The sequence below is a fragment of the Papaver somniferum genome, chromosome 5 (genome assembly GCF_003573695.1).
Source record: "Papaver somniferum cultivar HN1 chromosome 5, ASM357369v1, whole genome shotgun sequence".
Lineage (NCBI taxonomy): Eukaryota > Viridiplantae > Streptophyta > Magnoliopsida > Ranunculales > Papaveraceae > Papaver > Papaver somniferum.
This window is the reverse complement of record NC_039362.1, coordinates 20,599,325-20,671,413: the sequence shown is the minus strand read 5'-3', so window position 1 is coordinate 20,671,413 and position 72,089 is coordinate 20,599,325. Positions and strand designations below refer to the sequence as shown.

The window sequence follows — 72,089 nt, the reverse complement described above, 5'->3', positions numbered from 1 at the left end:
GGCTGCTGATGCAATTTCCATGAATGCAGCTTTACTGGATGAGGAGAGATACTGGCTCTGAAGTCAGCAAGGGTTGAGAAAGCGGTCGAAGACTTGAGGCAAAGACCAAGATTTTTCAAAAGAAGCTTGACGAGGCTTCTTACAGGGATTATCCGTTGCTGGATCGTTTGCTCTGAGTGAGCATTTGTGGTTGTTGTTTTTTGAGTAAATCTGAGTTTCTAGTTAGGTGAAACAGTTGATCATGGTATGAACGAATTTTGCTCATTTATGAAATGTTTAATGAACAAAGGAGCATTCGCATGCTCTTTGGAGGAATGAAATTACATTTTTGAAAATTCTTGAAATGATGAAGAGGTAGTTTGTTTCATGGATCAGGCATAATAAGCTTTGAGCCATTTGCCATTGATGATGTTTCCTTCCTTTCCTCCATTGATTGCTTAAATTTTGTAGTACCCGCTAGACACTGCTTTGATAACAACGTATGGCCCTTCCCATTTAGGAGATAACTTAGGAGCGGACATGTCTTGTTGAATGTGCTTTGTCGTCTTTAATATTAAATCTCCTACTTAAAATGTTCGAGGTCTTACCATTTTTTTGTAGGCTCTGGAGATCCTCTGTTTGTAAGCTTCCACATATTTTTCCACCATGGTTCTCCTTGATTCCATCATATCTATCTCAGCGATTCTTGATCTGGAGATTTCGGCCTCATCCCATTGTACACCACTGGATGCTGCAATCCTGGATGAGGGAACTTTGATTTCTGTTGGAAGTATGGCGTCGACTCCATAAACAAGGGAATATGGCGAAGTACCGATCGAGCTCCTTGGTGCAGTTCTGTAAGCCCATAGAGCCATGGGTAATTGCTCATGCCATGATCGAGGATTGTCATGAATCGTCCGACTGATAATCCTGACCAAAGTCTTGTTGGTACTTTCTGCTTGACCATTTCCTTGTGGATAGTAAGGCGTGGAGAAGATTTGTTTGATCCCATATTTATTGAGCAGCTTCTCAACATCTTGATTGGCAAAAGGAGTTCCGTTATATGTGATGATATGCTTAGGAACTCCGAATCGGCATATTATGTGCTCTTTGATGAAGGCGGCAATCGTAACTCCAGTGGTGCTTCGAAGAGGAATAGCTTCGACCCACTTGGTGAAGTACTCTGTCGCAGTGATGATGTATAAATGTTGTTTTGAAGATGCTGGATTGATCTTCCCAATGATATCTAGTCCCCAGATGTAGAAAGGCCACAGACTATTCACAGAATTCAACGGGAGACAAGGAGTGTGGATGAGATTACCATGGGTTTGGCATTGGTGACACCTCTGAACGTGTGCGGCTGCATCATCTTCCGTGGTTGGCCAATAATATTTCTCATGAATTTGAAGAAATAGTTTCCTATTTCCTTGATGTTCTTCATCATGTACTTCCTTCAGGATTGTAGGGATTTCATGTTCGGCTAAGCACCTCAGTAAATTTCCACCAAAGCTTTTGCGGTATAAGATCCCATCGAGATAGACGAATCTCTTAGCTTTCTGAATGAGTTTGACTGCTTGCTTCTTTTCCAGTGGTAGTTCGTTGTCCCGGAGGTATTTCATGTAAGGCTCCCTCCAGTCCCCAGTGTGGTGGACCGTCAAAACCTCCAAGTTATGGGGAGGTGTTTGGCAATCAGGACAAGATCCTTGTAAATCTCTTGACTGAGTCTCCATGGATGGCCAGTAGTACCCCATTCTTTGAAGATTTCTGTAAAGTGTTACCACTAACGTTCTCCCACAGACTTTCTCATGTATGCGCTTGAGCTGTTCTTCCGCTTCGTCGCTCCCAAGACATCGTGATAGAGATCCATCAGGGTTTCGATAGTATAGCCCTCCATGAAGCAAGAAGTATTTCTTCAATTCCTTGAGGCTGACTTGGCCTTATGAGATAGAGCTGCTCAATTCATGAATGATGGGTGCTCGCCAATCGTTTGCTGGAATGTCTTCGATCTGAGTGAGCCAAGTCGAAGATATTGTACGCCTCTGTACAGTGATCGTTTTCTGTGCTTTCGAATTGCAGCTTGGAGGCGAGAGTTGCTAGGCAATCAGCATGCCTATTGTTAGTCCGTCCAGTATGGACGATCGTTGCATCAGCAAAATAGGTCAACAATCGCTGAGCTTCGGTTCTGAATGGAGCAAGTGTGATTTCTGTGAGAGAATATGTTCCATTCATTTGGTTGACCAATAATTTTGAATCTCCCCTTATCTCGAGGTGTGTTGCTCCTGCTTGCTTGGCCAATGATAATCCTAATAGGAAGGCTTCATATTCCGCTGAGTTGTTGGTGCAGTGGAAATCCAACTTGAACGAATGTGAGAAAACTTTACCAGATGGAGACACCAGCACTACGCCCGATCCTCCGATGTCACTACTATGGGTGGCAGACCCATCAAATTATAGAAGCCATGTTTCTTCCTTGATGACCAAGATGTTTGGGAATTCGCCGGGAACTTCTTCATGTAGTGTTGTTGTGTCTTCCCCTGGAAAAGCAGCGAGCAAGTCTGCTACCGCTTGACCTTTGATGGCTTTAGGTGGCGTGCAAGATATGTCAAATTCTGACATCTAGAGTAGCCACTTCGCTGGTCTCCCTATCAAGGCTGGCTTTGATAGCAAGAATTTTATGGGATCAGCTTTGGAGATGAGTACGACCCTGTTAGATAGTAAGTAATGTCTGAACTTCTGGATTGCATGTACCAATGCCAGGTATGCCCTTTCGGCCTTTGGATATCGGAGTTGAGAATTTCTCATTGTGCGGCTTAAGTAGTAAATCGGTCGTTCAACGCCTTCGTCATCTTCCTGAGTGAGGAGTGCGCCGATGGCGACGTCACTGGAGGTTGTGTAAAGAATCCAAGGTCGGTCCTGCACTGTAGACCTCATGACGTCCGGTGACAATAATATCTGTTGTATTTTATGGAAAGCTTCTTGTTGAACAGTTTTCCAGGTGAAGCTTGCTCCTTTCTTCAGCAGAGGTGTGAACGAAGCAATGAGTTGAGCTAATCTAGGAATGAAGCGTCGAATGCAATTTACCTTGCCCATAAAGCTCTGTAGTTCCTTCACGGTACGTGGAGGAGGCATGGTGGTAATAGCTTTTTCCTTATCTAGGTCGACTTTGATCCCTTCAGCCGTGACCAGGAATCCTAAGAATTTTCCGGAAGAAACTCCGAATGCACACTTTAGAGGATTCATTTTTAATTTGTATTCTCTGCACCTTTCAATCACCTGCCTTAGAACTTCGATATGAGATGCTTGAGTCTTCGATTTTACCACCACATCATCAACATAGTCTTCTACTTGCTTGTGCATCATGTCGTGGAATATGGCAGTCATGGCTCGTTGATAGGTGGCACCAGCATTCTTTAATCCAAAGGGCATCATACTGTAGTGAAAATTCCCAATGGGAGTACGGAATGCAGTCTTGTTGGCGTCATGTTCATACATCTTGATCTGGTTGTACCCACTATAGCCGTCCATGAATGAGAACATATCGTGACCACTGGTTGCATCGACGAGCATGTCAATGTTGGGTAGAGGAAAATCATCCTTTGGAAAACATTTATTCAAGTTCCTGAAGTCGACACAACATCTAATTTGACCATTTTTCTTCTTAACAGGTACCACATTTGCTAGCCACGTTGGATGAAGAATAGGCTTGATGAACCCTGCTGCCAACAGTTTCTGGATTTCGACCTTGATTTTCTCCTCGACTTCGTGTCTAAATTGTTTGGGCGGTTGTTTGACAGCTTTGGAACCAGGGACGATGTGCAGGTGATGGGTGACGAGTTTGTCATCTAGACCCGACATTTCTTCGTACGTCCAGGCGAAGAAATTTTGATATTCTTTCAATAATTTTACCAGTTCGTTGCGCTCCTCTAGTGATAGTGCTGAACTGATCAGGATTGGCCTTGGATCGTCTTCAGTCCCAATGTTGATTGTTTCAAGATCGTCAGTGGTAGAGTCAGTGCCATCATGTAGTTGTCGTGGGGCATCTTGGACTTCTTCTTCAAGTGAAAGCTCACTCTGACACGATACTTCATGGTGGGGAGACTTTTCATCGTTCTCCCCGATTAATTGCTAATCTTTCCGTCGGCGATAAATGACTATCCCTTCTACGTCTCGATCGGTCGTGAAGTTTGTCCCTGGAGTTGAGACTTGATCATTATGGCGTTTAGTCGGTGTAGTAGGTGACTTGATCATTTTAGCAGTTGAGGATGACGGATCGTTATCATCCTTCTCGATAGTCTTCCATCTTGGAAGTGGAGTTCTGTGAATCCTGCTTGGAGGTTCCGGGACGCACTTTTGAGATTCAAGGAACTCAGTATCATAGACGGGAGCATAAGGAGATGATGAAGCCGGAATGCGAACGATCTTGTTGTCAAACAGGGCCTTCATGCATTGATGGTATGTTGAAGGAACCACCTTGTTATCATGGAGCCATGGGCGTCCCAGTATTATGTGGTAGTCAGGTTCTTGCTCGATCACATGAAACTATGCATTCGATCGAATCGTCCCCACCCTCAAACCTATGTATGGATTTGACTTCCTTCAAATCCTGTCATTAGGATGGGATAGAGAACGATTTTACCTTGTGGGAATCTGGCCATCCTGAGAGTCTTCATAGTGACAATGTTGGTGGAAGCACCGGTGTCAACAAGAGCTCTTCTAAATTCGGTGCCTTTGATGAAACCAGTGACATAAAATGCTCGGTTGTGTCCTTCATCCGTCATGCGATCTTCTTCTCCAAAAGAGATGTTTTCGATCGAATTCCCAGGCACTAGGGAGACTTCTTAAACTGATGGTGTTGGTGGCGTTATTTGCACGTTGGATGATATCTGGTTAAGTGCTGAAAATGTGTTTGTGCGCTGATCCCTGGAGAAGTGCAGGAGTTCGCATAGATTTTCAATCAAATGTGTGACCTCTTGTTCCACCGGCTTCTCGTATGTGGTGAAGCTGTTGATTTGAGGGTCAGATGATGTCTCAGTCCCCGGTGTTGAGGCTTCTGGAGCGGAGATACTGCCTAACTCGGATGTCAATCTGATGAGAAAGTCGAGGATGTGGTTTATCGTCTTCTTCATCAGGTCCATGTTCCTGGTGTGGACCTCTAGGATTTGAGCCAACTCTGTCAAAGTCGGGAAGTGGTTTGATGGGACGATGATTCCATGTAGTCGTTGAGTTGAACATGATGTTCTGAAACTCATGAATTGAACATGTCATGAGACATAGGTATAGTTCTTACGATGAAGTGAGCAAGTATTGCTCATTCAATGGATCGTTGAATATTGATTGTTGAACCAATATTCCTTGGTTTGAGAAAATATTCCTCATCTGAGCAAGTGATGCTCATGTGATGAATTGTTGAATATTTGATCGTCTGAGCATATGTTGCTCATCTGAGGGATTATTGGCAGCGCACCAAAAATATTAATTAGAATAGTGGTCATTGAACCGAGCATAATTAATAAAATTAATGACCATGAGGTCGTCGTAAAATTATTAAGGTTGGAATCTGGAATGATGATCCTTGGATTCAGAAACCCTAATTTGATCAATTGATGGTCAATTCATGGTTCGTCAGAATTTCAACCATGGGACGAAGGAGGGAGCGACTACATGGACAGTGGGTCAACCATGTAGTGTCCATATGCTCATGTGAGCAAATACAAAGAACTCATGAAGAGTTGACGATTTGTTGGTGAAAGAATGATCAAATGCTGATTTAATCATTTATTCGAAAATGCTCGTCTGAGCCTTAGGTGAGAAAACCTAATTAATTATGATGAGGTGAGGGACCGACCATGGAGTCATGAAACCGGCCCTGGGTTGTCACGTGACCGCCTAACGATCACTTCATGGAAATCCAAAGTCTTTGGAAGAGTTTTGGATCTAATACGAGCAATTGTGCAAATTAGGTCAAAACTGTGAAAATTGATGGGACCGGATTCCATGAGCCAAAGAGCCAATCTTGGTCGGTCAAGATAGCGTGCTCGTGTCCCCAAGGTGTCCGCGTCTTAGTCCTGAGAATTTTGATTTTTTCTGGTGTGCAATTGAGCATCCATTCGAGAAAATATACCAAAATTAGGGTTTCGACGAAACTGAGGAAAACACCATGAGATGATGAAAAATAATTATAAAATAAGGAATGAGGAGGCGTGGGACCGCCGTGGTCAAGGCATGGTCGGTCGGTCGTGACCACGGTCCCGTGGTACCTTTTTCTTAATTTTATAATATTTTGATGATTTTATGAAAAATTCATGAATTTTTAGAAATTTGATGAATTTAAGGAGTTTCCATGAATTGAAGGAGTTTTCATGAGTTCAAGGAAGCAAAAAAATATTAAAATAATAAAAACAAGGGCGTGTGGGACCGTGGAAGGCATGGCCGGCCGGCTTGGGCCCGATCCCACGAGTTTCCCTAATTTTTGTGTATTTTTTATGTATTTTAGATGAATTGAAGGAATTTTTCCTAATTTGAGAGAAATACCATGAAATCAAGGAATTTGATGAATTCAAGAAAACTACTAATTAATAATAACAAAGGGGCTTGTGGGGCCGTCTAGGGCATGGTCGGCCGACCAAGGCCCGGTCCCACAAGTTTTCATAATGTATTTTATTTTATTATTATTTGATGATTTGTGCAAAATACCATGAAATCAAGGAGTTTTTTCATGAAATTAGAGAAATAATAATAAAATAATAAGGAACCGTGGGGTGTGGAGCCGGTTAGGACCAAGGCATGGCTGGTTGGCCAATGGTCACGCCCCACACTCCTTTCCTTAATTTTATGGATTTATGGAAGTACCATAAAACCGAGGAGTTTCCTCGAGACGAAGGAGATTTGATAAAATGAGAGAATTTTCATCAAATCATGGAAAATAATAAAAATGCATTAAAAATATAAAACTGGCGTGGGATTGACCACGACACGGTCGGTCGGTCGTATGTCTATGCTCCCAGCACCTTGGTCAATATTTTTAATTATTTATTATTTTCTTCCCTATTTTGCATAGGTTCATCGTTTCGTTGTATTTTTGAAATGCTCGTTCGTGTGGTGACTGTTAGTGTATCGTCGTTGAATACACCTTCACCATTTGAATCGGGGCTTACTTAGAGGTAGCTCAGACGCCCGGTTGTTGATTATTTGTTACTAATTGTGGAATTAAGTGGAGAATAATTCATAAAACTGAGTAATAAGATGTTTATTATTAATTCATAGGATCAGCTTAGGATTCGACTACGAATTCAGAATAATAAAGTGAGCATTACCATTCCATGGGATCGTAGATTCGACCATAGAATCAGAGTAATTAAGATTTATCTATTACCATTTATGAGACCAGTTGTGGATTCGATCATGAAATCGGAGTAATGAGATAATATAGTTATTGCTATTCTATGAGATCAAGCCGTGGATTCAATCATAGAATCAGAACAATTTTTATTGTCATTCCATAGGACCAGTTGTGGATTCGACCATGGAATAAGAGCAATTATAATTAGGAATAATTAACTTTGTGGCTCTATACTAGAAGAGCAAGCTGTCTAGGAGCATTAATTATCCCGATACGAGCTTGTCGGTAAGTCATATCCTTTATATAGTCAGGGTAAACTCGTTGTTTGTTCCTGAAGACGTTATCGCTCTATACTAGCAGAGCAAGCTGTCTAGGAGCCGTCCATCTCGTGATACTATATAGAAATAATCACCGAAAGTATTCAGTATTCATGAGATATGTCGTTGTCCAGTCGTGAGATTACATATCTACATGTACTCTGAGAGAAAGTACTCTCCGTTTAGAATTCGATGAGAGACCCGTGTCTCGATACTCTCGTCTGATTGCTGAATCAGAGCTTCGTATAATTATGAGTTTACGATTTTATTCTTTGTCGAAAATCCACCATCTACACCCGTAAACGCTAAACTGACCAAAACTAGACGTCCGACCGACCAAATCAAATCAGCAGTGCCTCATCTCTCCGTGCTCATGGGACGACACTCTATCACACTATCAGAATCCTCACCCGAACATTTGCTCGTACATGACATCATTGGGGTAAATCGAGGATTCTGAAACTACCTTTGTAGGCTGAGTTCAACCACTAATCTCGTCGACTGAAAATCACCATTTAATGCTTACTGCGGAACATGACTATTCCTCACTAAGTAGGGGACTTAATGTAGATGGTGGATTTTCAACAAAGGGCAAAACCATAAAATCATGAGGCATGTTTTGACACGGCTTTCAGGCATGCAAAGATTCATATTTTACGAAGCCATGACGAATATGTTTTCTAAAAGCCTCCACTAGTTGAGCGTTCGATCCCTGTCATTTCGTCGTGTCCTCTATGCAGAATAACGTATTTGGGAGGTTCTCCGTAGATTGAGAACTTAACGCCTTCAGGACGTTGGTGATACTCATTGTTCCCTGACTGCAGGAGAGATACCCCCCTCCACAAAGAAAAATAGTTGGGCGGCGGACGCCTTCAGGACTTTGGTGACACTCACCGTTCCCTGATTTATGTGGAGAGAGTGCATACATTCAGGCGGTTCTCCGTAGATTGAGAACACTAATGCCTTCAGGTCGTAAACAACATCGTGACTCCCCGACTGTGCACCATTCAGAATGGATGTGACGCTTTAACTGGCTAATATCTTTTCTGAAATAGATTACTTCTTCTGTGACATTCACTACTGAATTCCCAGAATAATCTATTATTGCTCCTATTCCATGGTCGAATCCACGGCCTGATCCCATTGAATGGCAATAACAATTGCTCATATTCCATGGTCGAATCCACGTCCTGATCCCATGGAATGGAAATAACAATTGCTCATATTCCGTGGTCGGATCCACTGCCTGATCCCATGGAATGTCAATAACAATTTGCTCCGATTCTATGATTGAATCCACGGCTTGATCCCATAGAACGGCAATAAAACAACGGTGCTATCTCATTACTCCGATTTCATGATCGAATTCACGGCTAATCTCATGGAATGGTAATAGATAATCATATTACTCCGATTATATGGTCGAATCTACGATCCCAGGGTGGTAATGCTTGTTTTATTATTATGAATTGTTGTCGAATCCACAGTTGATCCTATGAACTAATAATGAACATCTATTCACTTTTATTACTCAGTTTCATGAATTATTCTCCATTGAATCTCATAAATTGGTAATAAATACTCAACAACTGGGCATCTGGACCATCAGTGAGTAAGCCCCACAAAAGTGGTGCGAGTGTATTCGACAATGATGCACGACTGAGCACCGGGATGCACGAACGAGCATCCAAAAATATGAAACAATGAGGAATCCTTCACAAAATAGGAGAGATAAAATAATAATAATAAAATAATGGAGAATCGCCTATGGGTCGGGCCCACCGGCCGGCCGGTCGTGCCCTAGCCGTGGCCGGTCCCATGCTTCCTCCATTATTTTTCCCTTATTTTTGTTGTTTTCATTAACTCATGAAGATTTCTCCATCTTAATTCCATATTTGTGCAAAACTCGTGAATTCTCCACAACTTCGTGGATTCACCAAATAATACTATAATATAAGGAAAGGTGTGCGGGACCGGGCATCCCAGCCGGCCGGCCATGCCCAAGCCGTGGCCGGTCCCACACCTCACAAATCCTTAGCTTTTTATAATTAGCATTCCTAATCTCACGAAACTCCTCTGTTTCAACAAAAACTCATCGATTCTCCATATCTTCAAGGATTCTCCATAGCTTCAAGGATTCACGAAAAATAATATTATAAAATAGGAAAAGGTGTGCGGGATCGGGCAACATGGCCAGCCGGCCATGCCCTAGTTGTGGTCGGTCCCACACCTTGCAATCTCTAATCTTTCATAATTACTATTTTTCTCAACTTGTGAAACTCCTGGGTTTGAGCAAAATTCATGATTTCTTCATATTCTCTCAAATATTGCTCGAATCACGAAAAACCAAAAGCCAACATGGTCACACGACCGGCTAGCCTCTCACGGCAATTTTAAATATTAAAACACTTTTATTTTAATATTTTCAAAATATTGATGAATTGAGCATACATGCTCATTTCAACAAAAATCGAGAATTCTCAGTCAAGATGAAACTCTTCTGAAAATTCACAATGTTGCGCAAACGCGCATCAGAAAATACTGAAACTCTCAGTATGAAGACATAGACATCATGGAAACACGTGCATGCCTTCATGACCGACCAGTTCATTCCTAGGGCTTTCACGAAGCCGGTCCCACACATTTTCGCAATTCTGACCTAATTTGCTCAATTGCTCATAATGGGCCCGAACTCTCTCCAACCAACTGGAGAATTCTCCAATTGACCAACAACTGGTCCCGTGACCACTAGGATCTGGTCCCATGCCCTCTTGGTCGGTCCCCCATCTCTCATACTTAGGTTTTATCATCTAATGCTGAATCCAACAATATTTCAGAAAATGGTGAAACCACCATTTAATCATCATTCTTTCACCAACTCTCAAACTGAGAACCCTGGTGCGTGCTCACTCGAGAACTGAGCATCACATGGGCATTCATCATCCCATGTGGTCGGTCCCTCTTCATTCATGACTAATTTTCAACAATTCGCCAATTGATGGAGGATTGATCGAAAATTAGGGTTTCGAATAAACGCTCTGTGAAACCATCATTCTGAGCAATTTCAAACACTAATAAATTTATGTTGATCCACCAATCAGCATAAAAATTAATTATACAATATTCGGTAAACTACCAATATTTTAATTAATTAATATTTTATTGGGTCACGTCACCAGTAAATAATTCGCCGAATCGAGCAATACTTGCTCAATTGCTCGAATATTGATCAATATTCAGCAACTCATCAGTAATTTGTCGAATTGAGCAATACTTGCTCAGTTGCACGACAGACTATCAAAAATCACTAATTTGGTGATTTGAGCAATGCTTGCTCAGTTTCTCATCAAATCCTCAGTATTCAGTATTTCGCAGAATTGAGCAATACTTGCTCAGTCGCTCGTCAGTAATTCATCAGTGAATCAACAATACTGACATCCCTTCAGAGAACTACATGTTCAACCCGTGAATCGCTAAGTATACATCATTCATGCTCGATTCAACGAAACTCAGACTCATTGTCAAAAATTGACTAATCAAAACACGTCTACCCTGCAGACTCCACGACCTGTGAGACATCAATCACGTCACAAATGGGGGGATATCACGTAGGGTTTTGGTCTGGTGGTCTACGACACGTGGATTCATCCACAACGAGAAATATGTGTAAGTCGTGTAAACAGTTGAAGGAGTTAGCAAAGTAGTGGGTGCACGATCAGAAGTCTCCACACGACATGGAACTGACTTTACCACGATCTCCCACTTTCCCACTCTTTCACTCAAGAAACCGTCACACTTACAGGGATCAAGGTGTTCACGACTCTGACAATATAAATAAGTCTCTGAAACCATGATTGAACAGACAGACTCTCGTCTACATAGAATTTCTCGATCTATCACTCTCAAGAATTCATTAATCCATCAGAACTTATTAGAACTTATCAGTTCACCATTATTGCAGAAACCTTCAACACACCCACAATCCTCGATCATCACTGATCCCACACAATTCTCAGCTTCCCTCCTACAGATCAACCCATCTCCCTCTTTGCGACCGAATTGACTCTGGAACGGCCATTGTCTTAGTTTAGGCCAGAGTCATACAGATTGATTTCCCGAATCTAAGCACCGCTTTACAGCGGTGCATTTGTGTGAGGATTAACGTTTTGCCCGGCTGAGGAGTCTCGACAGCACGCTCGACTCTCCACTTTCCCGAAAAACCGGCGACCCGTTTTTCCCCATCCACAGGTTCTTGTTCACCTTGATTTATCAAAAGATGGAACAAAACTCATAGGTATAACTGTATGAGACGGATTTATCTATTCAATAAAAAATTTTGTGTGAGACAGATTGGTTTATCAAGTCTTCGACTTTGGGTCGTAGCAACTCTTAGTTGTTGGTGAGATCAGCTAAGGGAATCAAGTGCGCAGAATCCGGCGTGGTTCTAGAGGCGTAAGGAATGCGACTGTACCTTGATCAGTGTGATATTGGTTAGGGCTCAACTACATTCCGGTCTGAAGTTAACTTGGAGTAGGCTAGTGTCTGTAGAGGCTTAATACAATGTGGTGTTCAAATCTGGACTAGGTCCCGGGGTTTTTCTGCATTTGCGGTTTCCTTGTTAACAAAATTTCTTGTGTCTGTGTTATTTCTTTTCCGCATTATATTTGTTTATATAATTGAAATATCACAGATTGTGTGTTAGTTCAATCAATTGTGAATCCAACCTTTGGTTGTTGATTATATTGATTGACACTTGGATATTGGTTTTTGATACCGTCCAAGTTATTTCTTATATTCAATCGGGCTCGCAACTTCCTATTTGTTTGATTGCCGATTGAATTGAAAAATAGAGATATAACTATTGGATGTACTTTTCTTAAGATTGAGCATGATTGTCTAGTTGATTCTCTTGAAAGTATATTGGAGTTAGTCCATACAAATTTCTAAGAGAAATATTGGTTGTGGTTGTTAGACCCCCGCTTTTTCAATTGGTATCAGAGCAGGCAAACACGTTTAAGACCTCATAAGTCTGTGTTTGTAGTGATCTAACTCTATGGAAAGATTTGTTATCTCTATAAACGTACCGCCAGTCTTCGATGGCTCGAATTACTTATGGTGGAAAATTTCTATACGTGCCTTTCTTCAAGCGCATGATTTTCAATCATGGGTTTATGTTGTGAATGACTATAATCCTTCGGTTGTTACAAAAGGGGATGTAACTGCTCCAAAGGATATCAGTGATTATGATGCTATCGAAATTCTTGCTGCAAAGCAAAATTCTGACGGTTTAAATGTTATCTTACATGTCATTACCCCAAATCTTCAACACCATGTGACTACGTGTACTCGGTTTAAAGATGCGTGGGATATCTTAGAAACTGTTTTCGAAGAGAATACCTATGAAAAATAAGCTAGGCTTCAAAACCTAAATTCGTATTGGTAAAACCTTCGTATGGATGATGAAAATTCATTTGATGAGTTTAATCACAAAGTATCTGAAATTGTTAATGCATCCTGAAATTGCGGGGGTCTAACAACCACACCCAACAATTCGTTTGGAAATATGAGAGGACTTACTCCAATACACTTTCTATAAAATCAACTAGACAGTCAGATTCAATCTAGAATAAAGTGTATCAAAGAGTTTAATATCTCTGACTCTTAATTCAATCCGCAATCAACAAATAGAAATCTGCGAGCCCATTTAATATAAGAGGAATTACTTGAACGGTACCAAAGACCAATGTTCAAGTGTCAATCAATGTAAATCAACAACCAAAGGTTGGATATTCTAATTGATTGATCTTAACGCACAACCTGTGATATTTCAATTATATAACAAAATATAATGCGGAAAAGAAATAACACAGACACCAGATTTTTTTTAAAGAGGAAACCGCAAATGCATAAAAACCCCGGGACCTTGTCCAGATTAAACACCACACTGTATTAAGCCACTACAAACACTAGCCTACTACCAATTAACTTCGGACTGGACTATAGTTGAACCCTAATCAATCTCACAATGATTCAAGGTATAGTTGCGCTCCTTACGTCTCTGATCCCAGCAGGATACCACACACTTGATTCCCTTAGATGATCTCACCCACAACTAAGAGTTGCTACGACCCAAATTCTAAGACTTGATAAACAAATTTTTCTCACATAGAAAAGTCTATAGGATTGAATAAATCTGTCTCTCACAGAAATACCCAAGAGTTTTTGTTCCGTCTTTTGATAAATCAAGGTGAACAGGAACCAATTGATAAACGGGACTTATATTCCCGAAGAACAACCTAGTATTATCAATCACCTCACAATAAACTTAATCGACTAGCGAAACAAGTTATTGCGGAATCACAAACGATGAGACGAAGGTGTTTGTGACTACTTTTCTATCTTGCCTATCAGAGATATAAATCTCAATCCAATTATACAATTGCACTCAATCACGATAGAAACAACAAGATCAAATCATGAAACTACAAAGACAATAGTTGGATCTGGCTTCACAATCCCAATGAAGTCTTCAAGTTGTTAACCTACAAGGTCTCGATAAGAAGCCTAAGGTTAAAGGAGAATCGACTCTAGTTATGCAACTAGTAACACACAGGAGATTTGGGGATTAGGTTTCCCAGTTGCTAGAGTTCACCTTTATATAGTATTCAAATCAGGATTTGCAATCCAAGTTACCTTGGTAACAAAACATTCAATATTCACCGTTACATGAAAAACCTGATTCAACCAAGCTAATATCTTTCAACAGTTAGATCGAACTTAGCTTGTTACACACAAATGAAATGTACCCTCATTTAGGTTTATGTAACCGTACCCAAACGTGTACACCATGTTGGTTCACAAATAGTTAACCGCGGTTAGCTATATGATTACTCTCATCTCAACCTTATTCATATTAACCATAACTAGTTCAAATGACTCAAATGAAACTAGTTAAAGAGTTGTTAAATTGCTATATTCTCATGGGTTTATACAAGAACACAATCGAAGCAAAATCGGTTTGATTCACTCGAATCAATACATGCACATTATAGCCACGGTTTGCAAAGATTGTATTCCTTATTGATAAATGTTTTAGGTTCATTTACAACCGATTTTAGAAAGTAACCTACTTAAGTATGTGTACGGGTATGCGTAATTAAGTAACCGGATTTGAGTTTGTTTTAGTTTTCAAACTCATCTGAAATTCACGGACGTGAACTTTCCGCCAGTATGCGTACGTGTACGCGTACGTTAGGTAACCTGATGAGTTTGGTTTTGGTTTTCAAACTCAGTAGAAATTCACGGACGTGAACTTCCGCCAGTATGTGTACAATTACCCATACTTACGCAGTCTCCTACAACCTTTTTGTATACACACAAGTATGCATATTTTAGGCTCCCGGTTTTGGACTTATATACTGATGTGCGAAGACAATATGCTTATATCCAAAGATGGTTACAAGATTCTAAACTCTTTATTTCAATAAACATTCTTCTATAATGACAATAGTCGTTTTCACACATTATTAGCATCAAAGAAATTTTCAAGATATTGAAATAATCATTATCGAAACATTCCAAGTTTTACACCAAATGATTGTATCACACAAACCATGTAAGATGTTAATCGGCAATTTTCTCATGATATAAGATGAACTTGGTCGAAACTAAAGCTTACCAACACATATTTCGAGAAATATGTAAGCGAGATATACTCATCTCGAAATCTCAAATATGTATAGAGAAAACTATATCGTAACACGACTTATGTCTCAATATAGGAGATAGAGTAGAAATAGACTTTCCAAGTGATAGATGAGTTTAAGTCTCAACATACCTTTTGTCAATGACGTTCCACAAGCTCTCCTTAGTAGTTCTTCGTCTTCAAGTGATAAACACCGTGAAGTCTAAGCTCAACTACACAAACTATGTCATAGTCCGAGACATCTATAAATAGGCTAGAAATCAAGACTTATAGTTTTGATAACTAATATTGAAAAACATGCTTGAGATAGCAACACATGCGAGTTCGACCGAGCAGTGCTCTAACAATCTCCCCCTTTGTCAATTTTAATGACAAAACTATCAATACATATGGATTACAAAATAAATAAAAATTGTAGCTTCTCATCCAAATGCTTGATCTCCTTGGAATCTTCAACGCGACTCGAAATCTTCGTCATTTCCAAGTACTCCATGATCCTAAAGGTTGTAAGTTCAACATCATAGTTGTTGAAGATCCGTACCGATAACAATGAGAAAACAAAGTGCTCACAATCATTGTTATACAGTGTCATAATATTATTACACAACATCAAAGTTCAATTGTATCACAACTTTGACAACAATACTATGGTGATATGTATCACTCCCCCTTAGTCAATACTTCATCTCGAAATGAAAACCACTCCCCCTTACATAATGATCTGTAAACCATATGTATTTGTAGTATCACACTACATATTAATTATCCCCCTTTTTGTCAATATAAATTGGCAAAGGTACGAAAACTAGTGGGATCGTCATGAAATTTTCATAGAGATACTTCATGAACAAAAGAGAATACCATATCAACTTATCTAGATGCCATCATAAATCCGAAGCTAAATGCATTCATCAAGGAGTTTATAAAGATACAAGATAACCCCTATAATATTTCACAGCCGCACTCCCCACAAAGATTTGGCAATTAAGCACAAGTTCAAAAAGAACTCTCCCCCATAAAATGTCATTCCCGAAAGAAAAACAAAGGCGACCTTACTTTCACAAGGAAAGAAGGATTTCTTTGGACATAACCAAATCACATGAAAACATGAATTTGAATCCAAAGTATTCAATTGAATTAACCACGAAAGAATCCATGATTAATCCAATAGAAATGCAAAACAAAATTAACCACAAGAAAATGATCAATTCAATGGGGCATGCTTGCCATAAGAGAATTTACGGAGCAACAACTAAACTGACCACAAGAGAATGATCAATTCAATTGGTCATGCTCAAACATAAGAAAACTTATGGAGCAACACAATATATGCACAAAAATGTGGATCGGAGATTGACCAATACTGCGGAATAGACAAGGATTCATTCTATTTTCATCGATATTTGCACAATGACATGTAATAGACTTAATCCTTGTAAACAAAAGCTTTATCCTTTCTTCCATCAAAATAATGACATAAAAGGCTTTAACTTTTGTAATGTCAAAAGTTCATTCTATCTTCTATCAATACTTTCATATGAAAGACTTAAATTTTGACCATGTATGGGACAACCATAGTTCACGGACGCAAACACAAATATCCCATAACAAGTTGCAATATATAAAACCATAAAGATTAATACTGAAAAAACAATCTTTGCCCTTAGAAGGTAGAATCAATCTTTTTCGCAAGGATTTACACCAAGAGTGGTTACCAAAGGCGTATAAAAAGATTTTCTTAACAAAGAAGAACATACAAAGTCATTAAAGACCATGCATCATAATTCACATAAGATGATTGTGAACATTCAAGAATCTCATAGCAATGCATACTACTGCCCATTATTGAACTTCCGTCTTTGTGATTCACCAACATCATTCTTGTAAAATCTACAAATGAGCTTAGAAGAGAATTACTCCAAGAATCCAAGTGCCCAAGTCCAACAGAAGTAGAACAAGTGCGACGAAACGGAGCAAAACACTCAAAGACAAGATACGGGACAAATACTAACCTCAACTCATCCAAATTTAGGATTTCTCATCACCATTTTGAAGAGAATTCAAAGAGTAAGATAATTCAAAAAAATGAGGTTATTCCGAGTTCGGACGAAGAAGTTACGGCCAAAACAAGTTTGTCGAAAAACGACATCTACATGCCAGTATGCATACGGGTTTGCAAACGAATTTTCGTGTCCTGGAGTAGTATGCAAACGGGTATGCGTACTTAAACCCTTGGATTTTGATTTTAAATGATGGTATGCATGCCTGGTATGTGTACCATGAAGTCCAAACATCCTGAACTACTATTTTCAAACCTAAACATTTAAGAACCTTAAACACATATCAAGTTAGGTAGAAATGAACTATAAGATAGGTACATGGATCATTATAAGTATTCAAATCAAATAAAAACACAAATCTTTCTCAAGTTTTATACACATACCTTTTTAGAAGAATCCAATCGAATTCTACAGCCTTACCGAACATAATCTATGCGCCCCAATTCTTGTGCTTCCCTCACCGTATACAAAGCAGGGCATTCCTTGGTGAGGATGCACTAACAACACACTCAAGTTGTGTTGAGGTGAGCAATGTCTTTCTCACCACAAGTGACTTTTGTATTATCATGAAAGAGATCGCTTTTAGAACCTTTCACATCCAAATCCCATCTTTCCAAAGAACTTTTTAAGTTCCAACATCATGGATACTGCCTTTTCCATAGTCATGAAATTTTCTGGGAGATCATTCCTTATCACACTCAAAACATCATTGATTATTCTTTGGTATCCACTTCTGAGTGCGTTTAGGAATAATCAGAACCTTCTTCCCGTTACTCTCTTTTAGAATTCCCGGAAGAGAATTGGATTGACTATTCTTTTGCAAGTTAGTCTTTCTCCAATTGGGAGCATCGGATCTTGTCTTCGTCTTGCTTGAACTAGTATTGAACTTTTTCAAGTCATCTTCTAACGTAGCGGAAGTGCAATAACTTGGATCAAGGATCCAAAAGATAGTGAAAACTAGTGTGAAATCAATAGATTCACAAAAGCTATAAGAAAACTAGAGAACAATAACTAAATAAAATATCTTTAATAAATCAAATAAGATAATAATGTTGAATGTGTCGAAATTCTACAAGGCTAGGCCTTCTTATATATGCTTCACTATTTCCTAAAATTAATAAAACTAGAAAAGGAAATCATACTAAACTAGGAAACTAATAGGTTCTAGAATAGTTCTAGAATAGGGAAATCATAAATTAGGAAATAGTACTAGAAATAGAATACGGTATGACCTTAATGTCAAACAGGGGTGACTTGGTCTAGATGTTCTACATCAGTCCCCCCCTTCTTGAAAAGAACTCGACCCCGAGTTTGGTGTTGGAAGAGAAACATCATCGCCGGGAAAGTAAGGAAAGATATCCTTAACATTGAATGTGGACGAAATTTTCATATTAGCGGGGAGGTCGAAAACATATGCATTGTTGCTGATCTTCTTGAGAATGCGGATAAGGTCAATCTTCTTATACTTCGTCTTGTTGTAGGTACCCGTCGGAAAATGATCCTTGCTTAAGTACACCATAACCAGATCACCAACTTCATAGGATTGAAAACGACGTCGACGATCAACATCTAGCTTGTACTTGGCATTAGCAGCTTCCAAGTTTTTCTTTACCTTATCATGTAGCACTTGTAGAGACTCTATCATGTGATCCGCCACAACATTGGAACTAGGAATGGATGGTAAAGAGACGAGATCCAGTGTATGGTTAGGAACCTTGGAATAAACAATTTGAAAAGGTGCATAACCTGTAGACCGATTAGGAACTGAGTTATAGGCGAACTCAGCTTGAGCGAGAGAAAGATCCCATTGTCTAGGCTTGTGTCCGGATAAACAACGGATAAGATTCCATAATGATTGGTTTACTACTTCAGTTCGCCCATCTGTTTGTGGGTGAGCCATGCTACTAAACTGTAGTTTGGTTTGGAGACGAGTCCAAAGTATCTTCCAAAACCAATTTAAGAACTTAGTGTCTCGATCAGAAGTAATGGTCTTTGGAATACCATGTAAACGGACTATCTCACGGAGGAAAAGATTTGCCGTAGTCACAGCGTCCATAGTCTTCTTGCAAGGAATAAAATGTGCCATTTTTGAGAAACGATCAACAACCACAAAAACATAACCATGAGCTCTTTGGGTTCTTGGTAAACCTAGCACGAAATCCGTTGATATATCTTCCCAAGGAGCATCTGGAACTGGAAGAGGAATATATAACCCTGTATTTTGTGCATGACCCTTATTTCGTTGACAAACCATATAATGTCGCACAAAATTATGGACATCCTTTTTGAGAGAATTCCAAAAGTAACGAGCTTCGACTAGAGATATAGTCTTATCTCGCCCGAAATGGCCAGAAAGACCACTACTATGTAACTCCTTAATAAGGTGTTCACGAATGGAGCCAACGGGATTGCATAAGCGGCTACCTTTAAAAAGAAACCCATTATGTAAAACAAAATTGCCCGTACCTTGTTGTGCGTAGGAACATTTCTGCCATAGTAAGGAAAAGTCCGGATCATTAGGATATAACTCTTTAAGGGAGTCAAAGGCAATCACATCAGCACGGATAGTAACAAGGAGTAATTCACGGGCACTATGATTTGTGAAACGGCTTAGTGCATCCGCAACCTTGTTGTTCAAACCATACTTGTGCTGAATAGAGAACGTATATTCTTGTAAGGTATAAATTCAACTTGCATGCATTCGATTGGATGGTGATTGATTCTGAATATACTTGAGGGCTTGGTGATCAGTATACAAGACAAAATCCTTGTGTATTAAGTAGTGTCTCCATTTTTCGTAGTGCACGAATCACAACATAGAATTCTAACTCATAAGTAGACCACTTTTGACGAGCTTCGGTGAGTTTTTCTCTAAGAAATTCAATGGGTTTACCTTCTTGGGACAAAACGGCACCAACTCCTAATATAGAAGCATCATAATGTACTTCAAAAATCTTGTTGAAATCAGGTAGTGCAAGGATAGGATCAGAAGTAAGCCTTTCTTTGAGTAATTGAAAACTTGATTCAGCTTCATCCGTCCATACGAACCTTTTATCCTTCCAACTGTCAGTAATAGGGGCTGCAATAGAGCCGAAATCTCTTATAAATCGGCGGTAAAAGGAAGCTAGACCATGAAAACTTCGAGCTTCGGAGGTTGTTTTAGGAGTAGGACAATCACGAATAGTTGTGATTTTAGAATCATCTACTTGAATACCATCAGCAGAAACAACGTAACCCAAAAACAGAACCTTAGAAGTGAAAAATTGACACTTCTTTAGATTGATAAATAATTCATTCTCTTTGAGAGCATCGAAAACAGCCCACAAGTGGGAGCGGTGTTCCTCTTCAGATTTCGAATAGATAAGGATATCATTGAAATAAACCACAACAAACTTACCAATGAAGGGTTGTAGAACTTGATACATAAGCATCATGAATGTACTTGGAGCATTAGACAATCCAAATGGCATAACAATCCACTAGAAGAGACCATCCTTTGTCTTAAATGCAGTCTTCCATTCATCTCCAAGTCGAATTCAGATCTGATGATACCCACTTTTAAGATCAATCTTAGAATATATTATGGAACCGGAGAGCATATCAATCATATCATCTAATATTGGAATTGGGAAACGATAGCGGATTGTGATCTTATTAACAGCTTTACTGTCGATACACATACGCCAAGTTCCATCTTTTTTAGGCACAAGAAGGGATGGAACATCATAAGGGCTCAAACTAGGTTATAAGAAACCTTTAGACAACAATTCATCCACTTGTCTTCGAAGTATATCGTGCTCCTTAGGGCTCATACGGTAGTGTGGAAGATTAGGCAAACTAGCACCAGACATGAGATCTATTTGGTGTTGAATATTTCTCATGGGTGGCAAAGAATCAGGCATATCAGATGGTAAAACGCATGCAAACTCATCTAGTAAGGACTGCACTTGAGTAAGAATAGTTTTAGGAAGGTCAGGAGTAGAAGGTTGTACAACTAAGGCATAAATCGTACATGATTCTTGTGCATCAGCTAAGATGTCCGGGGAAACCAACATCGTATTCTCTTCTTGTTGTAGACTTGGCTTAGGTTTCGCATAAGATGGTTGCAATATGATTCTGTTTCCGTTGTACATGAATTAATACATATTAGCTTTACCTATATAAGTCACATCCACATCGTATAGCCATGGGCGTCCAAGTAATATATGGCAAGCACTAATATCCACAACATCACAAACCACTGTCTCATTGTAAGTCCCAATTTTAAACAACACGAGACATTGATAATCTACATTCTTCTTGGTGTTATTGTCAATCCAACCAATAGAGTATGGGTTAGGGTGTGGATGAGTAGATAATTGCAGCGAGTCCACCAATCTAGATGAAACAATGTTTTGACAACTACCACTATCAATGATCATATCACAGATCTTGTTTTGCACACGACATTGAGTGTGGAACAAACGATTACGAGTTGGATAGTCAACATGAGGAACCGACAATAGATTTCGAATAACATAAGAGGCATAATCTCCTTCATCTCATTTCTCTGCATATGTATGTATATCTTCCATATTTCCAATAAATTCTTCACTTTCTTCCTCATACACATCAGCAGGCTCTTCTTCGGTCATCAATGTACGCCCACTTCTACATTGGTTTGATGTATGACCTGGTTGCTTATACTTATAACACTTGTTTTCAGTGAGGTATGCATAAGGGTTTTGAGGTTTTGGTCTAATGGGTGGAGCAGTATTAAGTTGGGGTGGAGGTAGTAGAAGTGGTGCAGTCTTTGTGGTAGGTAGAGTTTGCGAAGAAGATGGTTGGGTAGTGGTGGTAGTGGGAGTAGGAGAACTACGGGACTGGAATGGAGAAGGTTGTTGCCTAGTAGGAAAATTTTGAAACGAAGGTTTTCTAGGGTAAGAGGGTGAGGATTTTGGATATGGTTGTGGAGAAAGCATGAAGGATTCTATCTTTAAAGCATTATTAATGACAGAATGAAGAGAAGTATATTGTTGAGTAGCTAACCTTTCTTGTACTCCAATCAAGTCCATTGATGAACCGACCAATTGTTTGGTCAACCGTTTCATTCAGCTGGTTCCGAGATAACAGACGGGAAAATTCTGTTACATACTCTTGTACTGTGCGATTTCCTTGGCGACAGTTTTGCAAACTGATGAACAAGGTTTGCATGTAGTTCGGAGGAAGAAATCTTCTCTTCAACAGTTGTTTCATGGCTGTCTAGGACTGAATTGGTCGCAATCCTTGAGTGGGTCGTTCTATTTGAAGATGATCCCACCATGAGGAAGTTGGTCCAGTAAACTTGAAAGCAACAAGCTCTACTTGTTGATCTTCAGGTATGCACATATAAGCAAGGAAGCGATCAACTGTACACAACCAATCTAAGAAATCTTCAATGTGTAAGAGTCCATCAAACGGAGTTATATCATCTTTGGGGCGATAGTTTTGTGGATTCCCCATGTTCCTTTGTTGGCGCGTTGGTGGAGGATAATAATATGGTTCATAATCCTCAACATCAATTGCTTGTTGTTGTGGAAAAGTTTTGTGCCAGTTTTGGCGAGTAGAATAAGAGTTGAAACCCTCACAAAAATCAAATTGTGATGTTTGTGGTGTTGTGTATGAAGGACGGGTAGAGTATGATGGAGTGGATTGTAATGGATGATAATATGATTTATTTAGGGAGGCATAATGGCTGGAATAAAGTTGGGAAGAGGTTGGGGGGGGGGGGGGGGGGGTTTGAAGATGAGTGGTGAAATTGGGAGGGGTGGAAGTATTGGGAGTTGTAGAATTGAGAGAGGCGGAAGTATGGGATGGACAGTTTCAGCTTGGTTTTAGAATTTTCTCCAAGTACCTTCTTTCCTTCTTCTCCTATGAACTTAATAAACATATTTTCGATTCTTTTTGTGATATCTTCGTGACGTTCATTTATTACTGTGGTTAGCTTCTTTTCAATATTGATTCCCATTGCTTGCATATCGGTTCCTAGTTTCTTCTTCAAACTAATCCCTAATTCTTCAATCTTCTTATCACCCATGTTATTGGAGGCTCTCAATCGAGGCTCTGGTACCACTTAACGTAGCGGAAGCGTAATAACTTGGATCAAGGATCCAAAAGATAGTGAAAACTAGTGTGAAATCAATAGATTCACAAAAGCTATAAGAAAACTAGAGAACAATAACTAAATCAAATAAGATAATAATGTTGAATGTGTCGAAATTCTACAAGGCTAGGCCTTCTTATATAGGCTTCACTATTTCCTAAAAGTAATAAAACTAGAAAAGGAAATCATACTAAACTAGGAAACTAATAGGTTCTAGAATAGTTCTAGAATAGGGAAATCATAAATTAGGAAATAGTACTAGAAATAGAATACGGTATGACTTTAATGTCAAACAGGGGTGACTTGGTCTAGATGTTCTACATCATCTTCCAACAATTTGATTTTATCAAGAGCAGCGGTTAAATCAGCCTCAAGGCGTTTTTCTCGAGCGAGATAAACTAGACAGTCAGACTCAATCTAGAATAAAGTATATTAAAGAGTTTAACATCTCTAACTCTTAATTCAATCCGCAATCAGCAAATAGAAATCTGCGACCCCGATTGAATATAAGAAGAATTACTTGAACGGTACCAAAGACCAATGTTCAAGTGACAATCAATGTAATGCAACAACTAAAGGTTGGATATTCTAATTGATTGATTTTAATGCACAACCTGTGATATTTCAATTATATAACAAAATATAATTCGGAAAAGAAATAACACAGACACCAGAATTTTGTTAACGAGGAAATCGCAAATGCAGAAAAACCCCGGGACCTAGTCCATATTGAACACCATATTGTATTAAGCCTCTACATACACTATCCTACTACCAATTAACTTCGGACTGGACTGTAGTTGAACCCTAATTAATCTCACACTGATTCAAGGTATAGTTGCGCTTCTTGCGTTTCTGATTCCAGCAGGATACTACGCACTTGATTCCCTTAGCTGATCTCACCCACAGTTAATAGTTGCTATGACCCAAAGTCGAAGACTTGATAAACAAATCTGTCTCACACAGAAAAGTCTATAGGATTGAATAAATTTGTCTCCTAAGGAAGTACCCAAGAGTTTTTGTTCCGTCTTTTGATAAATCAAGGTGAACATGAACCAATTAATAAACCATACTTATATTCCCGAAGAACAGCCTAGTATTATCAATCACCTCACAATAAACTTAATCGACTAGCGAAACAAGTTATTGGGGAATCACTAACGATGAGACGAAGGTGTTTGTGACTACTTTTCTATCCTGCCTATCGGAGATATAAATCTCAATCCAATTTTACAATTGCACTCAATCACGATAGAAACAACAAGATCAGATCACACAACTACAAAGAGAATAGTTGGATCTGGCTTCACAATCCCAATGAAGTCTTCAAGTCGTTAACCTACAAGGTCTTGAGAAGAAACCTAAGGTTAAAGGAGAATCGACTCTAGTTATGCAACTAGTAACACACATGAGGTGTGTGGATTAGGTTTCTAAGTTGCTAGAGTTCTCCTTTATATAGTATTCAAATCTGGTTTTGCAATCCAAGTTACCTTGGTAACAAAGAATTCAATATTCACCGTTAGATGAAAAACCTGATTCAACCAAGCTAATATCTTTCAACCGTTAGATCGAACTTAATTATCTTGTTACACACGAATGAAATGTACCCTCATTTAGGTTTATGTAACCGTACCCAAACGTGTACACCATGTTGGTTCACAAATAGTTGACCGCGGTTAGCCATATGATTACTCTCATATCAACCTTATTCATCTTAACCATAACTAGTTCAAATGACTCAAATGAAACTAGTTAAAGAGTTGTTCAATTGCTATATTCTCATGGATTTATACAAGAACACAATTGAAGCAAAATCGGTTTGATTCAATCGAATCAATACATGAACATTATAGCCACGGTTTGCAAAGATTGCATTCATTATTGATAAATGTTTTAGTTTCATGTACAACCGATTTTATAAAGTAACCTACTTAAGTATGCGTACGGGAATGCGTACTTAAGTAACCGGATTTGAGTTTGTTTTAGTTTTCAAACTCAGCGGAAATTCACGGACGTGAACTTTCCGCCAGTATGCGTACGGGTATGCGTACTTTAGGTAACCGGATGAGTTTGGTTTTGGTTTTCAAACTCAGCAGAAATTCACGGACGTGAACTTCCGCCTGTATGCGTACGGGTACGCATACTTACCCAGTCTCCTAAAACCTTTTTGTATGCATACTTTAGGCTCCCGGTTTTGGACTTATACACTAATGTGCGAATACACTATGATTATATCCAAAGATGGTTACAAGATTCTAAACTCTTTATTTCAATCATTGAAAAATTCTTCTATAATGACAATAGCCGTTTTCACACACTATTAGCATCAAAACATTTTTCAAGATATTGAAATAATCATTATCGAAATATTCCAAGTCTTACACCAAATGATTGTATCACACAAACCATGTAAGATGTTACTCGGCAATTTTCTCATGATATAAGATGAACTTGGTCGAAGCGAAAGCTTACCAACACATATTTCGAGAAATATGTAAGCGAGATATACTCAGCTCGAAATCTCAAATTTGTATAGAGAAAACTATATTGTAACACGACTTATGTCTCAATATAAGAGATAGAGTATGAATAGACTTTCCAAGTGATAGATGAGTTTAAGTCTCCACATACCTTTTGTCGATGATGTTCCACAAGCTCTCCTTAGTATCTCTTCGTCTTCAACTGATAAACGCCGTGATGTCTAAGCTCAACTACACAAACTATGTCCTAGTCCGAGACATCTATAAATAGGCTAGAAATCAAGACTTATAGTTTTGATCACTAAAATTGACAAACATGCTTGAGATAGCAACGCATGCGAGTTCGACCGAGTAGTGTTCTAACACATCCTTTGCATTGAGTAAGACTATTCTTGAAAAGGACATTGTGATGAAAATTCTCAGATCATTGCCAGCCAAATACGATTCTAAGAAACATGCCATCATTGAAGGAATAACCTGGATACTCTGTCCAGAAATTCTATGGTATTAAAGCTAAGGATTTTTTATCTTGAACTTAGTAAAAGAGAAAAACTTCGAATGAGTTGCAATTTCGTTGCTACTTCTGATGTAAGTTCTCTGTGTCCAAAATTGATTGATCTGAAGGATGAGAATTGCTTTAATTATACTCTTTCACTGTGTATACAACAGTTAAAGAAAACTCCTAGGAGAAGAAAAAAAAGGTCTCGCAAAAAATCCTCCTCTATCAATGTAATGGATAAGAAAGTTCACAAAAACTATGAAAATGGAATTTTTTCCATGTGCTACAAATGTGATCATCACATTTCTGGTGTTCCTGATGAGGAAAAGAGTGAGATAACCAAAGCATGGAAGGCAACTCTTGACTACTGTCCGGAGGATGAAGTCTGTGAAAGTTCTCTCACTTATTTTGCTGATAATCACCCTTGTTCTTCCGACAGCTCTGATTATTCCATGATAAGCAATCAAACTTCTCTAGGAGAAAAATTCGATCTCTTGACCAAACATCTCTACTTGGTTAAGAGAAAACTTCAACTGGAAAAGGAAGTCTGGATTAAAAGGATTGAAAATCTGGAATGTCAACTGAAAACATTAAGACAAGAAATGCGACTTCTCGCAATTGTGATGTTAAAAATAAAGATCGATACTCTTCGATAAGTTCTAGCAAACCAAATCAGCATATTACTCCTGTGATTTTGTCGTGTTCAAATCTCTCTCATGATGAGAAAGATATGTTAAATTCACAGCATATTGTGAGTATACCTTGAATAAAAATCAGGATTACCCAGAAACGGATTTCACAAAGGTTCTTAAAAAAACTTCTTCTAAATCTCGTTTTCAGAAGAAGAAAAAGAAATCTGATAAGAAATCTAAGTCATTTTCTAAAGAGATTTTCAGAACCATTCATGGTATGCAAAAGTCGATGAATAGTCTGTTCAGAAAAATAAAGGGAAGAAAATTTTCCCTTTCGGACTCTCACTCAACAAAGAGGAATCTGTAACAAGTTTTAACAAAATCATCCTCCTCTCTTGTGAAACCTCCCGATCCTTCTTTATGTGGGAGAAATTACTCTTTGTAAGTTTTGAAATTATTCTTGTCTATTTTCCCTTGGACAAGAACCATAATCTCCAAGAGGGATGTGAAAAGATTTTTGCTGACCTGTTCATGTATCTCCCTAAATTGCTCTAGCTTGGGTTATTAAGCTAAGAACCGTTCCTGAACACTTGGATGTTTTCCTATCTCTTTTAAGTTTCTGTTAGGGTTTTTATCAAAGGTTTTTTGGGGAATTTATCTCATCTCTTATTCCTTTTAAAGAGATTTATTTCCCTTAAGCAAGCATTTCATTTACCTTCTCTAGATATCATGTCCTCGTCAAGTCTTTCCAGTAAATAGGATGATGTATGGACTGTTCTCTTTCCCTCTAAGAAAGTTCGTTTTGGTTCTTCTGATAATGAGATGTGTCAAGATAAACGTGATTCATCCTCTGATGGAAATCCCACTGGTTCTCATTTTGATAAACTCTCATTAACCATGAATCTTGTCTTGGAGCAAGTAGGGGCGTTGAAGAGTGAACTAGAATCCTCCATAAAAAGACTTGAAGACAAGATGGATAATCTTGAATCCAGGATTGATTTAATCGAAGATGAATTTGATGATTATAGGGAATATGAGAAGAGTCTTAAAAGTAAGTGAAATGATTTTTTTTCTTGCTTAAATTTATTTTGTCTAGGAAACTTCTTATGAGAATTTATTCTTGTGTTTTAAGAAGGATAACTAGGGTTTGGAATAACAATTATTGTGAGTACACATAGCTATTGCCAACGATTTTCATCTTGCAATTTTTTTATATTTATTTATTTAAATTGTAAATTTTATTTGGAAGATGATTTTGCAGTATTAATCTTTATTGGTTTTATATATTGCAAAAAATTATTATGGGATATGTATGTTTACGTCTGTGAACTATGATTGTCCCATATACGTCAAAAGTTAAGCCTATTATGTCATTATGCAAATATTGATGGAAGATATGATGGACTTTTGATTGCAAATATTAAGTCTATTATATGTCTTTATGCAAATATTGATGAAAAATAGAATGAATCTTTGTATATTCCGAGGTATTGATCTTTCCCTAATCCACTTCTATGTGAAAGTACTGTGCGGCTCCGTAAGTTCTCTTATGTTAAGCATTTTCGATTAAATTAATCATGGGTTCTCTTGTGGTTAATTTAATTGAAAATTTTGGATACAAATTCATGTTTCATGTAATTTGTTAATGTCCAAAGAAATTCTTCCTTTATTGTAAAAGTAAGGTCGCTCTTGTTGTTCTTGCGGGAATAACATTTTATGGGGGAGAGTTCTTAATTGAACTTGTGCTTAATTGCCAAATATTTGTGGGGAGTGTGGCTACGGAATATTGTAGGCTTGTATCTTTATAAACTCCTTGATGAATACACTAAGTTTCGACTATGTGAAATTATCGAAACAAAGTGATATATTCTCTTTTAGTCATGAAGTATCTCTATTATAATTTCATTATAATCCCACTAGTTTTCGTACCTTTGCCAATTTATATTGACAAAAAGGGGGAGAATTAATGTGTATTTCACACTACAAATACATATAGTTTACGGATCAAAGTACAACTCCCCATAGTATTGTTGGACTTTGATTGTGAGGGGGAGTGGTTTTCATTGTCAGATGAAGTACTGACTAAGGGGGAGTGATACATATCACCATAGTATTGTTGTGAAATTTGTGATATAATTGGACTTTGATGCTGTGTAATAATACTATGACAATGTATAACTATACGAAAACATCTTGTTTTTATATATTGTTATACCTACAGATATTCAACAACTATGATGATGAGTTGAACACGTTCAGAATCACTGGAGTACTTGGAAGTGACGAATATTTCGAGTAATGTTGAAGAAACAAGGAAATCAAGCATTTAGATGAGAAGCTACAAAGTTTATTTATTTTGTAATCCACGTGTATTGATAGTTTTGTCACTAAAATTGACAAAGGGGGAGATTCTTAGAGCACTGCTCGGTCGAACTCGCAAGCGTTGCTATCTCAAGCTTGTTTGTCAAGTTTAGTTGTCAAAACTATAAGTCTTGATTTATGGTCTACTTATAGCTAAGTCTCGGATTAGGATAGTAAGTGTAGTTGAGCATTAGACTTCACGGAGTTCATCGACTGAAGACGAAGAACTACTAAGGGGAGCTTGTGGAACTTCATCAACAAAAGTTATTTGGAAACTTGAACTCATCTATTACTCAAAAGTCCATCTATTATATCTCATATTTGAGACAAAAGTCGTATAGCTATATAGACTTCAATTATACACGTTTGATATTTCGAGCTGAGTTTAACTCGTTTACATATTTCTCGAAATATGTATTGGTAAGCTTTCGCTTTAACCAAGTTCATCTTATATTCTTGACAAAAGTCAAAAGCTGATCGTGTGAAAATCGCCTTGTAACATTTTACATGATTTGTGTGAGACAATCATTTGATGTAGACTCGGAATGTTTCGTATTAATCATTCGATCACTTGAAAATTGCTTTGAAGCTATTAGTTTGTGTGAGACAGCTATTGTCGTCTTCTAAGAATGTTTCAATGATTGAAATTGGAGTTTAGAACAAATGACCATGATTGGATATAACACAGTATGCGTACTTGTATGCTAACTGTTTCAAGTTATTCCAAGTCCGGGAACCATAGGATGCATACCCGTATGCGTACTGGTTGGTTAATGAAAGTCCAGAAACTTAGTATGCATACCGGTATGCGTACTAGCGTGAGTTCCAAGTTCCGTAAATTCAATTGAGTTTGGAAGGTATGCGTACCCGTTCGCATACTAGCGAACCCAAACTTAGTCCGGGCATACCATTTGCATACTTGAGCAGGTTATGTTCTAAAATCGGTTGTTCATGAACTAATATATTTATATAATAAGGAATGCAATCTTTTGCAAACCGTGGCTATAATGTTCATGAATTGATTCGTATGAATCAAAATCGATTTTGCTTCAATTGTATCTTGTATACTTCTATGAGAATATAAACAATTGAACAACTCTAGAACTAGTTTCATTTGAGTCATTTGAACTAGTTATGGTTAAGATGAATATGGTTGATATTAAATTGTTCATATGGCTAACTTCAGTTAACTATTGTTGAGCCAACTATGTGCACACGTTTGGGTACGGTTACTCATACCTAAATGAAGTCACATTTCATTTGTGTATAACAAGCTAAGTTCGATCTAACAGTTGAAAGATATTAGCTTGAGTCTAATCAGGTTTTCATCTAAGGGTGAATATTAAATGCTTTGTTACCAAAGTAACATTGATTGCAAACCCTGATTTGAAGACCATATAAGGGAGAACTCTAGCAACTGGGAAACTTAACCCCCACACCTCCTCTGTGATACTAGTTGCGACTAGAGTCGATTCTCCTTTAACCTTAGTTTTTCACGAAACCTTGTAGGTTAACGACTTAAAGACTTCATTGTAATTGTGAAGCCAGACCCAACTATTTTATCTGTAGTTGCGTGTTCTGATCTTCCTATTTTATATTGTGATTGACTACTACCTTTTCTAATATTTTCTCAAGATGTAATCTCCGGTAGGCAAGATAAAAAGTAGTCACAAACATCTTCGTCTTATCGTTTTTGATTTCACAATATCTTGTTTCGCTACCATATAATTAAGATTACTGTGAGGTGATTGATATTTCTAGGTTGTTCTTCGGGAATATAAGTCTGTTATATCAATTGGTTCTTGTTCACCTTGATTTATCAAAATACGGAAGAAAACTCATCGGTATATCAGTGGGAGACAGATTTATCTATTCAATATACTTTTCTGTGTGAAACAGATTGGTTTATCAAGTCTTCGACTTTGGGTCGTAGCAACTCTTAGTTGTGGGTGAAATCAGCTAAGGGAATCAAGTGTGCAGAATCAGGCATGGTTCTAGAGGCGTAAGGAACACGGATGTACCTTGATCAATGTGAGATTGGTTAGGGCTCAACTACATTCCATTATGAAGTTAACTTGGAGTAGGCTAGTGTATGTAGCGGTTTAATACAATGTGGTTTTCAAATCTGGACTAGGTCCCGGGGTTTTTCTGCATTTGCGGTGTCCTCGTTAACAAAATTTCTGGTGTCTGTGTTATTTCTTTTCCGCATTATATAATTGAAGTATCACAGGTCGTGCGTAAGTTCAATCAATTGCGAATCCAACCTTTGGTTGTTGATTATATTGATTGACACTTGGATATTGGTTTTTGATGCCATCCAAGTTATTTCTTATATTCAATCGGGCTCGCAAATTCCTATTTGTTTGATTGCAGATTGAATTGACAAATAGACATATAACTCTTGGATGTACTTTTCTTAAGATTGAGTCTGACTGTCTAGTTGATTCTCTTGAAAGTATATTGTAGTTAGTCCATACAGATTGCTAAGCGAAATATTGGGTATGGTTGTTAGACCCCCGCTTTTTCAATTTCGAGTCTATATCTAATGACTGTCTCACATAAATCATGTAAGATGTTACAAGACGATTTTCACATGATCATCTTTTGACTTTCGTCAAGAATATAAGATGAACTTGGTTAAAGCGAAAGCTTACCAACACATATTTCGAGAAATATGTAAGCGAGTTAAACTCAGCTCGAAATATCAAATGTGTATAATTGAAGTCTATATACCTATACGACTTTTGTCTCAAATAGGAGATAGAGTAGATATACTTTTGAGTGATTGATGAGTTCAAGTCTCCATATACCTTTTGTTGATGAAATTCCACAAGCTCCCCTTAGTAGTTCTTTGTCTTCAATTGATGAACACCGTGAAGTCTAATGCTCAACTACACTTTCTATCTTAATCCGAGACTTAGCTTAAGTAGACTAGAAATTAAGACTTATAGTTTTGGCAACTAAACTTGAAAAGCAAGCTTGAGATAGCAATGCTTGCGAGTTTGACTGAGTAGTGCTCTAATATAAGTGATGGTGTTTGGTAAAGTACAAGAAGAAATGAATGAATAATCTTGCAGGAATGAAGTGTTACTATAGTTTAGGTTTTCCTTGATTGACAAGGAGTTACATGTGTTAATTTAATGCGGGAATTCAGTTTATGGAACTGTGTTTGAAGAATGAAGTGGTGTTGTTAGTTGTTAAAGTTATTGATTTGAACTGAGTTTGATTTCAATAAAAGATAGTGTTGCATTGTTATAGCTATGGTGTTATGAGGTGTTGATGGTGGAAGATTAATTGGCTTGCAGGTGTAGTTAAAGTCTGGTGGAGTTGAATTGGATGACATGTTGATATTGTGTAAATGAAGTATTTCTGAGATGGTGAATGTGGGTTGCTAGCATTACTAGATATGAGCTGAAGTTGTTGAGGATCATGTGGATGTGTAATATGCAAATGAAGATGTAGTGTTGCTTTTGGAGTTAGAAATGCATTATTTGTATAATCTTTCCTTGTATTGCACCATTATGGCGTATTTTTTTGTTTTGCCGTGTGCGATGGCCTTGGCCAGATTGCATACATACTAGCTGATTACATCATCAACCATCTGGGGTTAGCCCAGTTGGAAAGGAGCCTGACTCTCAAGTAGGAGGTCAGTGGATCGAGTCTCTGCTCAAGAATTTGGAGATCTCATGAAATACTCATCTTATATGTAATTTAAAGTTTAAGTTTCTTAGTGCATCTTCTTTCCTATTTTAAAAAAAAAAGTTGATTGAATCAGTTTTACCTAGGATGTCATCTGATTCAGTTTTCTGACTCATCTGCCTCAGTTATTTGATTGAGTCGACTCTGTTAACTAGGATTTGACTCAGTTGACCTTTGATCTGACCTTGACTGTTGAGCAGACTTGACCTAGACCACGGACGTTGACTGTTAATTGACTTCCTCTAACCAAAAGCTGATTGTTAGTGACCATTAGTTGACTCATATGGTCCAGGCCTTGGATTGATGTGGCGGTTTGTTGGACTTGGGCTTAGGGCAAGTTTTCCTAGTACCAGATCTGGTAGTTACCATAAAAGGAATTCAGATGAACCTTAAAAATTGATTGTGGAAAAATTATTGAATTTGTATTACTGAAAGAAGCTTGAAAAATTGTTGAAAAGGATTATTAAACTTTGAAGAAGGATCGTTACTAATCTGATATCATGAGAATTATTGAGCTCTCATGATAATCAAGAAACCAAGTTTTGTAAACAGAGATGAGAGAAGAAAGAAGTTATTATTATCATCAAAATAACGAACACAGACAGATAATATTCAGACATATTAAATATTGTATGTTACAAACTTAGTCAATGACTTTTGACAAGACTAAAGTCGGAGACCTTGACTTAATTCCTATTAAAGCCAATTTATATTTCCAACAAAAACTAAAACGTTACAACAAATCATTACTGTATTATTACAACAGTTTCCACATGTATTTCTTCTCATTCAGGGGCATTTGGGAAAAACCTTCCCCAATTGATCAAAATAGACGTTGTTGCATAATGCTTTTGCTTGAGTTCCTCCTGCACGTACAAGGTTAATATCCTGTAGCACAACAGCACTACAAGGAAAACTTTTACTACAATCAAACTTCACTGCTACAGCTGTATCACTTGTTCCTTGAATATTCTTGTACACCACACTTGATACATGTACAGCTGATTCCTGTAAAGAGAAGATAAGATTTTACATTTGGAGGAGGATGTTAGCTGATATATTGTTACCAATATACATGTGATTATAAGAAATACCTGCTCATTGCAGGGATCAGCCTGATCACAATAGTTCTGATTTATGATTATAGGGTTGGTCACATTCTGCATTAGAATGTTTTGAAAGATGATGTTGTTTGCTTTGCCTTTTCCTCCCTGCTAAACAAATTAAATATGAAAGAATGAAACAACAAGTGCAAAACTATTGATACAGTCTAGATAAAATATCCCCATCGCTCTGCTCGGTCAAGTTTCTAGCTCCACCGTTATACATAGTTGCAAAAGATTAAACATTAGATAGAATCTTTTAGATATGCGTACCTGCCATGTCTTGATCCTGACTCCGTTAGTCGTTCCTGTGAGTCTTGCTGTATCGACCAATATATTTGAAACATGAGCCTCTGATTTACCCGCTCCTAAGCTTCCAATACTAACGTAATAAACCAAAAAAAGAAAAATGTAAGTATTAGATTATGCAAAATGTCAAGAAACTAATTAATTAGGACAGTTTTTGGTGCGAATTGTAATGCAAATATTAGGTTAGAATTTGGGTATATATGTAAAAAAAAAACCTGATTCCATGTCCTGGTCCACATGTTATGCCCGTGGCATGAACATTTTCAGATCCACTTACTATCGATATGCAGTCATCACCTTCACCAAAAAACAACAAAAATGGAAGTACCAACAAGGATCAGAATCATAAAAATAAATGCAACGAATAACAAATTAAAGCCACAATGTTAATTGTGTCAAAGAAATGAACATATGTTTGTGCTCTCCACTGATGTAGAGATCGATATCAGTAGATAGAACTTAAACGTGCCGCAGACAAGGCTGCAAACATAAGCAAGTGCTCTGTGCCACCTACCTACACTTGTACTGTTTAAACCAATACGTAATTAGCTTCACTTACTATGTTACCTGTTCTTATAATGCAGTTTCGTATTTGCATTCTTCGGGTGTTACCAACATGAATCCCATCAGTGTTCGGACTTAATCCTGGAGCAGAAATCAAAAGATTGATAGCTTCAACATCCAAACATTTCTCGAAAGATGTATGTATTTGTTGCGAATCTCTGATTCTTATGTTCTTTACCCTCAAATTTTGGCATTGGTAGAAGGTTAAGGCCTAAGAAATTATAAAAATAAATTGAATCAATAAATAATAATTAAACTAATATTTTAACAATAACATATTGTACATGTGTGGAGTGCCGAATACAGGGTTTTTGCTTCTACAGATGTTGAACTGGTTCATAGCCATCAATTTATACCGCAAAGTTGATATATATATATATATGTCGATGAATTGGGGTAATTACCATCTACACACATATAGTGACGTACCGTTGGTGCAGTGACGCAGGGCTGCAAACCCACATAAAACAAACAAAAGTAATCATTAACATATTATTACTCATATTCAAACTTCATTACACTGCTATTCATGAATAAGTACTTACGCGAGATTTGTCAATTTTGCATGAATTTTTCCACCAAATATCTCCTTTGCCATTAAAAGTCCCCCCTCCTTCAATTTTCAAGTTTCGAACATTCCGGAAAAGTATCCAGTGTCTATTGTCTCTTCTGTAATCGTCTCGGTCAGCAGAAGCTTCAATGGTTCCATAGACCTGTAAAGAATTACATATCCGTAGATTAATGACATGTAGTTAACTTTGCTTCTTCTTGACACTTTATCGCAAAAGTACTGGTACCATCGTATTAGAACTTTAATTCAAAAAGTAATATCACAGGCATTACCATCATTGTAATCGGAGACTCGCAAGGACCATAGAATTTGATTGGTTTAAGAAGATATCTCTTGTTAGAAGGAACCAAAATTAGAACTGCTCCCGTCGAGGATGAACATGCTTCCTTCCAAGATTTTTCAAATGCCTATACATGCATATTCAACCAGAATTGAGATAAGATAAAATTCAAGGGTAAATTAATTGATCCTATTTCTTGTGTCGTTGTACCTCGTTAGCATCTGTTCCGTCGCCATTATGGTTAGCTCCGAAATCGTCTATATTAATCACTCTAACAGAAGACGAAGGACTGCCAATTGCATTAGAGCTGAATTCATCATCTGGAGTAAGTTCGTCATCGTAGCTGGAAAATCTATTACTGTCAGCAAGTTCATCAGCAGGAAAGAAGTCGTCCCGATTTAGCTCGCCAACGGTCAAGAGGTATGTAGGATATGCATGATTATAAACAGATGAGGTCTCATCATCAATATCATAATAAGTAGTGCTGTAAAGCGGGTCCTCTGAACTGCTGCCATAACAGGAGTGATAAGAAAACACCAAAACGATGACAAGTTGGAGCATAGTGCCTATTGATGCTGATGATCAAAACCTGTAGATAAAAGCAGTTCAATTGTTATTATTTTGGTCTTATTAATTAGAAGCCGTTCTGGTTGATTTCATGCAAAAAATGCATGAACTTGCGGACTTGTATAATTAATATTGTTCATACAATATGCATGTGTCTATCTATATATGTACACATAGGCAGCATATAAGACATGTAATGTAGAAACTGTTTTATTTGGACAAACTTTACCATGAAAAAACCGAATCCGGCCTAGAACTATTCCTAATTATCCGATATGGACTTTCAGGACAAAAAGGGTAGGAAACAAAAAATATTTATGGTAATATCCCAAAGACTCATGACACTGGATATTTGGGTACCTCGTCAGCTGACACGCTGGCTGGAGGGTCAGCTCCTAAATACGCTGAAGATGAATGATTTCTGAGTCGGTTTCTGCATCCATGTTCCAACTGTCATGCAACTAATGGTTCAATTTCATCAATACAGGTTTTGTATCTCTTTTATCACGTTTTGTGATTCCTTCTAATCAAATTTGCTTTCATGTGTCAAAAAAAAAGAAAGGAAAAAGTATTGATCAGTTCCTGTTTGATAAAATGCCTCAAAGAAGTGATTGTCATGTACCTGAAATTATAGTTTTAGGATAAAGAGGTTTTTATTACTGGGTTTTTAGTTTAGAGCAATCACTTATTGTTGTGGAATCCTCATAACATCTAGCAAATAGTTTTGATTGCTGGGTTTTATTTCGTTTTAGAGCAATCACTTATGTCGAATCTGATCAATTTTTGTTGCCAAAAGAGTACATTTACAACTGTCGTAGTTATATTTAAGCCATAAAGTATAGTCGGGTTAAGTTAGATTTGTTGGCTAAACGTTTGCTATACAAAGGCAGTGATGAAGTTAAAATGGAAGTTAGATCTTTATTTTTTTCCTTAGAAATGATTTGTCCAATAGGCATTGGTATCTATTCACAGTGAAGCTCTTTGCTTTTTGCACATTAGCTCAAAGATACGTGCGAGGCCTTGTTCCCGAACCCTTATTAAACAGGAAGGTCGTTATTTGTAACTGGTCTTCAGATAAGTTCAGGCATGTTCTCAGTCACATTTTTTAGAATAGTACAGTGTAGTCGGATTAGTGTGATACAGTATAGTCGGATTAGTGTGATACAGTACAGTCGGATTAGTGCAGTTTTAAGTTGTGAAATTGTTGGAGCATATCAATCTCTGCAGTATGAAACAAACAAAAAAAAAAAACCACCAGCCATTGAGTCTATTTTCCATTCAACTTCATTTAACATTTGACCTTTCTATATCTTGTTTTTCAGCTAATATATGGGCTCATTGATTGCTGCAGCGAAAATCTTTGGAGGGTTTGAGGAGAGGCTCAAAGCTGTCCTGAAGGAAGTCACTGCTTCCAATTGGGCAGATAATCTTATTTATTGATGAGATCCACACTGTTGTTACTGCAGGTTTGTGCTCTTTCTATATACGCCTCTAAATAGGAAACAGCACAAGTAGTGGCTATAATAGAAGATTTTGAGATTCATTTATGCATGTGCAATGCAAGAACTGTTTTTGCCTATGGTGTTACAAGTACTGGGAAGACACATGCTATGCATGTAAGTACCTTATTTTCCAAGATGACATTGTTCATTTTCCACCTGGCGCTTTACTCATTATGAGTCCATTTTAATATCAAACAAACCTTGTGGAGCCTTAAAGTCATAATCCTTAATATCTTGCTCCCCACACAATGCCAGTTTAGTTAAACTTATAAATCTGCTAAGTTTTCTGCTTCCGTGTTTACAAAATATATGTATGCATGAATGATGGCTAATTCCTGTAATATAATTGAGTTGTTTCCTGTCTCCTTACGTTTACTCTGCAACTCTTTATAGTATTGTCTATTTGTTTCTTATACGTTGATTACCAACAAATCAAGGCCTCTGAAACTATTTAAGCTTACGTTCATCAAATTTTCCAGGGAGATCACATTTTTCCAGGAGTCATACCACTAGCCATCAAGGATGTTTTCAGCACAATCCAAGATGTAAATTTGTGACAATAACGTGAAGCTGTGCAGCCCCTACTATGTTAGGCCAAACGTTCAAGCGTTCATTATTTCCTAACAAATTTATCTTCTCCTTATAGACTCCAAGAAGGGAGTTTTGTCATCCTAATACCTGCACTTCTTAATGTTTGGTTACTTTGGTATAGTCAAATATGCGAATTTTGGTTACCGGCAGAGCTGGATTCATTGGTTCTCACCTTGTTGATCTTGAATGGAGAATGAAAAAATGAGGTATGGTTGACCATAGTTTACTTATATAAGGTTTTCTGTGTTTTATATGTGTTTTCGTTGAATGGAGAATGAGAAAAATGGCGTGAGAACGAAACAATTTTTTGTGTGTTGAAGTGTGTTGGGTGCATTGTAATATACGATGTTCTGTGTTTTAGGTCGTTGTAGCTGATAATTACTTCACTGGTTCAATGGATAACCTGAAAAAATAGATTGACTATCCAAGATTCAAGCTTATTCGTCATGGTACTTCCTTCTCTTCTTATAAGGTTTTGATATGAGGATGCTAGAATGTAATCTTGAATATGTGATATATTCTTCTACGCTAATATAATGACACTATATAATCATTCAGTATTGTTAACTTATATATTTGGATCTGCTTTCTTGCAGATGTGACTGAGCCATTAAGTATTGAAGTTGATCAGATTTACCATTTTGCTTGCCCTGCTTCCCCAATTTTCTATGCGGTAAAGGTGAGTTTCCTTGTTTGTCTTCTCGTTTATGTATATAGAATCCTCTTTTTTCTGCAAATAACTATCCATTGGTACTTGCATATGAGATGTTATTATCTCAGTTTTTTACGTTGCTCACTAATCTTGACCAATATATGTTATTTTTCCCCATTTTTTATTTCATTATTTGATCATTCGAAATTGATCGAATTCTATAATTCAGCAGAACAGCTAATTATCTGAAGCTGTTAATTTTTACGGAGTATGAATATTAAGTTCTTGCTCTGATTATTTCAGGTTCAGTGTCTGCAACAAGGTGGTCCTGGGTACAAGAATACGATCGAAGGTATAGACCATTTATCCTTCCATTGTGCATGTAATTAGGATATTCAATATTGTTATTTTTAGTTTCATAGCAAAATGTAACTAAGATCTTTTGTTGCGCCCACTATGGACTATCCGAGGAATGACCATTTAGGGAGAAACCTATTTTGAGACATACTCATTTTTTTTGAGGCATATTCATCCATTATATTATCTAGGGTGGATTTATTAAGAGTGTCTAAAGGTAGTGTAATTACCTATATATCCCTAAATAATTTCAATTTGTCATAGTTTCCTTATCCTCAAAAACCTAAAATTAAAAATCAAAATAAACTTTAAACTTAAACATGTAGGACTCCAATTCAATAAAGAAATTAATCAAACAAAGGAAACACGAATCGAAGTGAGCGATGTTGGAATGCGAAATCCAAATCTCAATTGCTCTTAGATGTATTTTAGAATGTATGCGTAACAAACCCATCTTGTTTTTGATTGATTTTATTTTGTTTGATCGGTAGAATATGATTTCAAAGATGAAATTAGGGTTTTCAAAAGATCAGTTCGGCTGATCTTGCAGTATCAATTTTGAACCGAACTTAGTGTATGATTTAGAGAAACACTATGTTCGGCTAATGCGACTTTACAATATTTTCAGCCGAACCTCAATTTTCCAGCTGAACCTAAATTTTCCAGCCGAACCTCAATTTTTCAAGCCGAACCTAGTGGATGATTCATTTTCTGAGTGAAGTTCGGCTGATAACTTTTGAGCCGAACCTCTGTTTTTTTGAAATTATACCTAGGTTCGGCTGACAAGTTATCAGCCGAACCTAGGTATAATTTCAAAAAAACAGAGGTTCGGCTCAAAAGTTATCAGCCGAACTGTTCATCTGGTCAGTAGATCTGGGTTTTAAAAATTCAATTTTTTGGGAGATTCAACTTATAAAAGGAAATTAAACCTCGATAGAAGTTTACCTCTGATTTGAATCACACATTTTGGTCACTTCTAATCACTAAAATCTCAAAAGTCAAAACCCAAGCTTTTTTTCTTCACTTCTTCTTCTTCCTCTCAAAAATCCCAACTCTCTCACATAAATTTGATTTTTCTACTAATTCACCACTAATAATTTAATGTTTAATCAATCCTTAAAATTCATAATTAATCAATTCTGATCATAATCATTTACACTAATTATATAAGGGTAGTTATGCCATTATCAAAAATGGTGGATGAGGGGTGATGTTGTTTTTTATTTAGTGACACTGTTTTGGCATTATCTAGTATGCCTCGAAAAAATCTAGCATGCCTCAAAATAGATTTCTTTAGGGAGGATTGTCCCAGAATTCCTTCTTATTGGGCCTCGTAGTTTTGAATGTTTTACCTTATATAATGGCAATATACTTTGAGAGCCTTCATATGTTGCAGCTTTTTTTAGTTTGGTTAGCCAATTAAGGACGGATGCTTCTTTCAACAGGTTACAGGGGGAAGGTACAGATCCAAGCTTTTTCCATTTAGACTAGAGTGTAGCGGTGCATGGGGATTCGCTGGAGCCAGTGAGGGTAACCCACGAATCAGCACGGATTTACTGCACCGTGCTATTATGTCAGTAAGTAAGTTCCATAAATTTATTGATGAATACTGAAGTGAGATATATATGATTATCATTATTTGAGCTGTTTTTTTCTTTCTTTTCTGTTCTTTTCTTCTATTCCTTGCAGAATAGAGATTGATACAAAACTCCCATAATTGGTGATCGGAAATGGGCAATATGGATTTGTTCTTTCAATATACCTATGGCACCGAGGAAGACTTGTTCAATTGTTTGTAGTGCTCGGAACTTTTACCCATTGACAATGCCGGGGAGGGAATGCGTGGTGGCAGGTAAGCTTCATGGTGTTTGAGTGATATCACTATACTTTCAGTTTTTAAGTCATAGTATGTGTGGTTGTTACCGTGTTTTGCATCATAGATCTGCATATCACAGGATATAATGGTTTTGTTTTAAAAGTTTATTGATCAGTGTCTCTCTGTCGAAGACTTCACTTCAACTTTCCTCATGGGCTCCTGGTCCATCTGCTCATCCAAACCTCGTTCAATTGCTTTGGCCTTGGTTCACTGGCCACTTATTTTTCTGCGTGTAGCACAGACTTGAATAGGAGCAGAGAGGTTCCAGCCTTGCGGTCCATATCCCTCACAGATATAATCATCATCATAATAGTCTCGCCAATGAAAGGGCACATAGGCATGCTATAATGAAATGACGCCGTCACATTGATATAACAGGATAGTTGGAGAGAAAACCAAAACTAAACTTACGCGAGTGAATGATTCAAAGCAGATTTTCAATCTCATTATTTATAAGATCCATTGGCCAATTGGCGTTTCCTGTATTGAAACCACTACGTAGTGCCTTTCCGTGTGTCACCAATTTCTAGAGTGTTCAAGATTTTTTCAGTTAGATTGTATTAATTTGCAGCTTACTAGTTAAGAAAGCTAAATATTGTGACTGAGACGCCTGCGAAAATATGAGAAGCATCAGATGCTTCAAACTTCCTCCATTATTAGTATTGAAATATGATTTTCTTTAAGGGCTTTATCAAGTTACAGGCTAAAGGAGGTGAATACCTGAAAATCTGGATCTGGTTGAGTGGGGCGTTTATGTACATCCATAGTTCTGCTTTTGGTTTCCTGTATGAACACTTGCTCAAATTCAGGCCTCAGAAATTTGAGGGTGTGTCTTAGGTTTTGACTATCCTTGGCAATTCTAGGTTCTTGGCTTGGCTTGTCTAACATCAGGTAAGGATGATAGCAAAATTAGAACAAGAAAACTTTGTATACTTCGTCACTTCATATACTTCGTCTTCTTCGTTTCGGCTCCATTGAGCTCAAGTTTCTTTTTCTTTCTTCTCATCATACAGCAGTTGCAGTGTAGCAACACCTCCTCAAATCACCCATCCTCTTTCAAAATCACCACCAGCACCTTGAATCGATGATCTTCTCAACTCGAGGACGAGTATCTCCATTATCTTTTTTAAGTTCTTTATCTTGACAAGGTCAGATACATTTTCCAAATCACTTATCTTCTTCAAATCGTTTAGCTAAGATGTCTGATTCATCAATTTATCTTATTGATGTTCTTAAAACTTTGACTACTCGTTTGTATTTCAAGAATATGAAACCCTAGGAGTGCAGAACAATTTGGGGGGTTTTAAAATTTGGAGTTAATTAGGTTCAAAGAGATGGATTTGAATACTGGGTTATGTTTGATTTTATATTTTGTTAACATCTGTTGGTTGATACAAAGTCCTGGATTCAGAGATTTTCTACTAAAGTTCGAGCTCTTTAGAGTTTAGAGCAATTGTCGAGTTGGGATTTGAGCATTCATCCAAAGTCGATTTACTTTTTACTTGGATTATTTTATGTTTTTTATTCGACAAAGCTTTATTTGGATTACCTATTTATTTGTGTATCTGCTTGTATCAGGTAGTCCTGTATTAAGATTATGCTTCAGTTGGCTATTGGTCCTTGAAGTCGAGTATCATGCTAAGTTTGTATTCTGAGATGTGTTGTTTGACTTGCAGGAAAAACACTGGTGTTGCACTCCTGGTTCTGATATCTGCAGTGTGTACCGAGGCTGGAATGTGTGCGATTCTTGCACGTAGGAAAACCATGACAGAGAAAGACTTCCTTGATGCTGTCAGCAAGGTCATCAAGGGTTGACAAAAATTCAGTGCGACGTAGAAGTCCATGCTATACAACTGAGGAATTCGGATGGCTCAAGGGTTACCAATAATCCATTGCGACGACGAAGTACATGTTTTACAACTGAGGAATTTCGGATGGCTCAGGGGTTACCTAAAATTTGTTGCGACGTCGTAGTACATGTTGTACAACTGAGGAATTCCGATGGCTATTGATAATAGTGAGACGTCGTTTACAGCTAAGGAAGGTTATTGACAATGATAATACGTGGTTATAATTGTGGCTGTTCGTCAGATGCATTTCTTTGTTACAGTTAGAACCTCCTCTAGAATCTCCAAACTGTACTTAGTTTCTGAGTTTTCGGAGTAACTAGTGAGTCTAACTGCGTATACCATCTCAACTTCGAAGGTGCTTTATGTTATGTCCTCTCTTAGTTTGCTTCACTTTTACTGAATTTACTTGCCTCAAGATGTTATCACAATGTGTAAAATTAAGAGTATCAGTATTAAAAACAATCACAGTTTTATAACCCGGTTCACAAAACCATTACGCTGTTACAATTTTCTTTCAAAATAGTCACTCGGCTGTTTGCTTCGGAGACAACCGGTCCCACATATCAGAGTTAATTCAGTGTGGGAATTACCTGGTTATCCCTGAAACTCCATTTGGTTTGTAACTCCATTAATGGGTGTTGAAGGTGGTGTTGTTGTTGATGTAACTTCATTAAAGGATGGTGAAGGTGGTGTTGCTGTTGATCTAACTCCATTTATGAATGTTGAGGGTTTGAAGATGGGGGTAATCGTGTGATTCAAGGGTGTTGGTGTTGCTGCTTGCTTGTGGTGTTGCTATTGATTCCCATACTTGCCTCTTTTCTTTTCTTTTGATGGAGGAGGTATTTTTGAGTTTCCTTTTTCATGAGTATTCTCCTGGCTGCTTTTGTTACCTCTTCTTTTCAGAGCATTATTTCTGCGCTATTTCTGCATTTCATCGTTCTTTTGGGCGAGGTCAATGATGTTCAATGACCCCATCCTGTCGAAGAGATCGCAGATGCGTACACACTTTTGTTGAGTGATAGTTCCTTCATCTCGTCTTATCAATTCGGATATCTTATTTTTCCTCCTAGTTAAGGTCTTATCGTGCCTCTCCCCTATTTTGTAGGTCTTACCGTTGCCTTAGGGAAGGGCAGGTCCTCAACTTTGGGCAGCAAAATTTTAGGGGCAGCAAAAAACTGATTCGTTACTCATACTGTCTTATGGTGTTGTAGGTGTACATAATCCACAGGGTTAGGTGGCGAGATCTTAAGCAATGATACACCGAAGAGAAAAGAGCGGCGAAGCACAAGATAAAACCAAATAGCACAAAGAGCGAGGTGTCACGTAGGTCGGACGTGAAGGCCCTATAGTTGCCGGATGGGACGTGACCCTTATCCTCTGACAAGTCGGACGAACGATCAGAAAGCACTCGGTCATACAAAGGGAGCTGGTCAAACAATGGGACGATAAGAAAGAAGGGCGACATCGTGTCAACCAGACGATCAGGACTCGTCCTCGGGTGAAGAACTATCAAAGACCAAGACTCTATCTGCCATACTAGAAAGATGGGCGAGCGCCAACACAGGCCCGATAGGGAACATCTAAACTGATGTAATGTGACCAACATTGTAATTTTGTTGTATGTCGACCTTGGCCTATAAATACAAGGGCTGGTCGAGAGAGAGAGGGGCAGGTTGAAAGAGAGAGAAACAAGACACTACATTTGAGAGTTTTAGAGTTACACCATTTGAGAAGGAGAGAACACCTTTCAATCAAAGAAAAGAAATAATAACATTCATCCTTCCACCCCGTGGACGTAGGTAATCATACCGAACCACGTATATCTTTGTGTCTATGTTTATTGAACATCTTTACTTAGTTTTAATTCATCTTCTATACCATTGGATGTAGTGTGTGGTTTTATGCCGCTACATTCTGGCGCCGACTAAGGGGAACGTCTAAGTTCTCCGGATACCTTGGCTGCGTGTGCCAACAGAGACGATCCAAAAGCTCCTAAGAACACCTTGTGTGTTAGTTTATGGGATGAACTCTGTTTGGTGAGGTCTGTTTATGTTTGTTTAGTTTTGAAGTTTGTTGATATGGTTGAGTTTTCATTGTTGAAGTCGTGTCGTTAGCAAGTATTTTCAGTTGGGTCAATTCCGAGCAGTCGGGTTGATAGGGAATCCTTCAAGAGCTCCCAAATAAAGTTGTTAGCTTTTGGACGAGGCCAGGGAAGGATCCTGATAACAGATCGACTAGCCATGCTCGGGGGCGAGTCTGTTTTCATGTTTCAATCTTCGTTTTCGTATTAGTTTTCGCACTTATCTCCATATTTCAGTCTTAGTTTTCGTCATACGAGTTCAACAACGGAATACCTCTAAAACTCCCAAATAACATCTTCGATGTGTGGTTGAAGTTGCTTGAGGTTCCATGTTGGCTTGTGAAATTGCCAAAAAAATAGCACGGCGAGATTATCAGTCGCCGGCGAAGGAACCCAAGGAATTCAGAGAAGACATCCCTGTGTAGTTCCAAGGAAGTTCATAAGTTTTGATCCAAATTTCAATGTGGTGTGCTGACCTCATAAAAAGTACGAATTTGGATCTTTTACTCGCAAAGAACTAGGAGTTAATGATTTGGAGTCTAAGGAATGTAGGACAAATTGTAGTTAATGCAGAGTCATGTACTGAAAGCGACGTCGTGCAACCTTGAAAGCGACGTAGCATGATACCCGTCTAAAAGAAACACTTAGAGTCAAAACAGGGCATACTGGCGAGGTCAGCATGATAGAGTAGAGGGAATCGTACTTTTGAAACTTAGTTTTGGTGTCAGTCACCTTTTTCCTTTAAAACCGTGCGTACTAGAGAAACTTTTCAAAAACAGGTCAAAGTAAGGTGTTGTCAGTTTCTGTTGACGTAGGTAGGAACGACTCTCGGACTTACAGCATACTGTGTCCGATGGCTAGTACGTCAGGGATGGGGAGAACGCTGAGGAACCGCACGATCACCGGCAGTAGCATGCAAGGAGGAGTAACGGGGCCAAGGAAGGGAAGTAATGGGCATCCACCACCTGAGGAATCACGAGAAGCTGTAAGGGGTATGCCGACTGTGGATGAGGAAATCGATCTGGGACGAGACGATGACCCCTCGCCTCTGGATTGAATCGTCTCAACTCACCGCATCAGAAACAGAAGATGATGAGGAGGCGCTAATCCTGCATGCCCAGAGACGAAACACCAGGCGACAAGTTGAGTATCAAGAAGCACTCGGAAGAGAGCAAGAACGACTTAGGCGAGTACAGTTAGGACGAGAAACAACTATCGGAGTCGATCCAGCGGCATCGACCCAGATACCCCCTACAGTACCACCTCCCCTACCCATGATGACGGCGCCACCCCCTGCTCATTTAGGCCATCCAAATGGTCACTCTAGCCATGAGAGTACGGATCCAACGCTACTCGCAATTCTAGAAATTCAGAGAAGGCAAGAGGCGGCTTTAAGGGATCTTCAGCAGAGGAACCTAGCTTTAGAGTTTGAGAACTATCAACTACGGAACTTGAGGTCGAGGTCGAGGTCGAGAGGGTCTTCCAGCCGAAGGATATCGGGTCACCAAGGCCGATCAGGACAACCCTCGACACCACCTATCCGAGGGTACGGTCCACTCGAGGATTCATCAACAGAAGACGAAGGGCGCGAGAGGAATCATCAACAGAGAGGCACAAGGGCCAAGCTAAGGGAGTTAGAAGAAAAGATAAGAAGCTGTCAGGAAGCGGAGAAGAAGATAAGCTAGCCGAGGTCATAAGCGAGGACGAGAGGACCCCTTTCACCCAAGAGCTAGAACTAAGGGCCTTCCCACCCAAGTGCACGCTCCCCACATTTCCATCTAGGTTCGACGGTACGGGAGACACAGTCGAGCATTTGAAGATGTACACTATGTCTCTAATCCAATGGAAGAACCATGAGGTGGTAATGTGTAAATTCTTCACGGCAAGCCTGGAGGGCGAGGCAAGGAAGTGGTTCTACAATCTCCCACCAGGAACAGTCGACAGTTATGAGACTCTAGTCGAAGCCTTCCTCGAAACTTACATGCACAACAGCAGACCTCGGCCCAGGGTCAACAGGTTATTCACCTTGGCCCGACGGTTTAGAGAGCCACTCAGGTCGTTGTCTGATTGATGGAGAAATTTTTGCACAAAAATTGGGAAAGTACCAGTCGACCAGCAGATATTCAGGTTCGAAAATGCATTAGGGAGGTCGGACCCCATCTGGATAGCCATGTTTACTGAAAAACCACAGACATTGAGAGAAATGAGGAAAATGCAAGAGCATTTCATCGCCCTAGAAGAAATTCAGGAGGAATCAAGGGATAGGGGAGTGCAAGAGGCTAGTGCGGCGCCCGAGTCGACATCAGACGATGTTCAACATCGGCCCGAGAAGAGACCGAGCCCACCTACGTGAGGAAATGGGAAGAAGGAATCGTTAGCTAAAGGAAAGAGGCCGAGGCACGATGCGAGAACATACACCCCTTTGAACGCTCCACTAGAAGAAATATTCAAAGAGGTCGAGAAAAGGAGTGACATCATATACCCAGCTTCAAGAGGGATACAGTTCGAAGAGACCAAGGATCACCCAGAATATTGCCATTATCATCAATATCGAGGCCACTCTACAAATAACTGCCGAGAAGTAAAAGACATCGTGCAACATCTTATTTAAGACGGTTACCTGAGACAGTTCGTCTGACACCCGGCCCAGACGACCGCAGCGTCCGATGCACCCGTATACTAGGTCAGGATCGACAGATCCACCTAGTTTGTCAACACGATTTCGCATTCGGCCATTCAAGCGTACAATCTGAATCCTGGAATCATGTCTAGAATCCACAAGAGGGATCATAATGGGAAGAAAATTTTCAGTGTAGCAAAAGCTTTGCCGATGGTACCCTGGATGCTGCGACCCATCTTTTTCTCGGCTCAAGATGTCCCGATGAACGGCCAAGCTCACAGTGATCCCTTGGTTATCACCCTGCTGATTGAGGAATGGGGGGTAAGAAGGATACTAGTGGATAGTGGGAGCTCAGTCGAAGTACTCTTCTACGACACATTCAAGAGGATGGAGTTGTCAGATGATATACTCGTCCCATCGACATATCGTATCTATGGTTTTAATGGGACCTTGACCATCCCAAAGGGCGAAGTAACCCTAAGGGTATCGGACGGAGGTGGTTACCTAGATACGTTAACTACATTCTGTGTGGTCGATGTTGCCTCGCCCTATGAAGCTATTATCGGGAGACCGTGGATCGCGGGAATCAAAGGAGTGGCATCGGCTTATCATCAGAGGCTACGATTCCCAACGTACAAGGGGATAGCTAAGGTCGTAAGAGATTCACAGGCAGCCCGACAGTGCATGCAGGTCGATGCCCAAATAAATGAGGAGCGGCGAGCACGACAAAGGAGAGAGAAGAACAAGGCTAAAGAAGCCAAACCGGCAGAGGACTTGGAAAAAGATATTTCGCAGGCGGTCATGGCATACGAAACACAAGGAACCGAACCTTCATAGCAATTAAAGGAGACGGCACCGATGAAGGAACCAAAACGAAGCTTATCGGCCGTAGAACCTACTCGGGAGATTAATTTGGGAACTGTTGAAGAACCAAGGATAGTGAGGATCGGGTCATTACTATCAGACGAGCAAACAAACCAGCTTGTGGAGGTGCTAAAGGAGAACATGGACGCGTTCGCATGGGGCGTGCACGATATGGAGGGAATAGACCCGGAGGTATGTTGTCACCATTTAAAGATCGACCCAAGCTTCAAACCGGTTCGACAAAAGATGAGGCGAGTCGCGCCAGAATTACAGACGGCCGTCGAGAAGGAGCTAAAGAAGTTACAGGAATCGGGAATAATTAGGAAATCGCAGTACCCATAGTGGATATATAACATGGTCGTGGTACCAAAGAGAAACGGAGGAGTCAGAATCTGCATCGACTTCATCGACCTGAACAAAGCTTGTCCGGAGGACAGTTTCCCTCTCCCAAGTATCAATCAACTGGTGGAATCTATAGTGGGGTACGAGGCACTAACATTGATGGACGGATACGCGGGGCATAACCAGACCCCGCTGGTTCCCGAGGATCAAGAACACACCTCCTTCTTCACACCAAGGGGCCTATACTGCTACACCAAGATGTCGTTTGGGCTGAAGAATGCAGGCGCCACATATCAGAGGTTGGTGGGCGACATGTTTGAAGACCAAATCCACAACACCATTGAGGTCTATGTCGACGATATGCTAGTAAAAAGTCGCCTATCCAAGGATCACATCCGAGACCTGCGGGAAATTTTTCGGACGATGAAATAATATAAAATGAAAGTTAACCCGACCAAATGTGATTTTTGGGGTGACATCGGGCAAATTTTTGGGATATATCATCACTCCAAAGGGGATAGAAGCAGATCCCGAGAAAGTCAGAGCCATCCTCGAGATGCCGTCACCAGCCACAATAAAAGACGTACAAAAGATGAACGGAAGTATAACAGCGTTGGGGCGATTCATATCTCGATCGTCCGACAAATGCAAGGATTTCTTTATCACTCTTAAAAAGGGAGAGAAATTCAAATGGACGGACGCCTGTGAGGAGGCGTTTCAGAATATTAAGTTACATCTTGCAAGTCTTCCAGTATTACAAAGACCCGAGCCATCGGAGGTCCTCACATTATACCTCGGGAAAACTTCATATGCTATCAGTGCAGTCTTAGTTCGAAATGAAGGGAGCGAGGAAAAACCTGTTTACTTCATCAGCAAAACATTAAGTCCGGACGAGAAAAATTATACAAGGATAAAACAGATGATTCTAGCGCTAGCTTTCGCCACCCTGAAGCTAAGGACATATTTTCAAGCCCATCGGATACGCGTGCTCACAAGATCACCTATTGAGGCGGTACTGGACAATGCAGGCGGATCTGGAAGGATCTCCAAATGGGGGGCACAAATTAAACAGTTCAATGTTTTCTACGAAATGAGGACAACAGTGAAGGCACAAGTAGTGGCAGATTTCTTGGCAGATTTTCCACTAAGTGACGAAGATGAGGTCGAGGACATACCCGGAATGGAAGAAGATCGAAAAGACCCGGCCGACTTACTCGAAGCAAGTAGCCCATCACGTTGGGAAGTATTCGTCGTTGGAGCGTCGAACAAAAATGGATCGGGACTTGGGATAGTCTTTACCACATCAAAGGGACGAAAAATGGTTCATTCGTTTAGATTGGAATTTAAGGCGACAAACAACGTCACCGAGTACGAAGCTGCGATTCACGCCCTGAGATTAATCGTCGAGATGGGCATACAAGATGTAAGACTAACTAGCGACTCGCAGTTGGTGATCCGACAAATCACAGGAAAATACGCCATCCACGACCCGATTTTGCAGAAGTACTGGGAGCTCGCCCAATTCTATATCGACCAGATCCCCAGCATCAAATTTCTCCACATATGCAGAAAAGATAACCGACACTCGGACGCATTGGAATATATTGCATCCCAGCTCACTGACCCATGTGTGGAGGGTATTCGTGTCATGAGACTCCTCTCCTCATCTATACCAGAGACACCCGAGGTGTACATCGACGTGGCTATCAACACGGCCGACAGATATCCGGACGGAGATTGGAGAAAGACGATTCATTCGTTCTTGGAGACAGGAGAGTTACCCAAGGGGCGATCCGAGATCAACAAAGTGAAAAGAAAATCGGCAACTTACGAGCTAAGAGACGGAATCCTATACAGGAAATCATACCTGGGACCACTCTTAAGATTCTTAAGTAAGGAAGAAGGCCAGACAATCTTGAATGAACTACACTATGGAGCAGACGGAAATCACAGCTCGGGGCGAAGTCTGTCAGCGAGAGCGAAAACGATGGGATACTTCTGGCCGTATATGAACGATGATGCAAAAAAAATGGCGCAAGCTTGCGAAGAATGCCAGCGGTTTGGTAAGAAGATACATGCACCGTCAGTAACCCTAAACTCGGTAGTAAGCCCCTGTCCCTTCGCAAAATGGGCGATCGATATCGTGGGACCATTACATGTGGGATCGGGGAAAAGAAAATACTTAATAGTAGCGACGGATTACTTCACTAAATGGGTGGAGGCGGCATCACTGAGACATATCCGTGAAAAGGACGTCTTCAGGTTTATTTGGGATCACATCATATGTCGTTTCGGAGTACCGGCGGCCATCGTCTCAGATAATGGAAAACATCTCCAGGGAGAAAACATCGACCTACTATTTAACACCTACAACATCAGGAAAAGCAAGGCTACCCCCATATATCCTCAAAGTAATGGGAAGGCCGAGATCACAAACAAAACTATCGCCGACAATATGAGGAAAAAATTAGATGGAGAATACGGTGATTGGTGCGAATAACTCTACAATGTTTTATGGGCCTATCGAACCACTCGGAAGGAAGCAACAGGGTTATCACCTTTCATGCTGACTTGTGGAACCGAAGCGATACTACCAACTGAAGCAATGATACCCACCACAAGAACTGAAGCCTGGAGGCGAAACATATTGGCAGATCTAATATTTTCCAAGCTCTATGACTTGAAGGAAAAAAGGGAGATGGCGTTGCAAAAAATGGATAATTACCAAAGGAGACTACAACGAGAATACAACAAACGAGTTCGGCCAAGAGAGTTTCAATCGGGGCAGTTAGTGTTGAAATATCTAGCCGATTGGGAACGTGACAAAAAGGGAGGTAAACTAGCGGCAAGGTGGGGAGGACCATACACAATCGTGTCTAAAGCTGGCGAGGGAGCTTATCGATTACTCAAACCAGATGGCAAACCCGAGTTAAAACCGTGGAATGCTCAACATCTGAAACTCTATTACCCATGAGGAGTCCGAGGGAAACAGGTAAACATACTTGTCATTCATTTCTTTAAACCGCGAGGGGTAGGAAATATGACATGAGCGACCAATGGTCATTCTTACTCGGGGCAAAGCCAGTGAGGAAGTGCCGAGGTGACTTACACTCGAATGGTCATTCGTACTCGGGGCAAAGCCAGTGTGGAAGTGCCGAGGTGACTTACAGTCAACTGGCTATTCGATACTCGGGGCAGTGGAAGTGTGCAAGTCCGAGGTAGCCTAAGGGTACTGGTGGTTGGAAGCCAGATACCAAAAGTTGTTAAGATACGATTTCTTCTCAGCTAGGTAACCTACTTACATCTGAAAGGTTACCCCCATCACAGGTGGCCGTGACCACTTTCCCGAGTTGGTTGGTCGATAACCACTCGGTATTATCGGGCCTAGAACTAGGACGACTAAAACCCTTACACTGAATCTAAAAGATAGTGATGAGATGCCTCGGCTGGGACATGGCATCGGGCCCGATGACCCTCCTTGTTGAGTGCGTTCGACAGAAAAGGCTCTAATACTAAGGCATGTGACATCAAATGCAGGTATGGAGCACAAGCAGCAAGATAGCAACCATAAAACTAAACAGCGTCAACACAATGATAAAGGCGGAAATTGTCAAGGAAAAGAAAAAAGAAAAACAAGCTTGGCGACGCAGCACCCCATTCAAAGAAGTTGTTCAAAGAAGCATGGGTCAAGTGTTCAAACGAATTACAACCCGCGATAAAGGGCACATTAGTGGCGCAGCACTACAAAAGACATGATCAACTCCGGGGTGGAACAGCACCGACTCCCCCCTTTCTCTGAGCAACCTCGCGGTGCTTTTGCGCGATGTACTCGTTCATACCGGCCTTGATCGCCTCAGCAAGCTCGCTCTGATGAGCATTTCTCTCGTCCACAATCTGCTGAGAAAGCTGCTCGGACCTCGCCTCGGCGGCATGGAGCTTAACCTTCACCTCACCTTCGGCCTTCTTCCACTGCTCCACCTCCTGCCCGAGATTTTGCACATCTCGCTCCAGAACCTTGACACGACCCTGCTCGGCTGCAACAAAACATCATAAGCATATTAAACATGGAGCATAGCAGAATACAGAGTAAATACAACAAACTAACTAGGTTTTAAGGTCGCCCCAACATGCACTCCAGAGACCTGACAGAAATGGCAATATAGATTCTAACGACTCCACGGACTTGGCCAACTCGTCCTCAGCCTTAGAAAGCTTCAAGGTTAACTCATTATAGTATTTTTCATTGAAATCATTCGAAGGGCAATATTTCTTGTGATCACTCCACTCGTCCCTCTGACGTTTATAGGACACTTGTAGCATCGATAATTGGGCTTGGGTCCACTCTAGGTCACTCGACAGCTTATCGAAACCCTTGGTCCTTTCAAGAAGATCTCGGTTGGACTGCTCGGCTACAACTTTTTCCCTCAAAATTCATCGTCGATCTTCATGAAGATCTCGATTTTGAAGCCTAAGGGAACCATTTTGACTCTCCAGATTATCGGCTAGTAACGTTTTAGCACCAGCAAGTCTTTGAAAGATGCCCAAGCGGGCCCGTAAGTTATCTATCTCTTCGGGGACATACTCAAACAGGCGATATTTGTCCAATCCCTATATTCCCATCCTTATTTAAAATTCGTTGCCGAAGATTCTCCACAAGATCTTTCTCGATATCCCACTTTCTCTTCATAAGCCTATACTCCGAAGAAGCGTCTAGATCTATACTAGAAATTTCGGCTAGAAGAATAATAATTGACTCAGGACATCGGTAACGAATAACTCAATCAACAAAACTATTGCAAACAATATACCTTGCGCATCGGCGAGTTTGATCTCCAGATCGCGAGATCGTTCCTTCTCCTGCTGAAGAGCAGCATCCAACTTCCTAATCTCCTGTCGACGGAGAGCAGCCTCCAACCTCGACCGATTCAACGCCTACAAATTCCATCCCAAGACGAGATTAGTGGGGCCCGATAACATCCAAAGGAAAAGTGCAAACAAATCACTTACCAACTTATCAAAAACCGGCGCGATATCACGATACATAGGCACGACAGCAATCATCTGCTCATCATTATAGGAGCCGAACTCCTCAGAGTGCAATGCGCCAAGTGAATCACAAATAGGGCCAGATATGGTAAAGGACGTATGAACACCCGAGGGAGACCCAACATCCTTCTGGGGCAACTTTTGGAGTGATGTTTGGGTCGGCCCCTGATCACCAGACTGCACGACAGGAGTCACAACAACAGTCTCCACACAAGCCTCCGCTTCCTTCTGACCACCAGCATCCTCATCAAACATCTGATCGTCCCCGAATATATCGTCCTCATCATCTTGATCGGGGATATCGATCACAACGTCCGAGCTTTTCAATACCACGCCCTTTGCCGCCACCTTTCCCCGAGAAGGATTACGCCTTGGAACCAAACTTTCACTACCACGAGTATCAGACCCTCCAACATCTTCATCTTGGCGTCGAGGGAATTTCTGCACAAGGTTCAGCGTCAGAACATGTGAAGGAAAAAGACAGGGGAAAGTACATATACTTAGAATAAAATCTATATGTTTGCTACCTTCCCCTGATCCTCCTCGACCCTTGTGCAAGCACTCCTCTTCTTGGAAATAGAAGTCGATTTGGTAGACTCGCCTGAGGCTTAACCTACGACAAGAAAGTAATCAGTACCCCAAGTCGATACAGTAGGAATCAAAGAAAGTGGAAAGAAAGCAACATACCTTATCATCGTTAATCACCTAGAATGGATAAGGTTCTGCAGGAAATTGAGGAGGAGGAAAGCTACCATGCAAAATTTGGCCGCGAACAAGAAGTGGAACTCGGTCCCAGTAAGGGTTATTGGTGTGGCGAGCACGCTTGTTGGAACCTTTACCAAGGGGATCAGCATCTAGCATCAATCTGTCAACACCCTCGGGGATAGATTTCTGACGGTGAGGGCTAGCAGCAAAACCAGCAAGGTCGCCATTGGTAGTTGTCCCGCTCCGGTATTTCACGATAAAATTGGAAGAAGTGTAATCGGGAGCGTCTCCAGGCTTATAGGTCGACCAATCGGCCGTAGATTCGTGACCCTCGCCTCGGTCTCTTTACTCATTCATCAGACGGAAATTGTTGCCATTCCACTGAGTCAAGGCCCGATACGGACGAAGATGCGACAATACCTCATAGTAGAAAGGGCTGGCAGGGTTGTATAGAGGAAAGCGAAGGCCAAGTTCCAACTGCCCACGAGTGACGATGACCGCCTCGGACGTCTGTTCATGCTTATCGACATCGGTCTTCTTCAACACACCTGTTTGTCCCGAGACTAGGGTCACTTCATAGTTTTGAAGACCGAATTCTTCCTTCAATTGTTCAATAAACTCATCATCATACAAGTCTTTGGAGACTCTCTTATCAGCCCTACATGAAAAAGAGAGAGAATCATCAGGAAAAAGGGAATTTATAGCACGATAATCGTGATGGGAATGACTATCAAGCCAAAATAAGGAATCAAGAGAAACAACATCGCCCTCGGAGAAGGTATCACTCACGCACCTTTTTTCAGTCATTGACGGAGAAGAAGTAGTCATGGAAGAAAGCGAACGGAGAGATATGAACTTTGATGGAGATAGAAGTAAAAAGAAGAACCAACCACGACTGTCGCAAACCTCACCAACAGAAACAACGAAGATGAAGACTGAGAAGATAAAAGGGTCACCGGAGTTAATGGCGTCGTCAAGGAAGGAAGGTGAAGAAGAAGAAAGAACAACGCTTGGTTTCTTTGAAAATGGCGAATATAAGAAAGAGAACATAAAGGGGGATATTTATAGGATGAAGTGTCCTGACCGAAAGCAGCGGTTACAAGTCATAAAGGGATGCTTAGTGGGGAACTGCATGGAGGAATTCTCTGCATGCTCAAGGACGTGGGAAGATGGAACGATTTTCTTTCCCTCGTGCCAAGCACACGAGCGAAAGAAGGGGCATAAATGTAGGTGTAGATAATCCACAGGGTTAGGTGGCGACATCTTAAGCTATGATACACCGAAGAGAAAAGAGCGGCGAAGCACAAGATAAAACCAAATAGCGCAGAGAGCGAGGTGTCACGTGGGTCGGACGTGACGGTCCTATAGTTTCCGGATGGGACGTGACCCTTATCCTCTGAAAAGTCGGACGGACGATCAGAAAGCACTCGGTTAGACAAAGGGAGCTGGTCAAACAATGGGACGATAAGAAAGAAGGGTGACATCGTGTCAACCAGACGATCAGGACTCGACCTCGGGTGAAGAACTATCAAAGACCAAGACTTTATCGGCCATACTAGAAAGATGGGCGAGCGCCAACACAGGACCGATAGGGAACATCTAAACTGATGTAATGTGACCAACATTGTAATTCTGTTGTATGTCGACCTTGGCCTATAAATACAAGGGCTGGTCGAGAGAGAGAGGGGCAGGTTGAAAGAGAGAGAAACAAGACACTACATTTGAGAGTTTGAGAGTTAAACCATTTGAGAAGGAGATAACACCTTGTAATCAAAGAAAAGAATTAATAACATTCATCCTTCCACCCCGTGGACGTAGGTAATCATACCGAACCACGTATATCTTTGTGTCTATGTTTATTGAACATCTTTACTTACTTTTAATTCATCTTCTATACCATTGGATGTAGTGTGTGATTTTATGCCGTTACAGGTGTTTTGCGGAAGATATTCACCGGTGGTATTATCTAGTGAGACAAATTGTTTGCTAACTTTGCTTTTCCTCTTTTTTGAACGTTTTAGTCCATAGGATTATCTTTAACAATCAAGTATGAGATTTTAATGGCACCCACTTAATTATAATAGTAAAATATACTACTATATCATCCTAAACTAAGTGGTTACATAATTGTGTTACATTGTTCCAATGTGAGCTACCGGTTATCTTAAGGAATGGATGATATGTTATAAAAGTGGAGTGGTGGATCAAAAATAAATAATGATTTAATCCCTTTCACGAGAAGATAAATTTTCTTGCCTAGAGTCTATATATGCATGGGGCATCATTTTATAATTTTAATTTGGGGCATCATATCGTCAAGGCCGGCCCTGCCTTAGAGTTATCATTATTTTCATTTTCTGAGGGAGAGGTCGCTGATATTTGATAAGCACGAAAGTGCTACATTTTATACCCATATTTATATTAGCTAGGACTCAATATTTTGACTAATGACATTATTTTAGTGCTTTTGCAGAAAGTACAAGTGAATTCGATCATCCAGCGAATAAACATCAAAATGTGAGACTTAATGGTGAAGCGAGTCGATGTCAGCACACTAATGCCACCTAAGATTGGCAAGAGTGACTTTATTATTGGTAGCATGAGAATGGAAGAATATCACCTCCATGACCACGTGCAAATGAAGAAAAAGGAAAGATTAATATATCTTGTCCTTACATAAGTTCTCTTGCTATATTTATATAAAGAATCTGAAGGAATATTTGAAGCCAACTGACGTCATTTTGCAAATACAGTTAAGGTGGGACCCAGCACATGCAAAAAAATATCATGCTTTCTAAATGAAATCCATATACTATGGAAAGTGGAGATTCGGTGATACTTTACAATGTCTCGTCATATTATGACACGCGCACAACATCATTGGGTGAATATATTTCATGACATGTGGCAGACTTCTATTGGGAGGTGATGTGGCGACGAAGAAGAAAAACGTGAATTCATTTGTGAGCTATATTTATGTGTTGTTTCAAAATATACTAGGGGCGCCCCCACAGAGCTGGAAGAGAAACAGAGAAGGATTTTGGAGTTTTGTTTTCGATTCTTCGTTTTTTTAGCTAAAGTTTGATTTTAATATGTTTATGGTTTTTGAGAAAGCCATGTCTAGCTAGAGTTATGTTAGGGTTTGGGTAGAAACCAATTTAATTGTGTAAACTCTACATTTATATGCTCAATAATGATTTAAATGACTAGTAGTTTTTCTTCATATTTGGTATTTTATTGTTCATGTGATTTTCTTGATTATTTATGCTTTTGAATTGATATTTCGTGCTTCGGTTAAATCCCTAGACGTGGTATGCAAGGATAGATAGGTAATGCTTTAGAATCACTACTCATGAAGCGAAGAAAACTAGAGCGGAGAAACAATATTTGAAAATGCATGGAATAGATTTTTAAAGATTAGTAGTTTGCATAATTAATTGGTGGAAACCGAAAATCCTAACAACCTTCTATCATTCTGTTTTCGTTAAAATTATTTATTGTTTCATTTTGTTTCAAATTTCTGAAAACTCATTAAACATTATCTATTTGATTATTTGGTCTTGGTATTAGTTAGAAGTAGTATTTTCACACTCCTCGTGGGAACGACCTGTACTTGCCATTGTTCTACTAGTGAGACACTGTGCACTTGCAGTATTTTATTGTAGGTTTCCGAACCTACCAAGTTTTTGGCGCCGCTGCCGGGGAGTGGTAGCAAAATACTCGCTAGTTGATATCATTGTATATAGCTTATTTTTAATTTTTGTAAATAATTTATTTTTATTGTTCTTTTAGTTCTTTTTACGCAGTTTGTTTGATTTTTTTTAGGTTTAGTCTGAAGTGCGGGCGAAAAGAAAGTATGCACTCGCAAGATATTTGCAAGAGCCACTTGGGAGATCCATTAGAGGTTTGCTTAGCTCATTTTGGGTATGATTTTGATGACGATAGTGTTATTTGTGAAGTCAATGCCTTGTTAGACTCCACACCGCTGTTACACTAATAAATGGAAATCCAAACTAGAACCTCTAGTTTTGTTCGAGTCTCGACTAGTTCCATCAGTCGAGAAAGTTTCGACCATGACCTTTAAGCCATTAAGTTCAGAATTTTTTTGTCTTGATGATATTGATAATGAAACCGTTTTAGATGATAACGGGTCTATGAGTCATGATATTATTGCTCCATTTGAGCCAACATATGTTCGTGTGCCCTATTTTGCTCAACTGGAACCAATATCAGCCATAAAAGTTATTTCCGCTGATTTAGAACCTGATTTAGGGCGTGCACCTCAACTAGAAGCTATTGAAAAATTTATACCTCTTTGTGTGAATGATTTACATATCCTGACAATGCATGGATTGATTACTAAGGATTGTTATTTATGGGGAATGGATTCACATATATCTTTGGATGATTATAGTTTTTGCAGGTGCATATTTTCAGCTGACCGGATTGGTTGGGTTGATCCCCAACTTTTCAGACTCTATATATATGATTGGCAGCTTACTTTGGGGTATCAACCTCATTTTGTTTGAGATTATGTGCTATTGAAAGCAGGGAAACAATACATTTCGCTTCGTGGGAGTCAACCCATCAGATTTGTTCCCTTTTCTCTATCTTTTTTTTTTATTTGTTTTTTTTTTGCAATTTATAATTTCCCACCTTGATTTCTACGTTGGATGACTCAATTACATTGAGGACAATGTAATATTTAAGTGTGGGGGAGTGGCACTTTGGTTAGGATTTAAAAAAAAATTATGACCAGCTGTGTAGCGGTCTAAAAAAAAAATGATCAGCTGTGTAGCGGGTCTTAAAAAAATATTATTATCGTTATGGTTTTTAGGGTCATGACCAGCTGTGTAGCGGTCTTTTGTATGGTATTTTCTATGACCAGCTGTGTAGCGGGTCTCTCTCTTTATCTTATTATTTGACCAGTTGTGTAGCGGGTCTAAAAAAACAAGAAAAAAATGATATGACCAGCTGTGTAGCGGGTCTCTATATTCATATGACCAGCATGCGGGTCAATTCTTTGTTTTGCTCGAGGACTAGCAAAATATAAGTGTGGGGGTGTTGATAAGCACGAAAGTGCTACATTTTATACCCATATTTATATTAGCTAGGACTCAATATTTTGACTAATGACACTATTTTAGTGCTTTTGCAGAAAGTACAAGTGAATTCGATCATCCAGCGAATAAACATCAAAATGTGAGACTTAATGGTGAAGCGAGTCGATGTCAGCACACTAATGCCACCTAAGATTGGTCAAGAGTGACTTTATTATTGTTAGCATAAGAATGGAAGAATATCACCTCCATGACCACGTGCAAATGAAGAAAAAGGAAAGATTAATATATCTTGTCCTTACATAAGTTCTCTTGCTATATTTATATAAAGAATCTGAAGGAATATTTGAAGCCAACTGACGTCATTTTGCAAATACAGTTAAGGTGGGACCCAGCACATGCAAGAAAATATCATGCTTTCTAAATGAAATTCATATACTATGGAAAGTGGAGATTCGGTGATACTTTACAATGTCTCGTCATATTATGACACGCGCACAACATCATTGGGTGAATTTATATTTTCATGACATGTGGCAGACTTCTATTGGGAGGTGATGTGGCGACGAAGAAGAAAAACGTGAATTCATTTGTGAGCTATATTTATGTGTTGTTTCAAAATATACTAGGGGCGCCCGGCCACAGAGCTGGAAGAGAAACGAGAAGGATTTTGGAGTTTTGTTTTCGATTCTTCGTTTCTTTAGCTAAAGTTTGATTTTAATATGTTTATGGTTTTTGAGAAAGCCATGCTAGCTAGAGTTATGTTAGGGTTTGGGTAGAAACCAATTTAATTGTGTAAACTCTACATTTATATGCTCAATAATGATTTAAATGACTAGTAGTTTTCTTCATATAGCTTGGTATTTTATTGTTCATGTGATTTTCTTGATTATTTATGCTTTTGAATTGATATTTCGTGCTTCGGTTAAATCCCTAGACGTGGTATGCAAGGATAGATAGGTAATGCTTTAGAATCACTACTCATGAAGCGAAAAAACTAGAGCGGAGAAACAATATTTGAAAATGCATGGAATAGATTTTTAAAGATTAGTAGAGTTTGCATAATTAATTGGTGGAAACCGAAAATCCTAACAACCTTCTATCATTCTGTTTTTCGTTAAAATTATTTATTGTTTCATTTTGTTTCAAATTTCTGAAAACTCATTAAACATTATCTATTTGATTATTTGGTCTTGGTATTAGTTAGAAGTAGTATTTTCACACTCCTCGTGGGAACGACCTGTACTTGCCATTGTTCTACTAGTGAGACACTGTGCACTTGCAGTATTTTATTGTAGGTTTCCGAACCTACCAAGTTTTTGGCGCGCTGCCGGGGAGTGGTAGCAAAATACTCGCTAGTTGATATCATTGTATATAGCTTATTTTTAATTTTTGTAAATAATTTATTTTTATTGTTCTTTTAGTTCTTTTTACGCAGTTTGTTTGATTTTTTTAGGTACTTTAGTCTGAAGTGGGCGAAAAGAAAGTATGCACTCGCAAGATATTTGCAAGAGCCACTTGGGAGATCCATTAGAGGTTTGCTTAGCTCATTTTGGGTATGATTTTGATGACGATAGTGTTATTTGTGAAGTCAATGCCTTGTTAGACTCCACACCGCTGTTAGACACTAATAAATGGAAATCCAAACTAGAACCTCTAGTTTTGTTCGAGTCTCGACTAGTTCCATCAGTCGAGAAAGTTTCGACCATGACCTTTAAGCCATTAAGTTCAGAATTTTTTTGTCTTGATGATATTGATAATGAAACCGTTTTAGATGATAACGGGTCTATGAGTCATGATATTATTGCTCCATTTGAGCCAACATATGTTCGTGTGCCCTATTTTGCTCAACTGGAACCAATATCAGCCATAAAAGTTATTTCCGCTGATTTAGAACCTGATTTAGGGCGTGCACCTCAACTAGAAGCTATTGAAAAATTTATACCTCTTTGTGTGAATGATTTACATATCCTGACAATGCATGGATTGATTACTAAGGATTGTTATTTATGGGGAATGGATTCACATATATCTTTGGATGATTATAGTTTTTGCAGGTGCATATTTTCAGCTGACCGGATTGGTTGGGTTGATCCCCAACTTTTCAGACTCTATATATATGATTGGCAGCTTACTTTGGGGTATCAACCTCATTTTGTTTGAGATTATGTGTATTGAAAGCAGGGAAACAATACATTTCGCTTCGTGGGAGTCAACCCATCAGATTTGTTCCCTTTTCTCTATCTTTTTTTTTATTTGTTTTTTTTTTTTTGCAATTTATAATTTCCCACCTTGATTTCTACGTTGGATGACTCAATTACATTGAGGACAATGTAATATTTAAGTGTGGGGGAGTGGCACTTTGGTTAGGATTTAAAAAAAAAAATTATGACCAGCTGTGTAGCGGGTCTAAAAAAAAAAATGATCAGCTGTGTAGCGGGTCTTAAAAAAATATTATTATCGTTATGGTTTTTAGGGTCATGACCAGCTGTGTAGCGGGTCTTTTGTATGGTATTTCTATGACCAGCTGTGTAGCGGGTCTCTCTCTCTTTATCTTATTTGACCAGCTGTGTAGCGGGTCTAAAAAAACAAGAAAAAAGATATGACCAGCTGTGTAGCGGGTCTCTATATTCATATGACCAGCGTGTAGCGGGTCAATTCTTTGTTTTGCTCGAGGAAATAGCAAAATAAAGTGTGGGGGTGTTGATAAGCACGAAAGTGCTACATTTTATACCCATATTTATATTATAGGACTCAATATTTTGACTAATGACACTATTTTAGTGCTTTTGCAGAAAGTACAAGTGAATTCGATCATCCAGCGAATAAACATCAAAATGTGAGACTTAATGGTGAAGCGAGTCGATGTCAGCACACTAATGCCACCTAAGATTGGTCAAGAGTGACTTTATTATTGTTAGCATAAGAATGGAAGAATATCACCTCCATGACCACGTGCAAATGAAGAAAAAGGAAAGATTAATATATCTTGTCCTTACATAAGTTCTCTTGCTATATTTATATAAAATCTGAAGGAATATTTGAAGCCAACTGACGTCATTTTGCAAATACAGTTAAGGTGGGACCCAGCACATGCAAGAAAATATCATGCTTTCTAAATGAAATTCATATACTATGGAAAGTGGAGATTCGGTGATACTTTACAATGTCTCGTCATATTATGACACGCGACACAACATCATTGGGTGAATTTATATTTTCATGACATGTGGCAGACTTCTATTGGGAGGTGATGTGGCGACGAAGAAGAAAAACGTGAATTCATTTGTGAGCTATATTTATGTGTTGTTTCAAAATATACTAGGGGCGCCCGGCCACAGAGCTGGAAGAGAAACAGGAGAGGATTTTGGAGTTTTGTTTTCGATTCTTCGTTTTCTTTAGCTAAAGTTTGATTTTAATATGTTTATGGTTTTTGAGAAAGCCATGTCTAGCTAGAGTTATGTTAGGGTTTGGGTAGAAACCAATTTAATTGTGTAAACTCTACATTTATATGCTCAATAATGATTTAAATGACTAGTAGTTTTTCTTCATATAGCTTGGTATTTTATTGTCATGTGATTTTCTTGATTATTTATGCTTTTGAATTGATATTTCGTGCTTCGGTTAAATCCCTAGACGTGGTATGCAAGGATAGATAGGTAATGCTTTAGAATCACTACTCATGAAGCGAAGAAAACTAGAGCGGAGAAACAATATTTGAAAATGCATGGAATAGATTTTTAAAGATTAATAGAGTTTGCATAATTAATTGGTGGAAACCGAAAATCCTAACAACCTTCTATCATTCTTTTCGTTAAAATTATTTATTGTTTCATTTTGTTTCAAATTTCTGAAAACTCATTAAACATTATCTATTTGATTATTTGGTCTTGGTATTAGTTAGAAGTAGTATTTTCACACTCCTCGTGGGAACGACCTGTACTTGCCATTGTTCTACTAGTGAGACACTGTGCACTTGCAGTATTTTATTGTAGGTTTCCGAACCTACCAAGTTTTTGGCGCCGCTGCCGGGGAGTGGTAGCAAAATACTCGCTAGTTGATATCATTGTATATAGCTTATTTTTAATTTTTAAATAATTTATTTTTATTGTTCTTTTAGTTCTTTTTACGCAGTTTGTTTGATTTTTTTTAGGTACTTTAGTCTGAAGTGCGGGCGAAAAGAAAGTATGCACTCGCAAGATATTTGCAAGAGCCACTTGGGAGATCCATTAGAGGTTTGCTTAGCTCATTTTGGGTATGATTTTGATGACGATAGTGTTATTTGTGAAGTCAATGCCTTGTTAGACTCCACACCGCTGTTAGACACTAATAAATGGAAATCGAAACTAGAACCTCTAGTTTTGTTCGAGTCTCGACTAGTTCCATCAGTCGAGAAAGTTTCGACCATGACCTTTAAGCCATTAAGTTCAGAATTTTTTTTGTCTTGATGATATTGATAATCAAACCGTTTTAAATGATAACGGGTCTATGAGTCATGATATTATTGCTCCATTTGAGCCAACATATGTTCGTGTGCCCTATTTTGCTCAACTGGAACTAATATCAGCCATAAAAGTTATTTCCGCTGATTTAGAACCTGATTTAGGGCATGCACCTCAACAAGAAGCTATTGAAAAATTTATACCTCTTTGTGTGAATGATTTACATATCCTGACAATGCATGGATTGATTACTAAGGATTGTTATTTATGGGGAATGGATTCACATATATCTTTGGATGATTATAGTTTTTGCAGGTGCATATTTTCAGCTGACCGGATTGGTTGGGTTGATCCCCAACTTTTCAGACTCTATATATATGATTGGCAGCTTACTTTGGGGTATCAATCTCATTTTGTTTGAGATTATGTGTTATTGAAAGCAGGGAAACAATACATTTCGCTTCGTGGGAGTCAACCCATCAGATTTGTTCCCTTTTCTCTATCTTTTTTTTTTATTTGTTTTTTTTTTTTGCAATTTATAATTTCCCACCTTGATTTATACGTTGGATGACTCAATTACATTGAGGACAATATAATATTTAAGTGTGGGGGAATGGCACTTTGGTTAGGATTTAAAAAAAAAAATTATGACCAGCTGTGTAGCGGGTCTAAAAAAATAAAAAATGATCAGCTGTGTAGCGGGTCTTAAAAAAAATATTATTATCGTTATGGTTTTTAGGGTCATGACCAGCTGTGTAGCGGGTCTTTTGTATGGTACTTTCTATGACCAGCTGTGTAGCGGGTCTCTCTCTCTTTATCTTATTATTTGACCAGTTGTGTAGCGGGTCTAAAAAAAACAAGAAAAAAATGATATGACCAGCTGTGTAGCGGGTCTCTATATTCATATGACCAGCTGTATTGCGGGTCAATTCTTTGTTTTGCTCGAGAACTAGCAAAATATAAGTGTGGGGGTGTTGATAAGCACGAAAGTGCTACATTTTATACCCATATTTATATTAGCTAGGACTCAATATTTTGACTAATGACACTATTTTAGTGCTTTTGCAGAAAGTACAAGTGAATTCGATCATCCAGCGAATAAACATCAAATGTGAGGCTTAATGGTGAAGCGAGTCGATGTCATCACAATAATGCCACCTAAGATTGGTCAAGAGTGACTTTATTATTGTTAGCATAAGAATGGAAGAATATCACCTCCATGACCACGTGCAAATGAAGAAAAAGGAAAGATTAATATATCTTGTCCTTACATAAGTTCTCTTGCTATATTTATATAAAGAATCTGAAGGAATATTTGAAGCCAACTGACGTCATTTTGCAAATACAGTTAAGGTGGGACCCAGCACATGCAAGAAAATATCATGCTTTCTAAATGAAATTCATATACTATGGAAAGTGGAGATTCGGTGATACTTTACAATGTCTCGTCATATTATGACACGCGACACAACATCATTGGGTGAATTTATATTCTCATGACATGTGGAAGACTTCTATTGGGAGGTGATGTGGCGACAAAGAAGAAAAACGTGAATTCATTTGTGAGCTATATTTATGTGTTGTTTCAAAATATACTAAGAGGCGCCCGGCCACAGAGCTGGAAGAGAAACAGGAGAAGGATTTTGGAGTTTTGTTTTCGATTCTTCGTTTTTCTTTAGCTAAAGTTTGATTTTAATATGTTTATAGTTTTTGAGAAAGCCATGTCTAGCTAGAGTTATGTTAGGGTTTGGGTAGAAACCAATTTAATTGTGTAAACTCTAAATTTATATGCTTAATAATGATTTAAATGACTAGTAGTTTTACTTCATATAGCTTGGTATTTTATTGTCCATGTGATTTTCTTGATTATTTATGCTTTTGAATTGATATTTCGTGCTTCGGTTAAATCCCTAGACGTGGTATGCAAGGATAGGTAGATAATGCTTTAGAATCACTACTCATGAAGCGAATAAAACTAGAGCGGAGAAACAATATTTGAAAATGCATGGAATAGATTTTTACAGATTAGTAGAGTTTGCATAATTAATTGGCGGAAACCGAAAATCCTAACAACCTTCTATCATTCCGTTTCTCGTTAAAATTATTTATTGTTTCCTTTTGTTTCAAATTTCTGAAAACTCATTAAACATTATCTATTTGATTATTTGGTCTTGGTATTAGTTAGAAGTAGTATTTTCACACTCCTCGTGGGAACGACCTGTACTTTCCATTGTTCTACTAGTGAGACACTGTACACTTGCAGTATTTTTTTGTAGGTTTCCGAACCTACCAAGTTTTTGGCGTCGCTGCCGGGGAGTGGTAGCAAAATACTCGCTAGTTGATATCATTGTATATAGCTTATTTTTAATTTTTGCAAATAATTTATTTTTATTGTTCTTTTAGTTCTTTTTACGCAGTTTGTTTGATATTTTTTAGGTACTTTAGTCTGAAGTGCGGGCGAAAAGAAAGTATGCACTCGCAAGATATTTGCAAGAGCTACTTGGGAGATCCATTAGAGGTTTGCTTAGCTCATTTTGGGTATGATTTTGATGACGATAGTGTTATTTGTGAAGTCAATGCCTTGTTAGACTCCACACCGCTGTTAGACACTAATAAATGGAAATCGAAACTAGAACCTCTAGTTTTGTTCGAGTCTCGACTAGTTCCATCAGTCGAGAAAGTTTCGACCATGACCTTTAAGCCATTAAGTTCAGAATTTTTTTGTCTTGATGATATTGATAATCAAACCGTTTTAAATGATAACGGGTCTATGAGTCATGATATTATTGCTCCATTTGAGCCAACATATGTTCGTGTGCCCTATTTTGCTCAACTGGAACCAATATCAGCCATAAAAGTTATTTCCGCTGATTTAGAACCTGATTTAGGGCGTGCACCTCAACTAGAAGCTATTGAAAAATTTATACCTCTTTGTGTGAATGATTTACATATCCTGACAATGCATGGATTGATTACTAAGGATTGTTATTTATGGGGAATGGATTCACATATATCTTTGGATGATTATAGTTTTTGCAGGTGCATATTTTCAGCTGACCGGATTGGTTGGGTTGATCCCCAACTTTTCAGACTCTATATATATGATTGGCAGCTTACTTTGGGGTATCAACCTCATTTTGTTTGATTATGTGTTATTGAAAGCAGGGAAACAATACATTTCGCTTCGTGGGAGTCAACCCATCAGATTTGTTCCCTTTTCTCTATCTTTTTTTTTTATTTGTTTTTTTTTTTTTGCAATTTATAATTTCCCACCTTGATTTATACGTTGGATGACTCAATTACATTGAGGACAATGTAATATTTAAGTGTGGGGGAGTGGCACTTTGGTTAGGATTTAAAAAAAAATTTATGACCAGCTGTGTAGCGGGTCTAAAAAAAATAAAAATGATCAGCTGTGTAGCGGGTCTTAAAAAAATATTATTATCGTTATGGTTTTTAGGGTCATGACCAGCTGTGTAGCGGGTCTTTTGTATGGTACTTTCTATGACCAGCTGTGTAGCGGGTCTCTCTCTTTATCTTATTATTTGACTAGCTGTGTAGCGGTCTAAAAAAAACAAGAAAAAAAATGATATGACCAGCTGTGTAGCGGGTCTCTATATTCATATGACCAGCTGTGTTGCGGGTCAATTTGTTCTTGTTTGCTCGAGAACTAGCAAAATATAAGTGTGGGGGTGTTGATAAGCACGAAAGTGCTACATTTTATACCCATATTTATATTATCTAGGACTCAATATTTTGACTAATGACACTATTTTAGTGCTTTTGCAGAAAGTACAAGCGAATTCGATCATCCAGCGAATAAACATCAAATGTGAGGCTTAATGGTGAAGCGAGTCGATGTCAGCACACTAATGCCACCTAAGATTGGTCAAGAGTGACTTTATTATTGTTAGCATAAGAATGGAAGAATATCACCTCCATGACCACGTGCAAATGAAGAAAAAGGAAAGATTAATATATCTTGTCCTTACATAAGTTCTCTTGCTATATTTATATAAAGAATCTGAAGAAATATTTGAAGCCAACTGACGTCATTTTGCAAATACAGTTAAGGTGGGACCCAACACATGCAAGAAAATATCATGCTTTCTAAATGAAATTCATATACTATGGAAAGTGGAGATTCGGTGATACTTTACAATGTCTCGTCATATTATGACACGCGACACAACATCATTGGGTGAATTTATATTTTCATGACATGTGGCAGACTTCTATTGGGAGGTGATGTGGCGACGAAGAAGAAAAACGTGAATTCATTTGTGAGCTATATTTATGTGTTGTTTCAAAATATACTAAGAGGCGCCCGGCCACAGAGCTGGAAGAGAAACAGGAGAAGGATTTTGGAGTTTTGTTTTCGATTCTTCGTTTTTCTTTAGCTAAAGTTTGATTTTAATATGTTTATGGTTTTTGAGAAAGCCATGTCTAGCTAGAGTTATGTTAGGGTTTGGGTAGAAACCAATTTAATTGTGTAAACTCTACATTTATATGCTTAATAATGATTTAAATGACTAGTAGTTTTACTTCATATAGCTTGGTATTTTATTGTCCATGTGATTTTCTTGATTATTTATGCTTTTGAATTGATATTTCGTGCTTCGGTTAAATCCCTAGACGTGGTATGCAAGGATAGATAGGTAATGCTTTAGAATCACTACTCATGAAGCGAAGAAAACTAGAGCGGAGAAATAATATTTGAAAATGCATGGAATAAATTTTTAAAGATTAGTAGAGTTTGCATAATTAATTGGCGGAAACCGAAAATCCTAACAACCTTCTATCATTCCGTTTCTCGTTAAAATTATTTATTGTTTCCTTTTGTTTCAAATTTCTGAAAACTCATTAAATATTATCTATTTGATTATTTGGTCTTGGTATTAGTTAGAAGTAAACCTGTTGAACAATTTAGGTTTAGGGGTGATTCATTCGGTTTTTCACTCTCACTCCCATTTAAGTCCAATTTTAGTGTTTTGAAACTTTCTATGTCTCTACACTTTTTCTTTTGGGTTGATCCTCAACTCTTTAGATTGTTAGTGTATGGTGAATTTTTTGTATATAATCCAGTAGATAAAATTTTAAAAACCCTTTTGTTCCTTTTGTATATATTTTGCTAATCCAATATGATCTCGGCTGAAATATGTTGGATTTTTGCCTTGAATAACGGAGTTTTAATTCTGCTTTCGCCGAAATCGGGTATTCTCTCTCCTTTTACTCTACTCAGCATGTCCCTTTCCATATGTTGCATTTTAATTCTTTCCATATTTTGAAACATTGAGGACAATGTTTAGTTTAGGTTTGGGGGTATAGAGTAGATACCACGATAATATGCTATAATTAAAAACGAACTCCTTCTTCTTTTTGAAAAAAGTGAAAAATTCCAAAAAAATTAAAAAACTCAAAATTCAAAAAAATTAAAAAATGAAAAAATCATAAAAAAATGGAGCTCATTTACCTTGAAATGTTGACTCTTGTGCAAATATGTATTATTATTAGGAGTCTTAGTCTAGATATTTAGGCACCCTGATTCTAGCACAATTCACATAGTGATAAGAAATTTGCACGCGCACGATCTACCAATACATGTATGGCCTCGATCTTCAAGGTGTTGGATAGGAAGTTACGATTGCCAATCACTTTAGAATACTGAACGAAACTTGACTAGCTTGTTCTTTGGTTGGTTGGGATAGAAGGTGGAGGTTACATTAAGAAAGACAACCATCGAATTTAACTGGGTGCATCAAAAAGGGCTACCTCTTGCAAAGTGTCATGTAATCTTTTGTTTCTTCTTGTTATGTATCAAAAGTGTTTCCTTGTTCAAAAAAAAAAAAAAAAAAAAAAAAAAAAAAAAAAAAAAAATGTATATATTCAGAAAAAAAAAAAAGAAAAAAAATCAGAAAAATACAAAAAAAAAAAAATTCAAGTATTTATCAATTCCATCATCTCTTGTTCCAAAAATAAAAGAGATTTGTCAATGTAAATAAGAGTCATGTAAATAGTCATCTTTTGTTGTTTCTTTTGTAATAAGCAAGGAGGGTGTATGCCATTGATGTACAACGCGAGAAATTGTGAAATACCTCCAACTCATTCACAATTCTCGTAAAGTCCGGACAGCTAGCTAGATTTCGACCTTAGTTCTTAGCCTGAGAAACTATCTCTTGGTGATTAGTAGTCATAACTTCAGATCTTTCTTTACACATGTGTAGATACACTTTACACTCTTATCACATGTCTTTATTTGTTATCAGTGCTAGGATTGTGCCTTGATAGCTAGATTGACATCTCCATTTTGCTGTGAGCTTCTACTGTCTTGCACATGTCACATTTGACGGAATATGAGCTTATATTTTGTCCTTAGGTTTTGTAGGCACACCTCTGGTAAACCTTCACGAGACTTCAACTCGTCCACTAGGGACACTTAGTGGTTTAAAAGGCTTAGTGCATACGCTAAATGCATTCGAGAGACCAGCGACAGTGGCATAGGTAGGATTTCCTTAGTTTGTTTTTACTTGAGGACAAGTAAAATTCAGGTTTGGGGGTATTTGATGAGTGCCAAATATTGTATATATTTATCCCTTTTTGTTGGCATTTAACTCATCTCTTGCGCATTAATTCTACATTTTATCCCATATTCTGTATTTTCATTGTTTTCAAGAATAAATATTTTTATTAATTAATTTTGCATTTTTAGGTAATAAATAAAGTTCGGATGAGTCGCGGAGCGAAAAGAGCAGAAAAGTAGTGAAAAGCCGGGAGAAATTACGCAAGGAAACCGCGAAGAATGGTGCGCACAACCTCATTTTCTACACACAAAAGCGCCTCCGTTCTCAGCCATCAGATCAGTTCTCAGAAGCATCCGACGGTCGCTCCTTCATAGAGCATCAAAATCGGAAGTCTCTGCCAAGCACCACAGCGCTGAAATTCCAAGCCTTCAGATTAGATGGTAGTTGAATCCAACGGTCGCTCCTATGCCTGTTCATCAAATCCCGATGCTTCCGACCAACACTATAGCACCTAACCTAATCTAGCACCGTTGACTTCGTTGTGTTCCACATCCAACGGTCGCTACAAACTTCTTCTCTCTTAGCCGTCCGATCTACCAACCAGCATCGCATCCAGTGACTCAGATTCGCCAACATCTAAATTTGATATCCCGCCTCACACCATAGCAACACATACCCTATTCCCAACCAAACAACCCCTAATCCTAATCCCATCGAGCTCTTCCTTCTCATCTTCCCAAAACCAGTTCACCACAAACACCCGACAGTTGCAGAGCCTGCAACTCCACCACCTCCACTCTCTGCCGCTGTCGCTTACACCACCACCAGTTCCATCACTGCCACCACCATCTCCAACACCCGACAACACCCTAGCCTAGCTATTTTCTTCATCTCACAACCTCTGAAACCCTAGGTTTTGGGGTGAGTAAAATAGCTAGAAATTAGGGGACAATAGAGCAGGAAGAGCATCAGAGGGACATCAAGAAGCATGGGTC

At 38.8% G+C, this 72,089-nt stretch overlaps 1 protein-coding gene and 1 long non-coding RNA gene across 7 annotated transcripts; one reads left to right on the top strand and one right to left on the bottom strand.

The window, feature by feature from the left end:
- Positions 1 to 33,871: 33,871 nt before the first annotated feature.
- Positions 33,872 to 36,637, bottom strand: LOC113277315 (polygalacturonase-like). 4 transcript variants are annotated; one of them, XM_026526443.1, is made up of 10 exons: positions 36,230 to 36,637; positions 36,012 to 36,146; positions 35,714 to 35,881; positions 35,573 to 35,618; positions 35,347 to 35,379; positions 35,172 to 35,249; positions 34,820 to 34,901; positions 34,569 to 34,677; positions 34,287 to 34,406; positions 33,872 to 34,200 (listed from the first exon to the last, which is right to left on the bottom strand). In XM_026526443.1, exons 1-10 carry the CDS (start codon positions 36,578 to 36,580, stop codon positions 33,982 to 33,984), a joined length of 1,341 nt encoding a protein of 446 aa, XP_026382228.1. In that variant the 5' UTR covers positions 36,581 to 36,637; the 3' UTR covers positions 33,872 to 33,981. The 4 variants fall into 4 exon arrangements, with proteins under 4 accessions (XP_026382228.1, XP_026382229.1, XP_026382226.1 ...); XM_026526444.1 differs by lacking the exon at positions 35,347 to 35,379; XM_026526441.1 differs by having other exon boundaries at positions 35,172 to 35,379; positions 35,598 to 35,618.
- A 298-nt stretch (positions 36,638 to 36,935) lies between these two features.
- LOC113277314 lies at positions 36,936 to 43,801 on the top strand. Of its 3 annotated transcripts, none has more exons than XR_003324852.1 (9): positions 36,936 to 37,073; positions 37,938 to 38,052; positions 38,568 to 38,885; positions 39,041 to 39,128; positions 39,276 to 39,358; positions 39,635 to 39,683; positions 41,134 to 41,265; positions 41,378 to 41,540; positions 43,241 to 43,801. It is a non-coding gene; the product is annotated as an uncharacterized LOC113277314 (long non-coding RNA). The 3 variants fall into 3 exon arrangements; XR_003324850.1 differs by having other exon boundaries at positions 41,134 to 41,269; XR_003324851.1 differs by having other exon boundaries at positions 36,947 to 37,073; positions 37,909 to 38,052; positions 41,134 to 41,269.
- The last annotated feature ends 28,288 nt before the right edge of the window (positions 43,802 to 72,089 follow it).

What these genes read in the sequence shown, in the direction of transcription:
- LOC113277315 (XM_026526441.1), bottom strand. Translation starts at nt 36,580, where the DNA reads ATGCTCCAACTTGTCATCGTTTTGGTGTTTTCTTATCACTCCTGTTAT. An exon ending in GCAAAATTGACAAATCTCGC is followed by an intron (nt 35,619 to 35,713) that starts GTAAGTACTTAT and finishes GTGGGTTTGCAG; the next exon opens with CCCTGCGTCACTGCACCAAC. An exon ending in AAACTGCATTATAAGAACAG is followed by an intron (nt 34,902 to 35,171) that starts GTAACATAGTAA and finishes TTTTTGGTGAAG; the next exon opens with GTGATGACTGCATATCGATA.